At 49.3% G+C, this 66,806-nt stretch overlaps 2 protein-coding genes across 2 annotated transcripts; one reads left to right on the top strand and one right to left on the bottom strand.

Moving 5' to 3' along the window:
• Positions 1-5,116: 5,116 nt before the first annotated feature.
• On the bottom strand, positions 5,117-40,880 carry cds2 (CDP-diacylglycerol synthase (phosphatidate cytidylyltransferase) 2). The gene is made up of 13 exons (XM_060856722.1): positions 40,667-40,880; positions 28,844-28,965; positions 25,584-25,680; positions 23,438-23,535; positions 21,757-21,896; positions 20,981-21,039; positions 20,436-20,518; positions 19,343-19,430; positions 15,363-15,431; positions 14,319-14,471; positions 13,976-14,095; positions 12,649-12,752; positions 5,117-11,364 (listed from the first exon to the last, which is right to left on the bottom strand). Exons 1-13 carry the CDS (start codon positions 40,715-40,717, stop codon positions 11,241-11,243), a joined length of 1,308 nt encoding a protein of 435 aa, XP_060712705.1. The 5' UTR covers positions 40,718-40,880; the 3' UTR covers positions 5,117-11,240.
• Positions 40,881-42,141: 1,261 nt separating this feature from the next.
• pcna (proliferating cell nuclear antigen) lies at positions 42,142-55,901 on the top strand. The gene is made up of 6 exons (XM_060856729.1): positions 42,142-42,447; positions 51,059-51,156; positions 51,781-51,848; positions 52,828-53,022; positions 53,898-54,021; positions 55,562-55,901. Exons 1-6 carry the CDS (start codon positions 42,227-42,229, stop codon positions 55,639-55,641), a joined length of 786 nt encoding a protein of 261 aa, XP_060712712.1. The 5' UTR covers positions 42,142-42,226; the 3' UTR covers positions 55,642-55,901.
• The last annotated feature ends 10,905 nt before the right edge of the window (positions 55,902-66,806 follow it).

Below are 66,806 nucleotides of genomic sequence, written 5' to 3' on the forward strand. Positions count from 1 at the left end.
CTGGGCATCTGGAAATCTCACCGCCTTTAAATTGGTCATGGATGTGTCAGTGGAGTTATTTGTCCGTGATGTGATAATGCTCATCACAGGTCACATTCATGGCTATGGGCTGCACATGGGAAAGTGACACTAGTGGGGGCAGCATTTGCTTTTGGCAGTACGGATCTGATGGGCTGAATGGCCTCTTCAATACAGTGTGATTCTGTGAGGTGTTGGAACCCATGATGGGGGTGAAGGAGAGAGTGTACAGCTCAGACCTCCATAACCAGAGGAGGAGAGGTAGTGTAACCCCTCCTCCAGCCACTGACTCCCACATTGAGTCACTGTTGCACAGTGCATGTTCAGGATTTGGGTTGCACTGTGTGTTCCAGGGTAGGACTGTGTCTGCTGGTCAGTAGGCCTTTCAGAGACCTGGGTCATGGCAGTGTGTATGATCCCGAGGTGTTAAACATCTCAGGGTTCGTCTTTTGCAGCAGCCACCAGAAATATAGCGTTAGTATTGGGTGAGACAGCAGAAGCTGCAAACAGCAGCTGCTAAACCTTCCTGCGTCATATCAGCCACATCGCATTCTCAGATGACAGCATGGGCTAGAGGCTGGGGACTCACTGACCCCAGACTTTCACACTGAGATTAATAAGTGCACCCAACTGACAACTTGCATTTCTCTGAAGGTCAAGAAGGTCCCCAGACATTAGACTGAGAGAGGTGCCACGTGGCTCAGTCTCGCTTTCTCAACAGCATTTGTCCTGTTTCGTTGATCCTTTACCCTCCCTCCCAGCTCTCTTGAGCCCCATTTGGATTCGGCCCACACTGATCTCCCTCAATCAAGACAATGGTTGCCTTCAGCCTTTGTCGGGCCTTGTTACGAAGGTTATGTTTTAATTGGCAGTGGGATCTCACCTTGATTGGAGCTCATCTCTAAGAATCTGACCAAGTTACCGGAAGGAGACAGGATTCCTGAAGCCTTGGCTAGGATTCCGAACCAGTCGGAGCCTACAGGAATCACGTTGCACAACAGTAAAAACTCTGCGAATCACCTGTAGCACCCAGTCAGACCCTGGGAACATCTGTGCAGCAAACTCCCTTCCGATCTCAGCACCAACTGCATGTCCATCACCTCGCTGTTCCCTCAGATTGGAACCCTGTCCACTATGTTTTACAGCACAGGACCCCCTTCCACCCACTGTGACTGTACCAGCTCCTGAAAGAGATACCCAGCCCGTCTCAATCTCCAGCCCTATCTCCATCGCCCTCTAAATTCAGATACCCAGTGCTCTTGGAGAGGCTCCCACCACTCTCTCTCAGGCAGCACCTTCCAAATCCTAACAACTCTGAGTAAAGGTGCTTCTCCTCATCTCACCCCTCGCTCTCTTTGCTGACCATCTTTCGATTGTGAGTGTTCGTCACTGACACACCAACTCATGGGAAAAACAAGATCCTCCTTTTACTCTGTCAAAATTGGTAACGAGTTTGAACCCCTCAATAAGGTTCACCTACTCCAAGGTGAACACGCTCAATCTCTCTCAACTTTTATCTAAAATCTTTCATTCCTGGTATCATTTTCGTAAATCCCCTTTCAACCCCATCCATCTTTAACATCCTTTGTTGAATAAGGTAACCAGAATTGAACACACTATTCTAAATGTGGTCTGACCAAGGATTTGGAGAGATGCGGTGTCACTTTCTTTACTTTTACACTCTATGCCTCTATTTATAAACCCCGGGATCCTACCAACCTTCTTCCCAACTGTTTCAGCTTGCCTGGCCACCTTCAGCAAATCATGCATGTGAAACCTGAGCTCCCTGTGCTCCTGTCCTGCCCACAGAGTTGTACCATTGAGCCTATACTGTCTCTCCATGTTCCTTCCCCCAGAATACATTCCCTCACATTTCCCTGACAGGCAGCTGCCCATTTGGTTAACATGTCAATGTCAGCACCATCCTCACAGTTCACTCTTCTCCTAAGCTTGGTGTTAGCTGCCAGTTTACAAATTTTACCCTCAATAGACAATTGCAGAGCAATGCCACCATGCAGTTTTACAGTGGGCCTGTGTTCACAGTTTGCTGTAAATCTCTAGCTCTGTTTAATGTCCTTCCCCTGCTCTCTGTCATTTGAAACTCTGCCTCACAGTTAGCAGTGAGCACCATCTACTGGTGTGTTTATGGCTCATGTTACTGTGCATTCCAACAGTCAGAAGAAACACAGAGACAACTAAAACAGGAGGAGACACAGGCCATTCAGCCCCTTTAGCCAACTCCACTATTCAATAAGATCATACTGGTCTGCTTGTGTTCCAAATTCCACAGGCAGGGGGCAGTGTGCCCACATGGAGCTATTAGGGGAAACCACTCTGTTATTTGCAGAGGCTTCAGTCAAATTCTCCCATAAGAGATTCATGCATAACTTCAAAATGCTTGGGTCTGGGGTGGTGTATGGAATAACAAAGATAGAGACTTGGTTAGCAGACAGGAAACAAAGGTCAGGAATGAATTAGATTATTTCGTGTGGAAACAGGCCCTTCGGCCCAACAAGTCCACAGTCCACCCAGACCTATACCCCTTCACCTAACACTGTGGGCAATCCACCCTAACCTGCACATCGTTGGACTGTGGGAGGAAACTCTCACAGACACAGGGAGAATGACTGTGTGGAGTTTGCACAGTCACCTGAGGTGGGAATTGAACCCAGGTCTCTGGTACTGTGAGGCAGCAGTACTAACCACTGAGTCACCATGCTGCCCACAGGTCCTATCTGAATGGCAAGCCGTAACAAATGGGACACTGTAAGGATCCACATTAGCACCAACTATTCACAGTACAGCTTAATGATTTAGCTGAGGTAATCAATGTAAAAGTGAAAATTAGAATTCAAGAGAGAGAGAGATTAAGCTCTGGTGGTGAAAGGTGGATGGTGGGAGGTGGTGATGAAGGTATTGAGCATGGTCGGTGCACAGTGGAAGGGCTGACTGGCCTACTCATGTTTCCATGTTACCACAGAGGGAGGGCAGAGGGGAGATGCTATCTGGGGCACTGCATGTGGAGAACAGCAGCAGCAGCAAGGTCAAAGGTCATTTTCGGAAATGGAGGAGCCAGTGTTGGATTGGGGTGGTCAAAGTTTAAAAATCACCCAACAGGTTTACTTGGAAGCACACTAGCTTTCGGAGCTGTGGGACAGGATCATAGGACACTGAAATCATAGCAAAAGATCACAGTGTCATGCAATGAACAAATCTCGGTATATCGTATATCAATATAGCGTTTCAATTGCATGACCAAATCAGCGTTGCTCCGGAGCATCTTGATCGTGTGAAGCCTGGCTCTCAGAGGGATGGGTCTTTACCATCAGCAAGGACAGGGAGTACTGCCTGAGGCAGCTGCACTTGCTGACCAAGGAACCCAAGGAGAGACATCTCTCTCTCTCTCTCACTTGCACAGCCTGAATATGACAGGATCATCCAGAGGAAAGGAGGAATGGCATTGGAAAAAACGTCAGGAAGAGGTGTTAGAAGGCTGATACATCTGTTAGTCAGGGGGATTAGGAAATAGCTGAAGAAGGGTTACAAGGCTTTCAAGGTCAGAGGTGGGAAGGGGATTATAAAGCCAGGTAATCACTGGGTGCAGAATAAGGCCCTTTGGCCCAGACGTAAGTTCTCCAGCTGTCTTCCACTTCACCAGATGTTGATGAAGTGAAGCGACCTATTTTTGTATTGGCCATTCCACCCTGGTGTCAGTGAGTACAAAGACAGAGAGAAACAGCAGTGCACAGTTCTCCACAGGCTCTGTGATAGCCCCTCCGGGAACCTAGCCAACTACAGCCTGTCATTGTACCAGAGGGTCAGACAGCTAAGTAACAAGCTGCAAACTCCCAGACAGGGAAGCTGGTATGGTAGTCAAAGGTATCCGGACAGCAGGCTGGTACCATTGTAGCTCCGGGAAATGGGGGAGGTATGAGTGAATATGAATAGCCCGATCCCACAACAGGCAGAATAATCTCCATGCTTTAATTACCTGAGCAAGGCCCCCAACATGGTTTCACCACTACACAGCAGTCACAATGAGACACAAGGGGAGCTTGCTGGATGTGGTGATCAAAACACCAGACACAAAAACACGGCTGGGGTTGTACATTGGGCAGACCAGTTTGGAAACAGTACATCTGGGGACAACACCAAATGGGTCAGCATCATAACCCAGATGATGAATCATACATCCTCTCTCTTTTAACAGTGTGGACAAGAGACTGAGGAGCCCACACCTGAAATGGGTGCAAATCCTCCAAGTTTCCTTCATGTTTGACAACTCTGCCATTATTTCCCATAGGAAGTTATCACTGAGAGACTCCAACTGGGGGGAAGCTGTCAAACATCAGGACAAAAACCTCCTTATATGAATGGGCCATTGAGATGGAATTTGGAGCTGAGTTATAGGTGTTTGCCATTGTCCAGCAGCGCCTGCTCTTCAATCCATTCAGCAACTTGTACTCTCGGAGAATCTGTTCATTCTCTTCTCCTGTTTTCTTTTTTAATTTGATGGGATTTCAGTCTTGCTTTTCTCACTCATCCCTAACCTGCCCTTGAGAAGGCGGGGTGCTGAGCTACATTCTTCAATCACTGCAGTCAGTGAGCTACAGGTTACCTGGGAACAGGATTGTGACCCAGGGACAGTTCAGATAACATAGTTCCAAGTCAGGACGGTGAGTGGCTTGGAGGGGAACTTGCAGGGGCCGATATTCCTGGCTAGCGGCTGTCCTTGTTCTCCGAAGGGATACAGATTGCAGGAAAGTGCTGCTTGAGGAGCCTTGCTGAGTTGACACGGTGCATTTTGCTGCAGCCAACGTGGGTGAATCCCCCAACTTGAAGAAGTGGTGACAGGATTGGGGTGTTGCTGACATGGCCTGCACTTAGTTGCAACCTCTCAATGCAGCATGGTGATTGGTCTCACAGGATCACTGCATTTTCTGATGGTTGTCAATAATACAGCAGGCTGTGGGATCAGAGTCACAGAGTTGCACGCTGTCCAGAACATAAATGGCAGCTGTCCTTGCTTCAACAACTGCTTGGCTCTAACAACAAGACGACACCTTCAGTGTCAGTGAAGTATTAGAAGAAGACTTGGTCATTTTTATTGGGTTCTTTTTATTTGCAACATACATAAATATTGTGTAGTCTTTAACACCATCATATATATGGATACTATATATATTTACACACGTATGCGTGCGCACACATACACACACACATTAAAGTTGACGTTCAATTAAAAAGAGGCCCATATACAATAACACATGACAGCAGGTATTACTTCAATTGGATAGTTCATACTTCACACAGACAGACACACATGTCGAAGCAGTTATTAAAAATTTAAAGGATTTACTCAACCACTTTACTGAAATAAACACATCTGTGAGTCTATTCTGCAATGTAACTGGTTCTGAATTAATGCTGTGATTTGGCCTCTGAAAGCTTTCAACACGATTCCAGTTTGATGTTGGAAATGTTGAACCTTGGAATCTGCTTCTTTTGGGCTGGAACTCACAAATCAAACCCACAGTGTAGGTTGTGTTTTGAAAGTAAAGGCGTCACAGTAAGTCTCTTGGTTGGGTCTGATAGCACATTCTGCTGTACTGTCCTGCTCTGGTACTCCTGTCTTCCCACACTTGACACCTAACTCACCTCTCTCTGGTTTGGACACCAGGGACTGCAATTGCAATAGTTACGTGTGTATTATGGTTCACCTGCTCTCTGGACATTGCTGGTGACCAATAGCTGGTCTTAACTTTAAATCACCAATTGTATTATTGCAAAGTAGAGGCTGCCTTTGGATTGAAGAGGGGAGACAATGGAACAGTGCTAATTTCATAACTAATCCAGAGGCCTGAGCCTCTCATCCCTTTACACCATCTGGTGGGATTATATTGATCATTCTGGAATTGCAGGCTGTTGATGCTTTCTGTTTGAAACTACTATCAACTGTTATTAAAAAACCCAGCTGGTGCATTGCTGTCCAATGATATCCTTACTCCAGACCCACAACGTGGCTAACTTTCACTGCCCACTGAAATGGGCCAAGCCAGCACTCCAAGCAAAGGGAACTTGGGATGGGTCAGCAAGCCCACATCCCATATCAACTGGGGCTTCCTAAAAATGGAGTTTGTTTTGCCAGACCATTTTGATTTAAGCTGGCAGCTCATGGAGAAATTCACAAATCATTCGGATGAGCTGACTGCAGCTTTGTTTTTTTGGGGGTAAATTTACTTTTGGAAAGGAGAACGCACAAATGCGAGTTTCTGCCAATCAAAGTAACATCGAACAAAAAGGACATGAAGTGGAGGTTGTAGCGTATTGCTGCAAGACAGAATAAAGCACAGGGAAAATGGACATGCTCATGATCCACTGTACAGAGCAGTGGCTTCAGATAGCAGGAGACCACATCAGCAATGACAGCAAGAGATTCCTATCCAGGACCAGAGCAAAAGCTGCTCTGGTGGGTTTTTGTATGGCCTACCTGGCGGAGGGAGGAACTTGGACGAGGTCACCACCCAGAGGTGTGAAATGCATTCAACGTCAGCAAGCCAGACAGCTGGCTGCAGAGTCAAATGACAGTGCACCGGGAAATGCCCAAACACAGCTCTGCACCTTCAGCAGAACACGGACTCTATTGTTCACCACTGCTGTCCACGTTTCCTCTCAGAAATGAGAGATGACAAGGCACGTTGATGGGACAATCCCCAACTCCTGCAGAAAGCTCGCTCTCAATTTGTCATCTTGACTTGCCCCAAACTGCCATCCTCAATAACCTGAGCACTCATCAAATTCTTGTGTTAAATTTGCAGCTGAATTATTTGAACCCAATTGAACCTGTCCAACAGATGCAGGAAAACATCCTGAACAGGAATTGTGATGCGATAAGGAATGACGAGATCTCTTGCAATGCAGTGGTTGAGGGAGGATGCCTGAGTTCATTACCCCTAGCTCCAGAGCGATGTTAGATCTGAACCGGTTGATGAATATTATCTGCAACAACTGAATCATTATCAACCAAAAACCCAAAAGAAGCAGCATGTTGAACCTTCCCAAGGTCAGAGAGACACAGCATTGACTCAGTCTTCATGTTACACAAGAGTGCATGGAGTTCGTTCAAGGATTTAAAACACATCTCAAGAGTTTTCACAAAACTGCAATCAACACTACCTTCCAAAATGTGAATTTTACTCAAGTCCTGCAAGCCCCCTGACACCCACACCTTTGCCATTCCCAGGTTTGGCTTTTGAAGAAATTACCCTTCACCCTAAAATGTTTGCAAAAGACTGCAAAGTGTTCCCAGCTGCTGCTTTGATCCAGGTATCTCTCTGAGTGCCTGGGTTGGGGTGGGAATGGGGAGGAGCAATCGCATTATTACAAGGTGTGGGGCCTTGTCTGCCAGCACCACAGGTCGTGATGAGGAGCTTCAGCTTGCTGTGCTGACAGACACCAACACATGTGACCTGTCTCCTCCCTCACTGTAAAACTTAGGCCTGGAGTCCAGCCCTGTGGGACTAGGGCCTGCATTCCCCATTCCAACCCAATCACAGCGAGAATCAGCAAAGAACTTCGAATGACTTACTGCAACAGAGTTCTGGTGACAGGTCAGCTTGGGCACATGTTGACTTGCTCTCACTCCATGCTGGTGCTGAGGCCTGCAGGGTTTTCAGGACAGTGCTGTCTCGAAAGGGTTCATGTACACTTGCACATCTGCAGCTCTCATTCTGGGCTGGCAAGGAAGATGGAATTGTACGCTGCATCACCCATGCACATGGTACCAAACACAGCCTGAACTTAGTGCTGATGGTGAACTTAGTGCCTGTTTGAATCAAACAAGGACTTGGGTTCAATGGTGTGTGGATTGTCTTTCAAGACTCAAATTTGTATCAGTGCTTTTGTAACAGACCAAATCTAAACAGTGTAACAACGTTGTCCTTCCACAAGCTTCCGATAAAAACAAACAGCATATTTCAGGATGTGATTATTTGTTTGTTTGTTGGTTTGGTGTTCCATCCAACTACTTCCACACCAATTTCTGGAGAATTGGTTCCTCTGGCAATCTGCATCTAATGGTTCCCAGGCTCCCACGCTCCAACTAAATGCTGAACTTCAGAAAACTGCAGACTTTCACCAACAAACATTCAAACAATCAGAAAAGTAAACAATAGAAAATTTCAGTGTGCAAACAAAGAGTCTCAAGGGGATAAAAACAACCCCATGCTAAACATACTTGGTGCGGCAGTGCGGAAACCGTGCTGATTGGGGTCACAGCAGGCTGAGCAGGAGCGAGTTACAAGTCAGACAAGAGAAAGGGATGGAGGGACGATCACTCCTGATAAGAGTTACAAAGTTAACCAGCTGGCGCTGGCTACCATGTGTTTCAGAGAGACAACTTCCATCCCAGATTTGGAGTTCATGCACAAGAGAAGCTGTGAAACTCAGAACTTGTTGGGTCTCTCCTTCCTTCGTGCAGTGTAGCCAGTGGATGAACAAATTCCCTGGGCATTTGCTTCCCACACTTGACCCTGTACAAGCAGGAGTTGGCTCTCACATTTGGCCATGAGGGAGGATTTCCCTTTTCCCTTGGGAGGGGGGGTGAGGGGGGGTTCTGTCACCTCGAGGATTGTTCCTTGGTGACAGAATATGTTGAAATAATAGACAGGCAGTTGACCAGACGGTGAGCTGGTGTCAGTCAGCAGATATGCAGAGAGCTACCTCAGCCAGCCATTTGACATCAACACCATCCTTTTATCTTGAGCAGAATGGCAATGAGAATCTTTCCCTGGTCAGACAGCAAATGTATTTTCAGTGAAATTCTGCACTACTAGCCAGTCCCATCAAAGTTAAAACTTCCCTAAACTGGTAGATCATTCTGGGGTGCCGTCAGAACCAAGCCACTACTGTGCACACCACAGCCTGAGTCATTAAGTGGCAGCTACAGGGTATATTGGGGGCCTTGTGAAAATGCTTTCAAGGTATCAAGATCATTGCATAATGTACTTTGACCCTGTCTGCCTCGGTTCCCACAGTTAATGCTGCTCGTTCCTGCTGAGGGAAATTCACCAGCTAAATCAGTGCTTGGCAGACAAGTTGGCCCTATGTCTTTAACTAACGCTTTGCGTCAACCGTTCCCAAAACATGTCTCTCCTGTTGGCCCCACCTGCTGTAATTTATTGTACTTGCCGTCAGTAACACTCGCCAGTGAGCAATCACCTTCCCCCACTTCTATCCCTCACATGAGTGAAGCTGAGCAACATCAGCCAGACTGAAGCAACTCTGACCTCCTTTTAACCTGTCCTGTTCCTTCAGTCCACCAGCTAACTAACCCCTCTTTACCAGTGCCTGATCGCTGATGCTGAAGTACCAGTCTCTGATGACCCAAGATAGCTGAAGCCAATAATATGTAACACACTCCTGCAAGTACACCTGGTTTTTCACCAAATTCACCAGTTCAAAACCAAAAGCAGCTAGAGAATAAAGGCTGGAAAAGGTCAGTACAACAATCACTTGAAACGTGGCTGTCTCCTCTGACCAGACACTAAGCATTACGTGTGAAGCATGGTAGGTGGGGCTCAGAAGTGGACCGTGCCTGCTGTCCACTACAGGAGGTAACAGAGCAGCTGGGCACTGCTTCTGGCTGGCTTTGAGCTGGTCGAATACGATGAAATGACGGGCTTTGGGAGTCAGGGACAGGAAGCTGGGCAGCAGGAAGTGGAGGAGTATGACTTGGGGTCCTGGACAGAAGGATGACTATCACAGTCTCCTTGGAGCCTTCACCATCTTCTCAGGGCAAGGCAAAGGGAGGATGCTGGAAACAGCAGGGTGAGTCAACTTCCCAACCTGTCCCAGTCACCAGCTGAACAGTGACACACGCAGAATTCCCAATTCTTGTTCACTCAATCCGTTCTGCCCTGTCTGGTTTATTCAAACAGCGACAGCAGGGAATCTGGATTGTAGGCTGTGCTGTACCAGTTAGAATTCAGCTTGTTGGGGGGGGGTCCTGACCCCCATCTAGCATTGCTGGGCTGGGGGGGGAAGGTACTCCATCTGCGTCAGACACCACCTAGGCTTATATGTGAAGGATGCCCTTCAGGCTGTTCTTGGAAGCTCCCCAGGGGAGGATTCATTGACAGAAGTGATGGAAACCCCTGCACAGTGGTTGCAACAGCATGTGGGTCAGTGGTGAGGTCAGATAACAACAAAATACTGCTCGTGATCACACCTTCCTTTCCAGACGGATAGAGGATGGATCTTTGTGTATAAAGGTAATGTTTGACATTACTAATCTCTGAGGACACTACCATCTGTGGAGCTATTTTTTCATTTTGGGACTACGCGGTTTGTGAAAAATTCCAAACAAACAGACAGCAGTTTTAGCCATGGGTCAACAAGAAAGTTTGGCTCAATCCAACAAGTTCAAGAATGTGAGAGGTATAACATGGTATCCCAGGTACTCTGTCCCTCAGGTAACAGGTTCTCCGACACCCCATTACTGACAAGTGCCTGCTGCTCCACTCTGTCTCTTTTTCAAACTCCCCTTGTTTCTCCATGCCTCCCATCTATCTAAAGGAACACAGCCAGTGCAAAGCACGATTCTCAAAGCTCTCTCAGCTGCCTGAAAAAGCCCTACAAATGCAAACATAAAACTTGAATGTGGGTTTTTTTACCTCAAAATGACACAGCCTGTGTTACACCAAATTTCTACATCTAATCCACCCTAAGAGTACATTCTGGCGAAAGAGCAAGTAACTGCGGAAAGTCAGTGAGACCTTGAACACAAGTGACACACAGTCTGCTAGGATTGGTATATACTACTGAGTCCAGATCCATCCTTTTTGGACAGTTTCTGATTCAGCCTCAGAACTCCTCACTTGTTTGGCATTGCAAACAGCAATGGGGCATCTTTGTTTTGGAAAAAAACACTCTGTGCGTGCGTGTGTGCAAGCGTGTGTGTGGGTGTGTCTGTTAATCACAGGCTCAGCACATCAGTGGTAGGACAGCTAATGGGCTGAGACTCCCATCATTAAACTCGTGCCTACTTTAGTGAGCACTGCATCGACCAGAATGTGAAGCTTTTGTGTCGGAAGGGATCTGGACCTCCAAGGTTACGTAGGAAAATCGCTGGTTGGATATGAGATTGGACACACACTGTGTTTTGAGAGCAAGTTCGGAGGCTGGATTCATTCGGCAGGCTGGTGCACCAGAACAGGTCAGCTCTACACTCCATTCTGCAGGACTCCTTTCTGGATCAGATTGGCCTTCAGGCTCTTGAAGATCTGGAGCTGTTGGTCAACGCGGAGAGCCAGCAGCTGCTGCAGCAATTTGCTCGGATTCGGGCCCCTAAGGACCAAGCAGAGACATTTCAATACAGACCCCCTTCCCCCACTCTGGAAAACCAATTGCCAGAGATTTTAGCTCCCCTCATCCCCGCACAGACATACCAGCTGCTTCCTGGTCAAGGGATACACATTGGTACAAACTCATTCCTGTTTCTTAGAAATGGCACTATGGGATGTTCATTGTGCACCTCAAACAACAGATGCAGAGGGCTTCATAACCAAGAGAGAGCATCAGCACCAGTCTATGCTGGGACAGCTCAACCCTCTGGACTGATGCATGGATCCATGATCATCTCATTCATAGTCCGGTGGCTGTCTTTGGCTGGCACAGACTCGATGGGCTGAATGGCCCTTTTCTGTGCTGTACACACCTCTGTGACTCCAAGGCACAAGCAAGAGTGGTTCCACAACAGTAACTTGCAAATGGAACGTACATGGCTGTGGGCTCAAACCACACACTTCCCTCCTGTCCGCTCTAATGGGCAATGTTCATTGGCAGGAGTGGGGGACTGTTACATTATCCAGGTTATGTGTGTGCTGCACTAACAACAGATTGCATTTAGGTAGCATCCTTGTGCCAGGAGAATCTGCCAAGACATTTGACGTGAAGGGACAGTGAGAGATTCGGACAGGAGGGTGCATCCTAAAGGAGAGGAAACCATTGCAGGGTTGGAGGGTGAGGGTGGTAGGGACGGAGGTGGGGTGGATGTTCTGGGAAGGGAATGCTCAAGACTCGGACAGAGGGCACAGCCTCAGTCAAAGGGACAAAGTTGAAAAGGCCAGTGCTAGAGCAAGAAGTTTCCTAAACTGCGGCCAGGCTGCAGGAAGTCGAGACATGAACACTCATCCTTCCTGAACGCTGTGTCAACAACCACTTTGAGAACTGGCAAGTCAGGGTTCACTCTCCGAGCACACTGCCTTCACTCTGTACATCCAGCATGTTCCCTCAGAGGGCTGGGAGTGTTTGGCAGGATCCTTCAGCACATTTAAGGCTGAGACAGACAGATCGAGAGGTTCAGAAGTGGATGTCAGTAATGTTGGGTCAGCCATGATCCTACTGAATGCTGGGGCAGGTTCAATGGGCTGAATGGCCTACTCCTATTCCGATTTCTTATGGTCCTGTGTCAGTTTGAGCGCTGGGCTGTTCAAGGTGCTATGTAAATGCAGCTGATGTGGAATTAAATTGTGCATTTTGCCTTGAAGTGGCTGGGTAATTGAGGAAAGGTGATGCTCTGCTCCAGGTGAGTGCTCGGTGTTATGCTGAGGGGATATCACTCATTCTTACCTGATGAAGCTGGCAATGTAGACATTCACAAAGGTGGCCATTAGATACTGGCAATCAAACCGATCCATGATCCCACCGTGACCCGGGATGGTGTCAGCAAAGTCCTGGGAAAGAAGCAGCCACGGGAATCAGAGCAATCCCATCATTCAGACATCAAGTCACATCAAAATTCTCCGTCTCCTATATTTTAAACGTTGACCTCCTTCTAAACATGGATGCATCTGTTCAGCAATTGCCCAGAGAGGAGTCAGTTTCTGAGTAAACCCTGAGTGTCTCCTCAGGAGATGGAAGGATAGGCTCACCTTTCTGCAGACTGACCAAATGGACTGGCTCCTTCCTGTCTTGGAGAATACAGTCAGCCGCAGCAAGACACAGGGTTGCTGCCACATAGTGGGCAGCTGGAATACACTGGGCCATGGTGACAAATTGGCTTGCTGCCATATACTGGGCCATTGCTCTGCACTGGTGCACTGGCAAACACTGGGCCACAGCAATATAGTGGGGTCACCGCCCTCAACTGGCCTGCTGTCTTACACTGGGCCACTGGGAGGCAGTGCTGGGGAACCACTGACAGAGTCTCTCTGGAAATCTCTTGGTTCCCCCACCCCTGATGAAAGGGAGAGAATTCATTGAGCAGCGTTAGCATCCATCTCATGGGAAGATGCTGTCAGTGTCCAGGTGAACACACTCAAGGTTAATACTCAGACATGGAGCTTTAGGAACTGCACAGCTCCTTATTCAATACCGTTCCATCCTCAGGGGCCACTTTCCTGTCTGATCCTCATTGACCTCTATCCCCTCTGTGTCTGAACATCAAACTGGGCTGATCTACAACAGCAGGACTCCCCAAGCCTGAGCAAAGACACTTCTCCTTATCTCAGCTGTGTACGTGGGCACCGTATCCAGACAATACCCCCATCACCCACAGCCAGGTGAAAGCAAGCATCTGTCTTTGTCAGCTCCTGGAAGATAGGGATGTATTGTGTCCAGATCACCTCTGTGTTCTCCAGAATCCCAGCCGCTTACTCAGCGTGGTTCCAGGGTCATTTCCAAAACTGGCAGTGCACGTTCACTTGAGAGGGACTCACTCAGAGGATTTAGGAAGCAGGGTATGGGACCAAGTTAGCCTGCTCTTGCTCTAGTGGAGACACTACAGACACAATCAGGCTAACAACTACAGCACGAGGTTGCAATGATCTGTATGTTTGTTTGTGTGCTGGATGGTTTGATCACTTTCCCTTTCAGTGTGGTGGCCAGTTCCCAAACATTGCAGTCTCTCTCTCTCTCTCTCAGAAAGGCCAGGGAAGGAAGGAAGGATTAGAAATACCTTGATTTTGAACGCTCTCTTGAAGCCGCTGGCAAAGAATCCTCCAAAGGGGCTGATGAGAGAAGCGAAGGTGGAAAGGGCGATGCTGTGAATCTGGAATGGATAGAGCCGGATACTCTCCTGCAGCCATGGAAGAAGAAGCAGAAATCAGCTCACTGATCAATTGTTTGTTGGTAATTGGAAAATTTGAGCTTTGAGGGGCTGTGTCTGGCCCTGATCTTCAGCCATACACATTCAGCCTGTTCCATGTTGCCCTTTCAGTGTTCTGACTGCCCAGCCCATCTACAGCAAAAACAAAAACAGCTCTCAAAGCTTCACACGCGAGAGGTTGCTGATGACATACCGAGCCTAAAATGGTCTGGGCCAGACAGGGGATGCTGTAATCCTGCTGCTGGAATAGTTCTGACGGTTCACAGTCCACGGTGAAACTGTTGGCATCATTGTTGAACTCAAATGGACAGACAAAGTACTTGTACCCCGACATCATGTAGGAGAGCTGCAAGATACAAACACAACCCAGACTGAGAACAGACACTTTCCAAGAGTGCTGGGCGTACGCGGTGCAGCCAAGTGCTGTCCCAGCTTGTGACACGACCCCGTTTATGCCCCAGGCTAGCAGCTCTATTCTCTGTAACCCCGCACCCACTGTTCTTGGTCATGTGATTGCGAGCTGTGACAGAGCTGGCCAGTGGTCCTCTACACTGTCCGGCCAACCCACAAAAGGCTGCTCACAATCACGGCAGTGATGGACTGTGTGAGGCCATTCAGCCCACTGTGCCCGTGCGGCTCGTTCAAGAGCTAACCAATGGGCTCCTCTGCCGCAGATGTTTTCATGCATTTGGCCAAACGTTCCTACTGAATTGGGCCTCTGTTGCCTTTTCAGACATCACTGAGATTCTCTCCATTCCCTCTGACCTTCTAACCATAAGTTCAGTGCAATTGGCCCTAGTTTCTCCGACTTATCCCAGCAAATTCCTTACTTCACTTGAATCTGTTCAAGCTCCAGTGAATGACTTCTCTCTGCTAGGAATGATCCCCAGCTTCAGCTGCAATTGTAGTGAATTCCCTCGTTCTAACCCTTTCCTGGTCCTCTTCCCAAGCTCCCAGCTCTCCCCCTCACACAAAGCAAACTGCCTCTTGCACAGCACGTGACTCCTGTCCAGGCCTCGCAAAATCAAAGCTGGAAATTCAGGGAAGAAACCACCTTCTTCGCAACTTCCAAAACTAATTTGTGTTTGTTCTGGCATTTAATATGTTGTTTCTGTTGACCATTCCTGGTTTTAAAAACAGGAGCAGCTTATAGAGTCACAGTTGTGTAGAGAAATGATGGTGGCTCCATGCTTTTTGGTCTGAATCTGTACAAGCCAGTGTTTTACTGAATTCTCACCAAAAGACCAAACAGAACAGTGGAAAAGAATCCTCCGATAAATCCTTCCCAGGTCTTCTTCGGGGACAACTGTAAAAACACAGATATGAAAGACATTCAGATCTTTTTTGCGACATCAGAGTATTGAAAAGGTTGCTGTCAGTCCTATTGTTTTGGGATTTGTTCTTTAAAATGTCACTGTCTAACCATGATTTGGAGATGCTGGTGTTTGACTGGGGTGTAAAATGTTAAAAATCACCCAATGCCAGGTTACAGTCCAACAGGTTTATTTGGAAGCACTCTCGCTTTCGGAGCATTGCTCCTTCATCAGGTAGCTATGGGACAGGATCATAGGACACTGAATTTACAGCAAAAGATCACAATGGCATGCAATTGAAATGATATATTGATATATGATATACCGAGGTTTGCTCATTGGGATCTTTTGCTATAAATTCAGCACTCTGAAAGCTAGTGCTTCCAAATAAACCTGTTGGATTATCATATGCTGTTGGGTGATGTTTAACTGTTTTCCCAGAACCTGCTTTGCAACATCAAGTTCAGTTTGAACTCAAGGCTGTGGGTCATATGTGGGCAAGTGGTGCTTGTAAGGGGAGGGTATGACTTGATGGGCCAAAGGACCTTGTTTTGACTGAATGACTCTCTGAAGTGACTGCCACACAACCCAAGTTGATCCTAATGTGTGACTGACTGGTTAGGGACAAGGGCTGTTTCCTCTGTCTCCCTCCACACCCTCTTCGGTCTAGATCTGGGCCAGGCTAAACCGGAATTCAATGGAGAAGGAGTACACAACTCGAGACACATTCCACCTTCTGGAACCCCCTCTGATTCCATATTGAACAGGATCCAATGGCTCTTCCATACCCCAGAGTTCTTTTTCAGAGGACCATATTGATATGCTTCCCAGCATTAGGCCTGAAATTGGCTGGGAGCAATTTCATTTTCGGTCCCGCACTTCTAACTCTGTAATCCATCGCCCAGACTTCAGGCTGGTCTCTCAGCCACCTCACCTCAACACAGAAAGAATTCAGTTGCTTCTAACTTCTCTCTGCTAAATCCTGCCAGCACAGCTGCCCGACATGATACATCACCTACCTTTACTCAGATAATCCCAAGCACCATATCCTGATATTGCTTTGTCCCACACACCAGGAGCAGGAAGAGGCCATTTCACTCCTGGTCCTACTCCACCACTGACAGCTGATCAGACTATCACCTCAAATCTATTTTCCTGCCTATCCCATTCACCCTCTGTGCATCACAAGAATTGATTCATTCTAGCCTTGAAAACAATCCAGGATTCTGCTCCCAGTACCTTTATTGTTGAGAGAGTCCCAAAACCTTTCAATCCTCTCAGAATTGTATTCCACACTGCCTGTTTGTAAGTGGGCGATCCCTGATCGTTAAACAATGACCCTTCATGTCCTCACTGTCCCTTACAGCTTCCCCTGAAACATTGTGTCTCAACCACTGTGTGTGAAATGGTGAGTCTCTCAAGGGCGATCAGCTCTGTCCACTCTCCTGGGCTGCAAGTGACTTATTCAGTTTGATTTCTGGAGAGAGGGAATCGGAGCTTTTTTGTCTTAAGTTGTGATGTGGCTTTATACTCAGCCTGGCTGTGTTTTGTGCTTTGTTCACCTCCATGTTCTGCCTTTCGTTACACTGATCTGGAAAGCCTTGCACTTTGTTGGATCCCACTTCAGGGTACTCATTTGTTAATCTGTTGTGAAGAATTTATATTCTCATCTGACGCAGCAAGAAAGCATGATCCCTTTTGCATCTGCAATTGCATTTGAATTCACTAAGTGTGGAATTAAGAGTCTACCAATAACCATGAATCCATTGTCGGTTGTTGGGAAAAACGCATCTGGTTCACTTTTCGGGAAGGAGAGTGCCATCCTTCCCTGGTCTGGCCCACATGTGACTCCAGACCCACAGCCAATGGGGTTGACTCTTAACTGCCCTCTGGGTAACTGGGAAATGCTGGTCTAGCCAGTGGTGCCCCATCCCGTGAATGCATCAAAAAGACTTATCCATCTCCAATTTTGATCAAGCGACAGTGGAATCACAGAATTATAGAATCCCGACAGCATGAAAGTAGGCCATTCAGCCCATCGCATCCGTGCTGACCCACTGAAGAACATCTGACCAAGAGCTGCTCCCTACCTGTCCCTGGAACCCCACATTTCAGTGCATCAGTGGGTGAAAGTATGTCACACCCAGACATGTTTACCACTGGGACGACAAACTGAAGTGGACGTTGGACTGTTAGATAACTGGGAGAAGGTGAGGACTGCAGATGCTGGAGACCAGAGTTGAAAAATGTGGTGCTGGAAAAACACAGCAGGCCAGGCAGCATCCGAGGAGCAGGAGAATCGACGTTTCGGGCATAAGCCCTTCTTCAGGAATGAGGCTGGTGTGCCAAGCGGGCTGAGATAAAAGGTAGGGGGGAGAGAATTTGGGGGAGGGGTGCTGGGCGCTGGTGGAAGGAGGTGAGGGTGAGGGTGATAGGCCGGAGTGGGGTGGGGGCGGAGAGGTCGGGAAGAAGATTGCAGGTCAAGAGGGCGGTGCTGAGTCCGGGGTTTGTGACTGAGATAAGGTGGGGGGGGAGGGCAAATGAGGAAGCTGGAGAAATCTACATTCATCCCTTGTGGTTGGAGGGTTCCTAAGTGGAAGACGAGTCGCTCTTCCTCCAGGCGCCTTATTGCCATGGTCTGGCGATGGAGGAGGCCAAGAACCTGCATGTCCTTGGCAGAGTGGGAGGGGGAGTTCGTGTTCAGCCACGGGGCGGTTGGGTTGGTTGGTGCGGGTGTCCCAGAGGTGTTGCCTGAAACGTTCCGCAAGTAGGCAGCCCGTCTCCCCAGTGTAGAGGAGGCCACGTCGGGTGCAGCAGATACAGTAAATGATGTGTGTGGAGGTGCAGGTGAATTTGCGATGGGGCAGACCGGGAGGGTTCTGCAACTTGCAGTGAAAGTGCTGGATATTTTTGAGGTGCTGCTTTTTGAAGCAGCGAGTGGGAGAATTTGGCAGAACGGAGAGTTTTTTGTGTTCAGCTCATCCTGCCTGACGACAAGCCCTCCGATGGGTGGATGAAGCAGTAAGGGTCAGGGAAAGCACAGAGGGAAACAGGACTCATCCATCTCCCTCTTCACCCCCTTCCCCCAACCTCCTGCTGACCCAGTCTCTGCAGCACAAAAGCTAAAAGACTTCAAACAAGAAATGACCAAGGTCCACCTGATTACTGTTGGATCGAAGAGTGACCAGCAGCCGATAGCAAACAATGTGTCATCATCAGTGCTAAACAACAGAAAACAAATCAAAGACTGTCAGAGACTGTTTCACCCATGTGGATGAAATATAGATTTTTGATGTCCATTTTGTTTCTCCTATCTGTATCCCTTTTCCATCCACAGTACCTGTGTCAAACTCTCTGTCTGCATTGTGTGTGTGTGTGTATTTGGGATGTTTGATAGGATTTCTCATGTCCTTTCTTTGCTCTGCTCATTTGTCAGGGTGAAGTGTAAAACTCCAGCTATTTTCTGTCCGTTGTGGACACAGGTCCTGAGTGTCCGTCCGTCAGGTGAACTAGTCACCGGGATGGTTTAACGTGGGTACTTACCCATTTGGAATTGCTTGTGGAACACATGACCACAGTGATCAGCACCCTTTGCCCAGTCCCACAGTAACATGTGTGACTTCCACACTGGGTTCAAAGGTCAACATTGAGTGCATGTGGGAGAGGGGAACTTCTGAACTCCCTGTCATCCCAGCAGCAAGCCCAACCAGCTGCAAGGGAGGAAGTGCAGGCTGAAGCTGCCTTGACCCCACACTTTGTCTCCACTTCCACCCACGGTAGACAGCAGACAGAGCTCACCAGGTCAGTGCAAACTGGGACTGAGACTGAGCTGGCTGCCTCTCTAGGGTGGGATTGATTTTCATCTCTGCAACATGCGGTCATGTGTGTTTGTCTGGTCACTGACCTTGATGAGGGGAGTTCGACCAAAGAAGAATCCAAACATGTAGGCCATGATATCATTGCAAATCACACAAGAAATTGGAACGATGAACCTGAGAAAGAAAACAGAGGGAGCAACGATCAAACAGCATGCGCCAGACAAAGTAAGAGGCCACTCGGAAATCCGCAACCTTTCAACTACAGAGGAACCTCAGTTATCTAAAGGACACAGGCAGAGAGGATTCCATTCAGATAACTGAATGCCAGATAACATAGTCAGCCAAGCATGGGGACCCTAGCGATCTTGTTCAGAGAATCTGAAATTGGGTGAATTGAATGCGTGATAATCAGGGTTCCTCTGTACTTGGAATCCTAGTCACATGAAGCCAGGGACAGCAGCAGCTGGGAAGTGTATTCTCAATATGACAGCACTCGCTGAAGGTGGGTCCCTGGCTGTTCATGTATAACCTGCAGGGACCCAGGACTCCATTACTCAAGCAAGGTATTCACAGATATGGGTTGGGCTTGCCAGGGAACTAGCTGGAGTTAACAGCTCAAATGACCCAAATTGATTTACGTTCAGGATGCACAGTAAGACAGAACCAGGGTTGATTATTTGTATAAGAACCTGCCGAGTGGGACAGGGTTAGACCAACTTTCTGTCTCTGAGGCATGAGAGATGTTCCACTTGTCTTCAGTATCGAGTCACCGGAATGTTCTCTGGGTGTTGGGAAGAGACTTGCTTGAACATAATGATCTGATCAACCTTGGAAAGCCATTTTGGCATCAAATGGGAACATCGTCCCAACTTTCTGACCTTGCCTTGAAACAGGGATCTCTGTGAGATCCAGTTCCCAAGGATGGGAACCCATGAGTCTCGTGTCACTATATAAGGGGATGCCTGATCTAACATCGCACAGAGGTAACCCTCAGGCACTGAAACACTCAGCACAGCTTCAACAACTGCAGTTTTCTCCTGAATGCTGACGAGCACATCCCAGAGCTGGAGAAAGCTGCTGTCAACACACCCTCTGGCAGGGCAAGGTCAGACTGGCTGAAAACTGGCCCAAGTTGGTCCAGCCCTGCATGATGGAAGCAAACACTGGACTGTCACTTACCAAATCATTCCATCAAAGAGGTTGTGGATGATCAGGTGAGACTGGGTAACTACAATCAGCAATGTCACATGGGTCCATCCAAACTAGAAAGGAATAAAGAATACAAAAATGAGGTTTGTATCCACAGACCAGAGTGCCAACACATCTATCCAAGGGAATCTAGATCATTGAGGACTGAGCAGAACTGGGGTTTCTATGGTTTACACACGTCTATTCAGCAGTGGACAACAGGTATCACACAGCAGGCAGCAAATATAGTGAGATCAACCAGTCACCCAGCCAGCACCCAACAGGGAAGACACTGCCATCTCCTTCCCTCCCTGTCCCGTTCGGCTGCAGCAGCAAGAACACAATACAGTGAGCTTGCTCTCCTCACCATAGTTCCCTAACCCCCCACAGTTCTGCCTCAGCTTCAGGTCTGTCCAAGGGGCTGACCAAATCAAACCCAGTCAGTGGGTTGGGATGGTGGTCCAGGAGCGAGAGCAAGTGGCACGGTAAATGCAGAGTGGGTTTCCCTGTGAATATCACGGCTTGACATAACATACCATGTAGAACTGCAGTCTGTAATGTTTCTTCACCAGGCTCAGGACAAACATGCAGAATCCTACAAACAAAACAACAAGTCACTGTCTGTCAAAAACACAACATACTAAAGACCACAACAGATCAGGCAGCATCCAGGGAGAAAAAGCAAGCTCACGTTTCCAATCAGGGTGACAGCTTGGATAAATGCCATGGAAAAGACTGTGTGTTCTGATAATGGATCTCCACGTATAACATGAAGTGGAACTTATATGTCCTTTCTCCCTGAGAGCAGGAGAATTGACGTTTCGGGCACTTAATCCTTTTTCCCTGAGAGCCTGACACCAGCAGCCAAAACCATACTGTCTGACCTGGCTTGTTCACAGCATTGTTCAAGGAGTTGCTGTACACATTGGGAAGCTCTTGTCAAGCTGAGCTTCCAGTTCAGTAGCTGAACATATTTCTCTGCCTCTGCATTTTGCTGTATTTACAAAATGGTGAAAACACCAAGTCTGGTGAGTGACACAGACAAGATGATTAATTTCTCTAATTCTCTGATTCTAACAGCTTGTCCACAGTGGGCATTTCCTTCCTGTCACACTGACTCGATGCCTGTCTTATACATGATTTGACTTTTCACTTGTAAAATATTGAAGAGTCTAACCTGCCCAATCCCATGAGCTCAGTCAGACAGAAAGAGTGCGGACATTTGACACTGAGTTCACTGCTGACTGAGGGAGTATGTGTTGTTATTTTCACAGATCATGTCAGATCCACAGGGACAAGTCAGCAACAGTACCTGCCAGGTAAAGAGCAAACGAGATGAAGCGATGGTATTTGCTCAAGATCCGCAGGGGCTCCTCTCTCTGAACCAGGGCGAAAAACGTATCTGTTACTGTCTCCCCATAGAAGAAGTAATTAGCACACAGCAAGAAATACCTTCGAGAGAAAACAGGGTCAGACATTTTATCTCCAAACTCTTCAAGCAGGGTAAATCAAACACTTCCAGTACAGGAAGATGTTAGCTTGTGTGAACCATTAGGGGCCCCTCTCCTTCCATAACCTGTGCTTGCTTCTGGTCTGTGAAAGTTGCAATCTTATCATGTTTAGACACTGCTCACAACATGTCCCTCTGCTCCAAAGTCCCATTTCGGTCCTCTCCTAAACTCCTCCAGCGTTAAGAGCTCTGTGCTCCTACAGTTCTGGTGTTTAGTGCACCCCCCCCCCATCACCTCACCATTTCTGTCTCCGTCAGTGGTCACTGTATCTTTGGCCACCTCAGTGCCCAGCTCAGGACTTCATTCTTTAAATCCTCCCCACCTCTGTGTCTGTCTGTCTGTGTCTCTTTCATTATCCATCCTGATTTTAACCATTCCTTGGAGCCTCCCCCTTCAGTTACATTTTTTACCACCTGTCCCAATACCACCTCATGAAGCTCAAAGTGAAATACTGAAAAGGAACACTTTGGGACTTAGTTATTCAAATATAAGCTGCTGTCACCACTTACTCAGACACAACCTTTGGAGCAGGGTAAATGACTAGCAACAGAAATGGGTCCAATTAAACCATATGTTAAGGAGCACAGAGTCTTGAAGACCACCTCACGTAATATGTCTTGTGTGGGTCCCTCCATGTCCTTGTCAACACAAGGTGAATTATTTTGAAAGTTTGCAATGCAAAGTAGATGCATTTTAGCAGCTGGCAGCTCTGACTGATCCAAACTCATCTACAACACAATCCTCGAGCTGTGCAGAGGACCAGAGGAACACCAGATCATAACTCAGCGTTAAACACTCAATGGCACAGCAATGGTTGCACTGGACTCAGACTCTGACTTGCTTCAGTTTTCAGGCTGAGGGGCTCTTGGTTTGAGTTTGCGTTTGCTGAGATTGCACTGTTTGCCTTGGGGGTGGATGAGTGGCTGTGGTGTAATGATACTCTCAGCACTGAGACCGACATGTTCGGGGAAGGGACTGTGTTCAGGAGAAACGCAAAGAGATGCCAAAACGACAGTGAGAATATTTGTCTTCTATTCAGACAAGCACATTAAATGTAGAATGATGAAAGTTTGTTTTCACCAATGAGACTCCCTTATGGCTGTCTTTGACATGGACAAAGAATAGATGACATGGTGGAAAGTGCTCCCACTCACATGGGGTGATATCTGAATTTGTTTCAGATTGAGAGCACTGGGAAGCAGTGATATTTCAATTCCACTGCCATGATCCTATGGATGAATGTCTCCTGCTTATTATCTGTGCCAGAGGGGAATTTTATATTACAGGCCAAACTGTACTCATGAAACAGTATGTCAGCTTTCTCCTAACAACGAGTGACACAGTTGGAGAGGCAAGAGGGGGTGGTATTCTGATTTAAAACAAACCCCAGACAAGTGACACAAGATTTCTCCCAAAGCCTGGGCGTGATTCACTCAGTCTTTGTCCCTTCAGCTGTGACCAAATGCCCATCAATGTGCTCACCAGCTCAGGGTCCGGAACCATGGCAGATGGTAGGAATGATAGACGTTGTAGCCGATGAGGATAATCTCATGAAAGCATTTGATCTGCACACAGAGAACCTAGGAAAATGAAAGAAGAACAATACAGTGTGACCTGGACTTCACCATCCAAGATAGATTCAAGCCCACAACCTTGTGGTTGCATTGTAACGTCATCACTCCTGAACAACGGAGGTTGGGGGGGGGGGGGGGGAGAACAGACAATTTGTGATTGCAGATTATTGGGCACCCAGGGTTGCTCACTGAAATCTGATTCGAAAGCTGGAAAATGTCGCTGTGAGATAATTACGCTGAAGCTCAAGATCAGATCAAATCCTTCCTGCTGCCATGGGCTTGGACTTTAAAAATACATACCCTTCCATCTGCAGCAAACAACCTGCCTGTAACTCAGTGATTGTTCAAAATATAATTTCCACTCACACTTTGTTCAAGTTTTAAATATGTTTGATCAGTCTTTATTGAACTCTAAGTACCATATTCACTGATCATTTCAGCATATGTCAGTGTTCTAACATTTTAACGTTGACAGTTTTTCCCTGTATGTAGGGCTTGTTTCAAAAAAATCATGGTTGTATCGATGAAAACATGACTGTGTGACAGTATCGTCTTCAACTGGGAAGATTAGGTTTTGTCAAAGTATTTTTGAATACAAGGTCTTCACAGTATAATTTTGTGTGAGTGTGTTTGTGTTATACACACTTTCAGTCCATTCCTAACCGTCCCTAGTTTAACTATCAATGTAAAAATCCAGTGGTGAATGAAACTATCTGAGCGTGTTGGCCCTGCGTTTAAACATCTTCTCTGTTCTGATACTCAGTGCCATCATCACCTCTGGGCTGGCGAGAGATGAAATCAGTCCCCATTCCTTGCCCCTGACACCACTCACTGAGTGACGATTTGGTGTATAGGCACCTGTTTATGCAGTAGGTCAGAGCACTCCCCCCTCCTACCCCCAATACTGGCTGAGTGGCCTCACGCCTGTTTCCCAGGTAGGAGAAGGTTGTTGGTTCAAGGCGCACTCCACTGATTTCAGCACGTAATGCATTCTGACATTTCACCTGAGTGCTGCAGCATTGCTGGAGGTGCTGTCAGTCACTCAGTGAATCCTTCAATCTCTCCGAATATCCCAAGGCAATATTGGAAGAAAGCTCTCCCTCACATTCTGTTGTGAATACATTCCCTTGAAAGCACATCAACAGATCACCTATCTCACTACTGTTTGGGCTGGGATTTTGCTGTGTTCAAACACATGCAGATGCAAAGTACATGTAAATCCCTAACAACAGAGACTTGACATTGAAAGGGGCAGCATGCTGGCTCAGTGGTTAGCACTGCTGCCTCACAGCACCAGGGACCCTGGTTCGATTCCAGCCTTGGGTGACTGCCTGTGTGGAGTTTCCTCCGGGTGCTCCGGTTTCCTCCTACAGTCCAAAGATGTGCAGGTTTGGAGAATTGGCCATGCTAAAATGTCCAGAGTGTTTAGGGATGTGGAGGTGAGGTGCATTAGTCAGGGGTAAAGATAGGGGAATGGGTCTGGGTGGGTAACTCTTCGGGGGGCGGTGTGGATTTGTTGGGCCGAAGGGCCTGGTTCAACACTGTAGGGATTGTAAGATTTCTATGAAAAGCAGGTCAGTGACTCAGCATGTCATCCTAAAAGATGTTCTGGCGATGTCAGTCCCTTTTTTAAGTTGCAGTGGAGACAGCAAATATCAATTAACATACAAGAGTTACACAATCATTATTTCTCCTGGGGGAAGGGAGACTTCCTGCATATATGGGTACACTGGCACTTGACTCGAGCTAAACAGAAAATAAATGCTAAGTAATGCAAAGGCTGGAGTTCTGAAATCCAAACAAAGTGTTGCAGAAACTCCCCAGATCTGCTGGGAGAAAGTGGGAGTTATACTTTCTGAGACCAATGACTCTTGTATGGAAGACGAGTTGACAGACACAGGCTGGTTATTTTTCTCCCCACAGATGTGGGCAGACCTGCTGAGTTGTGTTTCTGTGAATCCTGGAAGTTGGTTTACATTGAGCAGAAATGAGATGAGGTACATAGGGCATGTGTGCATTGAGGCAGGGGTGTAAAGTGCAGCACTGAAACTTACTATCATCATGAGAACCATGGGGCCCAGATAGATGATAAGGAAGAAGAAACTGATCATAGCCAGGGTCAGGATTCCTCGCACCCACCAGTTCCTCCATCTAGCAAAGGAAAGGAGAAGAGTTTTACAATTCCAGCATCAATGAATCCAAACAAGTTCCTCAAGCCTGGGAAATACCTTGATGTCCTCACAGAGACCAGCTTGGTGTACACTCAGCACTCCCCAATGGCACTGTGATCATGCTGCACCTTTAACAAGGTTACACTGTCCTTGGCTCTTTTTTCAGACCAATCATAAAAGGAGCGATTCCGAAAGGTCGAGGTTGGAAGGGTTTTGGGGCCAATCTGAATTTAGCTCACAGATACTGCTTCAGGTTTAAAAACAACCCCTTGTACACTGAAAGGGGAGTGGCCAGTTCACCCAGCTCTGCTTTGGTTTGGGTTTTAGCAGGCTGGCTGTTCACTGAAAGCAGGCAGGTAGCTTTGAGTCAGCTGGCCCAAGAATCAGCTCCATGCCAGAAGGTGTTCGATGCTGTCATCTCTCTCTCTCTCCTGTACATCCCTGGGTATGATTTCACCTTTTTGAGCCAAGGGGTGTTTATGGGGATTGTTGCAAGTATTTGGAACAGCATCTTTAAGTTGGGATAATCTGTTGGGTTGTTGGATAGGGTCAGTTATTCAGCATTCTGTTCTCTGTGTTTCATTTGGTAGTGTTGCAAATAAATTCTGTTTTGTTTAAAACTGAGTGGTTGGGCCAGTCGTCCTGGAATATCCACTACACACCTGCTTAAAACAACAAGCAATGCTAGGGTCTGGGCTACTTCCTTGAAATGTTTTGAGGGCGGGGGGGTCTGTCTTGGTCTGTGACAACACTCAAGCTGTAAGGGAGTGAACGATGACGTGGCACCACCACTCCCCAGCTCCTCCCACAAAGCTGTCTCCACAAGGGAGTCTGACACCTGAATCCAGTCTTCACTGTGGTACTCAGTGCTGATGAGAATGCCTTCCGAGTGAGAGGTTCGACCAAGCCTGCTGATGTAAATAACTCAAAGATTGTCCCATTCAAAACCAGCAAAGAACCAGGGTTCATACTCATTAAGATCCACTCAGCTGCCCCCTTTCCCTCTCACTAACTTAGATCCTTGGATCCTGGAAAGTCCCCTGTTCCTCTGTGCACAGCTCTGTGGGATCTTGGATAGTGACAAGAGAGAGTTGATGCAGATGGAATTATTTGAAGAGAGTCCCCAGCTGGTGCTTTCTGATCATGCTGTGCACTGACCTCCTCCTGCTCCTCCCCATCAGTGTGAAGCAGTAAGGAATTCCTCTTTCCCTTTGGATCCAGTGACCTCATTGGCCCTGGAGTGAGCGGACTGTCTGGGTAACGAGTTTCCAATTGGATTTTTTTTGTGTGTGTGACTGGTTTTGACTTGTGGCCTCCAATTTTGGTGCTCTCTCCAAGCGGAGAGAATCTCACCCCATCTTTTTGCATTGCCTTTAATGATGCTGAAGACCTCCACCTTTCAGCAGCTTCAATGCAGCCGTGTTCAGGCCTTGCTGAGAATGTGGCAGTCATCCACTGCCTAGCTGCCCTTTTCATAACACCATGCAACCAAATGTTGCACATGTGACCGAATCGAGTCGAAAAGCAATCTGACTGTCTTCTGCCTTTCAATTGTGTCCCTCGAGAGGGGAGCCCTGGTTCTTTGCTGGTTTTGAATGGGACAATCTTTGAGTTATTTACATCAGCAGGCTTGGTCGAACCTCTCACTCAGAAGGCATTCTCATCAGCACTGAGTACCACAGTGAAGACTAGATTCAGGGTATCAGACTCCCTTGCGGAGACAGCTTCGTGGGAGGAGCTGGGGAGTGGTGGTGCCACATCATCGTTCACTCCCTTACAGCTTGAGTGTTGTCACAGATCAACATAGACTCCCCCCCCCCCCCCCCCCCCCCCGCTCAAAACATTTCAAGGAAGTAGCCCAGACCCTAGCATTGCTTGTTGTTTTAAGCAGGTGTGTAGTTGCCTGATTTTGGTGCTGTTAGCCAGGGCTAATCAGGGAGTGGGGGCTAACAGATATGAAGAGGAGTGTGAGGGTTTCTGTTCACTCTTGGAACTGGCTGGTCAGACTCCATGGGGAAAGCAAGGAGGACTTGGTGACAGGATACCTACATTCATGGTGTTAGTTCAGGAGGGGACTGAAAGTCCATTTGCAGGGGGTTAAACTGTTAACAAAAACTTCCTGTCGGTGCTATTCCAATGAAATTGTCATGGTCCTTCACTTTCTGTGCAAGTCATGCCCAAGGCATTCTCATCAGTGTTTGTTCTTAATCAGTGTCTGAGGAACTTCCTCCTCCTGTTTTCAATGAGCTCGATCAAGCTGTTGTTCAAGGGCAATGGATACAGGTTGCAGGGTATAAGGGGATAGATCCTGAGTGTGCGAACCCCAGACAAATCCCACAGACTCCAACACCAAGCAGTTTGTGTGACTGAAATCCTGTCAGTACCTTCAATCTTCATTCCACCACCAACACTCAACAGCAGCAGGGTGCGCTGTCAATTCAAGGCTCCTTTAGCAGCATCTTCCAAACCTGCAACCACTTCTACCCTGAGGACAAGGGCAGCAGGTCCATGGGAAGATAATCCCCTGCAGGATCCCCTCCAAGTCCCTCACCAATCTTAGAAATAGACGGCTGTGCCTGCAGTGTTACTGGGTCAAAGTCCTGGAACTCCTTCCCTCACAGCCCAGTGGGTGTCCCAATCCCCTGAAGGACTGGAAAAAGGCAACTCAGCAGCACCTTCTCCAGAACAATTCGGGATGGAAAATAAAGGGCAATGTAGTCAGGGTCAACAAGAGCAAACCAGACAGTGAGCATCTCGAAACAGAGAGGGGGGAACAACTGGGGAATGAATCAAACTAACTAGCTCGTTCAAATGGTTGGCACAGTCCAAGGAGCTCCCCATTTGATTTGTGTAAAGTGTTGTGATTTTAGTTATGAAGGAGTGTTTGCTCCTATATTTTGAGACTCGAGGTAGTTAATCCTGAGTCACCAGGCACTTGTCTTTGATCTTATCAGGTATTCTTCCCAAGTTTAGCTCTTTGGGAAAGTCAGCTTTCACAGGAATGGAAAACAAACTCTGCCCCCAGTTCTGCCAAGTGAGTCCAGCATAGTGTTCCGGATTGCACTCAGTGCTAGGTAAAAGGACAAACTCCAGCAGTGCACTGAAATCCTTGGCAAGTGCTGTCAGGGCTGAGAATACCACACCTTGAAGATAGGCCGGACAGTGCCTTGTTCAACACCTCGGGAGTATTATCAACGGAAGGAACAGTGTCTGCACTGCTCGAGTCCAATTTCGCATCACTTCCAGAGGTCGTCGACTCAGACTCCTGCACACAAACAAAATACAAGCCAGGAAGGTTAATGCACATTCAGATGGAGAGAGAGTCCTGCAAGTGCACTGTGGGGTCAGCAGCCAGCATCTGAAAGAGGAGGTGCTGATCTCTGCTGAGGGACGTTTCCCCCCTCCCACCCTGCCAATCTATAACAGGTACACTGCTTGCAGATGCTGACCGTACCGATGTGTAATTCTACATCTTCTGGGTTTTGCTCTCAATGGTCAGCTTCACAAGTTCAACATCATTCATCAGAGTTTGCAAAGAAAGGAAATCAACACCATGACCATGTATCAAGGGAGCATGATCTGTGGGGTTGGAGTGAGTCAGATGCAGTGCACAGGATGCTCTGACATCAGCTCCTCCATGCTTCCTGCGCTGCTTGTGAACAAATTTGAGTAAGATAAGGGAAGGAAGCTTTCCTGTATCTGGCACACCAGCTTCCTGTTAACACTGGCAGTCAGGCTGTCAGAAATCCAGCCAACTGTCTCTGAAGGAAAGCTACCCAGACACCCAAAGGAGAGTGGGAATTTGGGGACAGCTACAGGCCCAAAGCTGACAACTTACCAGAGTTCCCGGCTAGAGGCAGATGGGAGAGGAAATCTAGGCCCGTCCACAATGAAACCCAAATGGCATGTTCCCATTGTCTTCCCAGAGGAAACTGGACACCAGGCTGCCTTTGGGAAGCAGCTGAGAAGAACCTGGATTTCTGTCAGAGAGATATATGGCCCTCTACCAAACCCTTCTGTTCAACTCGTCCAGGCTGACCAAACTTAACTAGGTCCATCTGTGTACACATCTAATGGAAGTGAAAAACCGAGGAAGCATGTCAAGAAACCAACAGTGAAGACTCTTCCCTCAGGCAGAGTGTCAACCATAAACATCTTTACTTCAGCTTTGCTCAAACCAAGTCATCGGAGAGCAGTTAGAGCAAGGACCATGGTGTCTGTTAGGGTAAAGTGTGGAATGAATGTACACAACTTCTAACTTACTTCAAATGGAGACAGAGACTGCCTGAAATAGCAAAATCACTGACAACGAGGAGCATACATTTCTTCATGACAGCATTGTGAGTAGGGTTCCAAATCATTCCTGGCCAAGATGGATATGAAAGTGTGATGTTTTTAGCTGGGAATGTTCAGTAGTAACCAAGTCATGTGCAACCCACAAGGTAGCAAATAATTGCCTTGTGCTTCTGTGAAGGGTCATCAAAGTGAACCAGCTGTGATCCAGACAACGGAGTTAAGGAGTAGAGCCAACTTCCTGTCAAACTAGTCCTCCCTGAAGATGCATCAACCACCAACACACACGAGGAACAATGCCTCCAGAGGCATCAAACATTCCCAGGCCACATCTTGAGACACATCACAGCAGACCTTCCACTCGTGTGGTGCTCTCAGCAAGGCCAAAGGTCACATCACTGCTGGGCTCAGTGGGGGTTAAGCCCTTGTAGGGTCAAAGAGTTCAGATCCAGAGCTGCCACTACCTGAACTTCGGCGTGCAGGACAAATGTTGTCTTAAACATCATCCCCCTCCCTGTGGGGTCACAGGGATGCAAGGAGCAAGGGAGCTCCACTTCACAAAGCTACACATTAGGAATAGGTGTGGAGTGTCACATGGACCAGCCAGCCAATGGAGGGGGGGGGAACACTTGGTTCACAACCCACCAACAGCAGCAAGGGAAGCCGCTCAGACATTTCTCCAGCCTCTTCAGACAGGGTGAAGCTTTCAGGGCAACAGAAGCAGCCCCGGCAGTTAAAGGCAGGAGAATTTCTTGTGAAACACTTGAAGCAGACAGGATGTCAGGTAGCAATGCCTGCGAGAATGAAAGGAAACAGTTATTTGTGGTCAAACTGTGTGGCGGGGAGAATTTGAGTCATAAGGTGCTTTTCTGACTGAGACAGAAAGTAAAGTCACACATGTGAATCTCTGAACAGCTTCCCACTGTTTGTCACCCCACTAGTGGGCTTTTAGGTCTGTCTGCTTGACTTTCCAGGTGGAACCCTGCTTTCTCTGCCTGGGCTAGCATACTCAAGCTGGTAATCCACATGTCCCCGGCTGCACCTTCCTCCTGCACTCTTTGGGACCCATGCCAAGGTCAGGCAGCATTCTCTGGCTTGCAGCAGGCCTGAAACTGAGTGATGCAGAGTCAGCGACTCAATCGGGAGAGAAACAGAGGCTAGGACTCCCACCTCAATAACCAGGGCAATTCTCCAGGCACTCTGTCATGCAGGAGTTATTTACACGGACACAGTCCAAGTCAACAGGGTACTCAGTGACATCCAAGGCTTGTCCTGTCCTCAGTCCCAGTTCACAAGCCAACACCACAGTAAACCAATCACGAGAGAGAGCTGTCATCGATCACACTCAGCACAGAGCAGAGAGTGACCCTCCAACATCTCAGCCCAGGCCCTCATGTTGCTCAAAGCCTTGTGGACTCTCAGCTGCAATGCTTTGCTGAATGGGGCTACGGGCTTACTCTCCAGTTCACCTCTGGTGCCTTACTGAAGGAAGGGTGGAATTGCATTGGAGGCAATTCAGAGAAGTTTCACTGGAAATAAGGAAAAGCCTCATCTCAGAAGAGACTGAGCGAGTTTGGTTTGTGTTCTGTGGAGTGCAGGAGGATCAGAGGTGACCGAAGGTGTTAAAAGGTGTTGACAAACACCAGGCATAAAGTAGATGTCTCCCCTTAGTGCAGGAACCATGACCTGGAGCTTATTCTTTGAGGAGAAAGGGTCACAGATTTCCAAATGACTTCTCTCCAGTGTTGTGGGCTCACACCTCCAGGGTGCGGTGATGTTGGAACACAGAATAAATGCAAGGGGGACAGGGACAGATTTTCAGCAGCAATAATTAACGGGTTCCATGTACCAGGCAGGAGGGTGGAGTGAGATCAGCAGACTGACATGGGTGTGTTCCTAGTCCTGTTCCTTCAGTGCTGATGGAAATAAAACCAAGATTTGTATTCAGACTGAAAAATATTTCATCATTTTTGTCCCAAGGCACGGAATGGCCAAAGGCAGTTCTCTGATTTAGCATCAACTACATTCCATTATAAAGACTCTGAAATAAACTACCCAGGGTGGGACATTACCCAAGGCATTGTGTTTTCAAAATAGCCACAGTGAGTAGAGGGCTTAGTGCTTCAGCTGTTCAGCTTCCCAGCGACCTTGTCAACCTGTCAGCATGCCTTGGTTTATTTCCCCACACCTGCCCTCTCCATGGTCAGCGGTAGTGCTTTCTTCGATCCTGCCCTGTGGAGCACTTTGTGACATCTTACCACATCATTCGGTGTTCTCCAAATGCAGAGTGTTGGGATCTCAGTGCCACCAACTGCCTCCCACTCTGTGTCTGTATTGTTGATGTAGCAGTCCCACATGAACCAACAGCCCCTGCACAGTTCCTAATCATTCCCAGCTTCACATCAGAACAGCAGCCGGAGATTTGCCTGCAAGCCTTTTCAGGCAGAATGGGAAGGCAGTTTCTCTGATGTGCCTGCTGTTGTACCACTGCTGACAGTGAGGCTGCTGGATCACTGCTCACATTCAGTTCAATGTCAATCACAGCAGAATGCCTCTTTAAAAGGAGCAAAAGCAGAAACATCTGAAACATCTTGCAGATAAATCGGATATAAAAATGGAATGCATTCTCTTCAGTCCGTGTGCTGATGGTCTGCTCACTGTCTGATTTAAACTGTCCCTCCTATGTGTCATCAGGAGCCAGTGGCTAGTAGGAAAAAGCTACAAGTCTATGACAGATACAGGCAGGATTCATGATGACTTCCCATCAGAAGCAGAAAGTGGTGCATGCTGTCCCAACCAGCTTGTCAAGTCAGAGTTAAGCATTAACCCAGCAGGCTATGAGGTAATACAGGGTGTGAGAGCCAAACCCAGTCTCGCCCTCCTCCTCCTCCTTGTACAAGCTAAACTGAACCAACAGCAACTGGGGTAAGCTGAGTTCTGTCGAGAACACAGCACTGACAAAATGGTGGGCAATGTTGTAATGCCACTGAGTCAGCAATTATCAAAACAAAGGAACTGCGTTTCAGTCAGTGTCAGTGACAGCATGCCTCCGAGTCAACAAGGTGTAGCTTCAAGGCTCACACAGCCCAGGATTACTAAGGGAGGTACTGAGACATGAACCCAAGTCCATGTCTGCTTTTCGTGGCCTATGGAAAAGATCCAAGTGCACTATTGTGTAAAGGAGAAGGGCACACCCGAACAGTGTCCACGCCAGGCATTTCACTCTCAATGATCTTGTCACAACAGGATGATACATTCACTGTCACATTTATATGTGTGTGGAAGGTTACTATGTACAAATTGGTTGGTTTGGATCTGACAATGGATTGCAAAGTGTATGGAACATAGAACAGTCCAGCTCAGTACAGGCCCTTCGCCCCTTGATGTTGTACTGACCTTTTTATCCTCCTGTAAGATCAGACTAACCGACATGCCCTCCATTTTACTCCCATCCATTTGCTTATCCAAGAGTCCCTTAAACATCCCTCATGGATCTGACTCTATTACCATCACAGACAGTGCATTCCATGCACCCACCACTCTGTGTCTGAAGAACTGACCTCTGACATCTCCCCGAAACCTTCCTCCAATCACCTTAACGTTCTGTCCCCTCGTAATAGCCAGTTCCACTCTGGGAACCAGTCTCTAGCTACCCACTCTATCTGTGCCTCTGATCGTATTGTACACCTCTATCAAGTCACCTCTCATCCTTCTTCACTCCAATGAGAAAGGCCCTAGCTCCCTCAACCTTTCTCCATGAGACATTCCCTCCAATCCAGGCAGTATCCTGGTAAATCTCCTCTGCACCCACTCTAAAGCTTCCATATCTTTCCTATAATGAGGTGATCAGAACTGGACACAATATTCCAAGTGTGGTCTAACCAGGGCTTTACAGAGGTACAGCATAACCTCATGGTATTTAAACTCAATCCCCCTGCTAATGAAAGCCAACACACCATACGTCATCTTAGCAATCCCATCAACTTGGGTGGCAACTTGGAGGGATCTCTGGATGTGAATCCCAAGATCCCTCTGTTCCTCCACACTGCCAAGAATCCTGCCTTTAATCCTGTATTCTGCATTCAAATTCAACCTTCCAAAAGGAATCACTTCACACTTTTCCAGGTTGAACTCCATCTGCCATTTATCAGCTGGGCTCTGCATCCTGTCAATGTCTCGTTGCAACCTACAACAGCCCTTCACACTATCCACAACTCTACCAACCTTTGTGTCATCAACAAACTTACTAACCCACTCTTCCAGTTCCTCATCCAAGTCATTCTATAAAAGTCACAAAGACCAGAGGTCCCAGAACCGATCTCTGTGGAACACCACTGGTCGCCGGGCTCCAGGCTGAATCCTTTCCACCTACTACCACCCTCTGTCTTCTATGGGCCAGCCAATTCTGTATCCAGACAGCCAGGTTTCCCTGTATCCCATACCTCCTTACTTGCTATTTGAATCTACCATGGGGAACCTTATCGAACACCTTGTTAAAGTCCATGTACACCACATCCACTGCTCTACCTTCATCAATGTGTTTTGTCACATCCTCAAAGAATTCAGTAAAGGTTTGTGAGGCATGACCTGCCCCTCATAAAGGCGAGCTGACTATCTCTAGAACACCTGAGAGGTTACAGAAATGCGAGCAGTAAAACTGACCATCTGTGAGCAGATTTGAATTGTGACTTGGCACTGAGATGAGGTGGGAAATGTAATGGTGAAATCTCACTGATAGTGACATTTCTTGACTATACCTTGAGAGCAGTCAATCCTACTCATCAGAATGAACAGTTAGGGACCGACTGATGATTCGGGGACACTGAGTGGCTTTCCACACATCTTGTTGATCCTATCTTTCTATCCTTCCATCGACTCCATCTTCTGTGCCGCACTCCTGTCTGAGAAGGATCGAAAGCCAGTTAACTTTCACCAACTTGCTGTTTGACTGAAGAGTGAATCAAGCTGTCCGGTGAATCACACCAGAGGGTGCAGTGACCTTTGCTCTAGCTGCGAAGGAGACAGGATTGTGTATTCCAATGTCTGAGTTCCTTGTTTCCAGTCTCCAGTGTGTGAAACTTAGCAGTCAGGAGTCAATCGAACCAGGAGATGATGGCTTATCGACACCTGGCTGTCTTTGGAGAAAATAGTTGATGTCAGTTCAAACAATACCATTTGGTCCATCTTGGTTTCATGTTGCTAAGTTAAACTGTCTAGTCAGCTGATTACTGTGGCCATTTTCAGCTTCAGTCTGATGCTGGAAGTGGAAAATTGCTGGTGTTCACTTTGTCACCACTGGGACCAACATGTTCCAGCTTGAATGAACCTTCAGCAGCTCCCACTGCAGTGGGCTGGGGACCATGGTCCAGATGTTCTGCTCTGAATGTAAGGCACTGTGGGGACAGGAGAAACTGAGGACTGCACAACTCAGAGTTGAAAAGTATGGCACTGGGGAAGCACAGCCCAGGTCAGGGAGCTTCCAAGGAGCAGGAGAATCAACGTTTCGGGCATAAGGCCTTCATCAGGAATTCCTTGTCCACAGGGAGGAGATGAGGGATGAGGAATGCTTGCAATAGTGTCCAACACAGTGACTTGCAGGAAACCCCACAGCTCCTGGGACTCACAGAGAAAACAGTCTGGGGAACAGCTCCCCCATAACCACACAGAGATCCAAATCTATTACAACTGCTTCTCCTCAGCATTGATTACAACCCAAGGCAACCAACAACAAGGTCACGTCACCTCCGAACTGAAGTCTTCTCATCCTGATGATATCAATGCCTTCAGTTTGTGTGTGTGTGTGACTGTGTGTGTGTGTGACTGTGTGTGTGTGTGTGAGAGACACAGCAGTTTCTTGGCCTCCCATACTGGTGGACTGGAGGTCACTTCCCTGCCAATCAGGTAACTGCATTGTGAGGAGATGTCTGTGATTTGCCCCTTCATTCTCTCACGGGCAAAATGAGTGTGTGTTCACCATTGTCATGCTAAGGCCAGCTCAGCAAGGCATCTCCTTCAAACAAGTAACAGTGCAGCAGAGTTTCAAATCTTCAGTCCCCTTTCGAGTTGTTCCTCCCACCTCCTCCTCCCCCCCCCCCCCCCCCCCCCCCCCAACACTCTCGCACAAAGACAAACCTCAAAATAGAAAACAGTGAAGGAATCTTCCTTAAAACCAACTGTTTAAAACTCATCAAAACAGAAGCACTTTTCACTGCATCTTCGCCATAAGATACTGCAGCCAAATTTACCCATTTGGCCCATCAATTCTGCTCCGCGAGTCGATCATAGCGGATATCTTTCCCAATCCCATTCTACTGTCTCTTCTCTGGAATCCTTGATCTCCTTCCCAATCAAGAACCTGTCTAACTCTGTCTGAACTACACTCAATGGGACTTGGCCTCCACAGCCCTCTGTGGCAAAGAGTCCCACACATTCATCACCCTCTGGCTGAAGAAATTCCTCCTTATCTCAACTGTAAAGGGCCATACTCCTCATCTCAGTTTGCAGGGGCTAGCCATTCACTCTGAGGCTGTAGCCCTTGGGTCCCAATCTCTCCTACAAATGGAAACATCTTCTCCACATCCAGCCTCAGTATTCTGTAAGCTTCGATCATCCTCCTAATCTCCATCGGGGACAGACCCAGAGTGCTCAGCTGCTTCCCATCTCACAAGGCCATCATTGTTCTGGTAGGCCTGCTCTCCCACCAGCACATCCATCCTTATAGAGACAGGGCTTCAAATCACGTTCAAGAGAAAATAAGCCAAGCACCACCATATTGGACACCAAGATCAAGACTGTAATTCTCAATCCATTTCATTGCAATCAATTCCAACACAATCACGTTTTTGGAAAACAATTTATCTGACTAATGCAAACAAAAACGGCCACACTGGCTGGTAAGGGACATGAACCAATCGAATAAAAGACAGCAGCCTTTCCCCTTATTTTCAGCATCCAAAAGCAGGCAGTGTTAAGCAAACAGACAAAACATTCGGATGGAGATAATAAGATGGGAGGTGTTCCTCAACAGGATGCCAATAGGCAAACAATAGAACATGCAGAATCTGACATCCTTTAACAGAAACTAACTGCACAGTCCTTTATTTAGCAGGCTTGCAGCAGATATAATTAAACCTGATGGTCACCTCACAAGGAAACCAGAGTCTCAATGGAGGGGAAAAGGCAGGGTGTTACTCGCCACCCACCTAGCCAGGAAAAGCAGGCCATCAGACAATGGGGGCTGCCTTTGACAGGGCTCTAGCTGAGAACCAAGGCAAGCTGGTTAGGCTCTGGGCAAGTGTGAGAAACCTGAGGATACAGAAAAGATTGACAAGGATGTTGCCAGGGGAGGAGGGTTGGACCTGCAGGGAGAGACTGAACAGGCTGGGACTGCTTTCCCTGGAGTGTCAGAGGCTGAGGGATGACCTCATCAAGGTCGATGAGATCAAGATGGGCATGGATAGGATAAATAGACAAAGTCTTTTCCCTGGGTGGGGGGAGTCCAGAACTAGAGGGTATAGGTTCAGGGTGAGAGGGGAAAGATACAAAAGGGACCAAAGGGGCAACATTTTCACACAGAGGGTGGTGCGTGTATGGAACGAGCTGCCAGACAATGTGGTGGAGGCTGGTACAAAGACAACATTTAAAAGGCATCAGGATGGGTAATGAATGGGAAGAGTTCAGAGGGATATGGGCCAAGTGCTGGCAGGTGGGTTGAGATGTATTCAGGATATGTGGTCAGCATGGATGAGTTGGATCGAAGGGTCTGTTTCTGTGCTGTACAACCCCATGACTCTATCTAGACTTGGAAGATCAGCTTGGTCTGTCTCTGTGGATGCTGCCTGACCTGCTGTTTGTTTCCAGGAGGCTTGTTCAAGTTGCTCTGAAACTTGATGGGCCAGCAGTTGGGAGTACTTTGCACTGTTCTGGACTCCATCATATCAAGGGATGGAAGGAGATTTGTAAAAAAGACTCATTAGAATGATACCAGGCCTGAGAGGTAGCACATGTAGGAAAAGACTGAAGAGACTAGAGACTGGTCCCTTTGGGAAAAGGCTGAAGGGTGACCCGATCGAGGTCTTTTGGGATTAACAAGATCATCCATCGCTCGCTGGGGGAAATCAAATACTGGGTCCACCAATCTGGGACAGTCAGCAACAAATTCAACTGGCAATCACATTCATACTGTGGTTGAGATTACAAAATACACTGTCTGTTCCAAACTGCTACCGAGAGGCATCAACATAAAACTGGTTCCTTATTCTTGCACAGGACACGAGTGAGAATACAATGTATGGATGTAGAAAACTTCACCTGAACCAGCCTACGTCAGTGAGAAAATGTTGCTTCTGAAAGATTCATTTTCTTGACCATTGCAAGGCTGTTTCCCCTTCTCTTAACAGATCCAGTTTCACAGGTCACTCACTGAATGCTGCTATTCTCAACTTCATCCAGCAAGGACACAGACCCTTCGGCCCAACCAGTCCATGCTGACCATGTCCCCAAACTGAACTAGTCCCATCTGCCTGTGTTTGGTCCATATCCCTCCAAACTTTTCCTACTCATGGACTGATCCAAACATCTTTTAAATATAGTAACTGTACCTACACCCACCATTTCCTCTGGCAGTTGATTCCACACACGAAACACACTCTGTGTAAAAAAAAGTTGCCCATCATGATCCTTCTCCTCTCTCCTTAAGTATATGGCCCCCAGTTTTGAACTCTCCCACCTGAGAGAAAAGACATTTGCAATTCCCGTTATCCGTATCCTCCATGATTTTATAAACGTCTATCAGGTCACCCAGCAGCCTCTTACGCACCACTGAAAAAAGTCCCAGACAATTGCACCAATTTTTCGACCTCAAACCCTCATTTCCCAGTCAAGTCCTGGTCAACCTTTTCTGAACGCTCTCTGGTTTAATAAAATCTTTACTTTAACAGGGTGACCAGAACGGCACAAAATACTTCAGCAGGGGCCCCACCAACATCCTGTACAACCAGTACACACATCACAACTCCCACACTGAAAGCTCTGAGCAAAGGTAACAAACACCGTCTTAACCACACTGTCATTCTGGTATGCAAATCATGAAGAATTATGTCCCCTAGAACCCTCTACTCTGCAATACAACCTGATCTCCACCATTAATTGTATCAGTCCTGCACTTGTTTGTTTTATTAAAAGTCATTACTTCGCATTTCTCTGAATGTCTGTGTCTGAGTCAGTCTTCAAGATATCCCATGTCAAAACGCGAGTGAGACTTCACTCTGGCCTGATGTCTGGCAGGGTTGAAGTGACAAAAAGCCCTTGACCCTTAGCACCTCTGTTTGATCCTCTGGCACTGCAGCTCACTGTCAGTTGGCCAGTGATCAAAGACTGACCAGCCCCAAATATATACCAAGCCTGCCAGGCATAATCAGGAACGCTACACATCTCTGATTCACATCCATTCCAGAGCCACAGACAATACAGATTCTCTCACCAGCATCCAACATACCATGTAACATTGCCAAATCCAAGGTGGGGGTGGGGGATGAAGCATGGGATGGAGGTGTCTGTGGATCTGTCTTCGGGAAGGATACACAAGATGAGTTGTAAGAAGAAGGGTCACCTGTCTGAAAAGATGATAGCAGGATGGGGCTCAGGGATAGTGACGTGTTGGGGTGTTGCAAGGGACTAGGCATGAGGGGGAGTGAGGAAGCTCAGGGGAAAGGAGAAAGTTGCTCGGAGTAGGATACATTGGGGTGATCCACTTGGAGGATGGATCAGAGAGGGAGAGCGATGTGTCTGGGACTGCAGGGCAACGGTTTGGGGAATGGTCGCTGAAGCCTCCAGGGTGCGCGGGTCCTGATGTGTCTGGAAATGGGATGGGGCAGGGGTGGTCATGTGTCTGAGGATGGGGCGCAATGGAGGAAAGGGGCAACAGTGGGGATGATGTGCCAGGCCGAGGAGAGGGGAGATGTACAGGGTTGGGGGGGTGATCAGTGGGGCTGGTGTGAGTGGGGCTGATTGTCTGGGGAGGATGGATGGGGGTTGGGAATGTCTGGGGGGGGGCATGGTGGTGGGGATGATGGGTGTTTGATGGAGAGTGACTGGGATGGGGATGGGGATGGGGGTGGGGGGTGATAGGTGAGGGGTCATGGATAAGGGATGATGGGGATGGGGGTAAGGGGTCAGAGGCGATGGGGGAATTGGGGGTGAGGGGTCATGGGGGTAGGGGGGTGATGGGGGTAAGGGGTCATAGGTGAGGGGTCATGGGTAACGGGCGATGGGGGAATTGGGGTGAGGGGTCATGGGGTTAGAGGGGTGAGGGGTCATGGGGAAAAGGGTCATGGGTATGGGTTCATAGGTGAGGGGTCATGGGTAAGGGGCGATGGGGGAATTGGGGGTGAGGGGTCATGGTGATGGTGGTAAGGGGTCATGGGTAACGGGCGATGGGGGAATTGGGGTGAGGGGTCATGGGGTTAGAGGGGTGAGGGGTCATGGGGAAAAGGGTCATGGGTATGGGTTCATAGGTGAGGGGTCATGGGTAAGGGGTGATGGGGGAATGTGGGGGTGAGGATGGGGGTTTGTGATGTCCCCTACCCACGGGGCCGTATCTCCCCGGGACACAGAGCCCCGAACCCCCGCCCCCAGGCCCCGGTCCCCGGGCCGGGCCGGGCCGCGCCTCTCACCCTGTCCTCGGTGTACTCCTCCAGGCCGCCCCGCCGCCTCAGCTCGCTCATGGTGCCCCGGGCCCCGGGCCGCGGGCTCCAGGCTGCACGGCCCTCCCTCGCTCACACACACACACACACGCGGTCACCCTCACCGCCGGCTCCCAGCTCCTTCTCAACAAACCCTCCCGGGGAGCCGAGGGCCTCGGCTGTCAAGGTTCCCCCTTCAACCACTCCTCCCCGCCCCGCTGGTCCTCCAGCCCCGCCCCGCTGGTCCTCCAGCCCCGCCCCGCCGGTCCTCCAGCCCCGCCCCGCCGGTCCTCCCACATTCTGGTCCTCCGGCCACTGGGGGCAACAGAGCGGCGCTGCTATTGTCTCCTTAATGGTCCTCCGGCCACTAGGGGCAACAGAGCGGCGCTGCTCCAGGCTCCTTAATGGTCCTCCGGCCACTAGGGGCAACAGAGCGGCGCTGCTCCAGACTCCTTAATGGTCCTCCGGCCACTAGGGGCAACAGAGCGGCGCTGCTACAGGCTCCTTAATGGTCCTCCGGCCACTAGGGGCAACAGAGCGGCGCTGCTCCAGACTCCTTAATGGTCCTCCGGCCACTAGAGGCAACAGAGCGGCGCTGCTGTAGGCTCCTTAACGGTCCTCCGGCCACTAGGGGCAACAGAGCGGCGCTGCTGTAGGCTCCTTAACGGTCCTCCGGCCACTAGGGGCAACAGAGCGGCGCTGCTGCAGGCTCCTTAATGGTCCTCCGGCCACTAGGGGCAACAGAGCGGCGCTGCTGTAGGCTCCTTAATGGTCCTCCGGCCACTAGGGGCAACAGAGCGGCGCTGCTGCAGGCTCCTTAATGGTCCTCCGGCCACTAGGGGCAACAGAGCGGCGCTGCTACAGGCTCCTTAATGGTCCTCCGGCCACTAGGGGCAACAGAGCGGCGCTGCCGACAGCGCCTCCAGCTCTCTCTGCACAGAGAAACAAACTGAGAGTTTGCAGAAATTGGAGCGAAATTCCTCTCGGGGAAAACTAAAATTTGCAAAGGCGCGCGTTGATTGCAATGAGTGAGCAGGAGTGTGTGTTCAGCGTGAGGTGGACCTTGCTGCTGCAACATGCATCCACCCAAATTAACCCAAAGTGCCACCACCCCCCCTGCTGTTACCTGCACCCCCCTGGCCCTGGCAATAGCAGCAGCAGCAGCATCTGCAAATGCCCCTGTGCCCCGTCTGCCCGCCCCCAGCGTGCAGCAATGTCTGGTATAGCTCCAGGAGGAGATTGCAATCGACGCAGAAAGATGCAAAAGTAAAGGGCTTGCTTTCTTTTCCTTTTGTTGTTGTTGTTTGGAGGGGAGGGGCTTTGGGCAGGGGCAGGGTTTGGCGCCGTTACCATATATGGCAGGGGGTTGATTTGCATGAGGTTATATGAGGAAGTGAGAGCGGTGCAGGCCTCCCTCAGTCCCTGCACAGCCTGAGTGAGTGTGGCTGTGCAGTGCGGTTCCCTAGGCCTGCTCCCCCCCCCCCCCCCCCCCCCCTCTCTCTCTCTGTGTGTGTGTTGCTGTGGGAGCTCCATCCACCCCCCGTTACCAAGATGTTCGAGGCTCGCCTGGTGCAGGGCAGCATCCTGAAGAAGGTGCTGGAGGCCCTCAAGGACCTGATCACCGAGGCGTGCTGGGACATCAGCTCCACCGGCATCAGCCTGCAGTCCATGGACAGCTCGCACGTCTCCCTGGTGCAGCTCACCCTGCGCAGCGACGGCTTCGACACTTACCGCTGTGACCGCAACCTGGCCATGGGGGTCAACCTGAGCAGGTCAGTCAGTGGCTGCAGCAAGAAACATTCACCCCCCCCCACACCCCGGGCTGCTAACTGGGAGCAGGAGAAGCGGCGCTACTGCAGCCGCCGGGTTGTTGTTGTAGTAGTGGGAGGAGGAGGAGGAGAAATGGGGTAGTATAAGTGGGTTGCACCCCTTCGGCCCATCGCCCTCCTTCCTGCTGCATCCTTTTGGACCGGTTTGTGCACCAGAAAAAAGGGCGCCAGCTGCCCGCCCGTGACGTCAGCGGCGCGCGAAAGGCCGGCTTGGCGGGAAACTGTATCCAGTTCATTGATGAGAAGACGCGGGGATACACTGTATCCCAGAGACACACACCCACACACACACCCTCACACACAGACACACACACACTGATACTGTCTCACCCTCACACACACACAGTGACACTGTCTCACCCTCACACACACACACACACACACACACTGATACTGTCTCACCCTCACACACACACACACACACACACACCCTCACACACACACACACACTGATACTGTCTCACCCTCACACACACACACAGTGACACTGTCTCACCCTCTCACACACACACACACACTGATACTGTCTCACCCTCACACACACACAGTGACACTGTCTCACCCTCACACACACACACACACACACACACTGATACTGTCTCACCCTCACACACACACACACACACAGTGACACTGTCTCACCCACACACACACACACACACACTGATACTGTCTCACCCTCACACACACACACACACACACACACACACACTGATACTGTCTCACCCTCACACACACACACTGATACTGTCTCACCCTCACACACACACAGTGATACTGTCTCACCCTCACACACACACACACACACTGATACTGTCTCACCCTCACACACACACACAGTGATACTGTCTCACACACACAGTGATACTGTCTCACCCTCACACACACACACTGATACTGTCTCACCCTCACACAGACACACACACACTGATACTGTCTCACCCTCACACACACACACACACTGATACTGTCTCACCCTCACACACACACACACAGTGATACTGTCTCACCCTCACACACACACCCTCACACACACACACACACAGTGATACTGTCTCACCCACACACACACACACACTGATACTGTCTCACCCTCACACACACACCCTCACACACACACCCTCACACACACACACACACTGATACTGTCTCACCCTCACACACACACACACACAGTGACACTGTCTCACCCTCACACACACACACAGTGACACTGTCTCACCCTCACACACACACACACACACACCCTGATACTGTCTCACCCTCACACACACACAGTGACACTGTCTCACCCACACACACACACACACTGATACTGTCTCACCCTCACACACACACACTGATACTGTCTCACCCTCACACACACACAGTGATACTGTCTCACCCTCACACACACACACACACACTGATACTGTCTCACCCTCACACACACACACAGTGATACTGTCTCACACACACAGTGATACTGTCTCACCCTCACACACACACACTGATACTGTCTCACCCTCACACAGACACACACACACTGATACTGTCTCACCCTCACACACACACACACACTGATACTGTCTCACCCTCACACACACACAGTGACACTGTCTCACCCTCACACACACACACACACTGATACTGTCTCACCCTCACACACAGACACAGTGACACTGTCTCACCCTCACACACAGACACAGTGACACTGTCTCACCCTCACACACACACACAGTGACTGTCTCACCCTCACACACACACACACTGATACTGTCTCACCCTCACACACAGACACAGTGACACTGTCTCACCCTCACACACACACCCTCACACACAGACACACACACACAGTGATACTGTCTCACCCTCACACACAGACACAGTGACACTGTCTCACCCTCACACACAGACACAGTGACACTGTCTCACTCTCACACACACACACCCAGTGACACTGTCTCACCCTCACACACACACCCTCACACACAGACACACACACACAGTGATACTGTCTCACCCTCACACACACACACAGTGATACTGTCTCACCCTCACACACACACACACAGTGATACTGTCTCACCCTCACACACACACCCTCACACACACACACACACACAGTGATACTGTCTCACCCACACACACACACACACTGATACTGTCTCACCCTCACACACACACCCTCACACACACACACACACTGATACTGTCTCACCCTCACACACACACACACACAGTGACACTGTCTCACCCTCACACACACACACAGTGACACTGTCTCACCCTCACACACACACACACACACACCCTGATACTGTCTCACCCTCACACACACACAGTGACACTGTCTCACCCACACACACCCACACACACACACACTGATACTGTCTCACCCTCACACACACACACTGATACTGTCTCACCCTCACACACACACAGTGATACTGTCTCACCCTCACACACACACACACACACTGATACTGTCTCACCCTCACACACACACACAGTGATACTGTCTCACACACACAGTGATACTGTCTCACCCTCACACACACACACTGATACTGTCTCACCCTCACACACACACACACAGTGATACTGTCTCACCCTCACACACACACACAGTGATACTGTCTCACCCTCACACACACACACAGTGATACTGTCTCACCCTCACACACACACACAGTGATAGTGTCTCACCCTCACACACACAGTGATACTGTCTCACCCACACACACACAGTGATACTGTCTCACCCTCACACACACACACACACACACTGATACTGTCTCACCCTCTCACACACAGTGATACTGTCTCACCCTCTCACACACACAGTGATACTGTCTCACTCTCACACACACACAGTGATACTGTCTCACTCTCACACACACACAGTGATACTGTCTCACTCTCACACACACAGTGATACTGTCTCACTCTCACACACACAGTGATACTGTCTCACTCTCACACACACACACAGTGATACTGTCTCACTCTCACACACACACACAGTGATACTGTCTCACTCTCTCACACAGTGATACTGTCTCACCCACACACACACACAGTGATACTGTCTCTCACACACACACACAGTGATACTGTCTCACCCACACACACACCCTCACACACAGTGATACTGTCTCACTCTCACACACACACCCTCACACACAGTGATACTGTCTCACTCTCACACACACACACACAGTGATACTGTCTCACTCTCACACACACACACACACAGTGATACTGTCTCACTCTCTCACACACAGTGATACTGTCTCACCCACACACACACCCTCACACACAGTGATACTGTCTCACTCTCTCACACAGTGATACTGTCTCACCCACACACACACACCCTCACACAGTGATACTGTCTCACTCACACACACACACACACAGTGATACTGTCTCACCCACACACACACACAGTGATACTGTCTCACTCTCTCACACACACACACACACACACACACACACACAGTGATACTGTCTCACTCTCTCACACACACATAGTGATACTGTCTCACCCACACACACACACCCTCACACACAGTGATACTGTCTCACTCTCTCACACACACACACACACACACACACACAGTGATACTGTCTCACCCACACACACACAGTGATACTGTCTCACCCACACACACACAGTGATACTGTCTCACTCTCTCACACACACAGTGATACTGTCTCACTCTCTCACACACACACACCCACACACACACAGTGATACTGTCTCACCCACACACACAGTGATACTGTCTCACTCTCTCACACACACACAGTGATACTGTCTCACCCACACACACACACAGTGATACTGTCTCACTCTCTCACACACACACAGTGATACTGTCTCACTCTCTCACACACACACACCCACACACACACAGTGATACTGTCTCACCCACACACACACAGTGATACTGTCTCACTCTCTCACACACACACAGTGATACTGTCTCACTCTCTCTCACACACACACACACACACACACACACACACACACACACACACACACACACACAGTGATACTGTCTCACCCTCACACACACACAGTGATACTGTCTCACTCTCACACACACACAGTGATACTGTCTCACCCTCTACCTCCTCACTCCCACACACACACACACACTGTGATCGTGTCTCACCCACTGCCTGAGGTTCCACACTATCACCTCCCAAGGCTTGTACTTAGGGAGATGGACATTTCGCCTCCATTAATCCAGTCCCTCTAATCCCTTCCTATTCACGTACCCATCGAGATGCCTTTTAAATGGTGTCATTGTATCAGCTTTCTCATTTTTTAAGTCAGTCTACCCCCCCCCCCACCCTAAACATATGCCCCTACAACTTTTGCACTACCTCCCCAACCCCAAGGGAAAGACCTTGTCCACGGCCCTCATGCTTTTGTAAACCTCTATAAGTCGCCCCTCGGCCTCCGACCCTCCAGGGAAACCAGCCCTAGCCTGTTCAGCCTGTCCCTGTAGCTCAGATCCTCCAACCCTGGCAACATCCTTGTACAGTAAAAAGTGAGGTCTGCAGATGCTGGAGATCAGAGCTGAAAATGTGTTGCTGGAAAAGCGCAGCAGGTCAGGCAGCATCCAAGGAGCAGGAGATTCGACGTTTCAGGCACAAGCCCTTCATCAGGAATGAGGAGAGTGTGTCCAGCAGGCTAAGATAAAAGGTAGGGAGGAGGGACTTGGGGGAGGGGTGATGGAGATGTGATAGGTGGAAGGAGGTCAAGGTGAGGGTGATAGGCCGTAGTGGGGTGGGGGCGGAGAGGTCAGGAAGAGGATTGCAGGTTAGGAGGGCGGTGCTGAGTTGAGGGAACCGACTGAGACAAGGTGGGGGGAGGGGAAATGAGGAAACTGGAGAAATCGGAGTTCATCCCTTGTGGTTGGAGGGTTCCCAGGCCGAAGATGAGGCGCTCTTCCTCCAACCGTCCTGTTGTTATGTTCTGGCGATGGAGGAGTCCAAGGACCTGCATGTCCTCGGTGGAGTGGGAGGGGGAGTTGAAGCCACAGGGTGGTTGGGTTGGTTGGTCCGGGTGTCCCAGAGGTGATCCCTGAAGCGTTCTGCAAGTAGGCGGCCTGTCTCCCCAATGTAGAGGAGGCCACATCGGGTGCAGCGGATGCAATAGATGATGTGTGTGGAGGTGCAGGTGAATTTGTGGCGGATATGGAAGGATCCCTTGGGGCCTTGGAGAGAGGTAAGGGAGGAGGGAGGTGTAGGGGCACGTTTTGCATTTCCTGCGGTTGCAGGGGAAGGTGCCGGGAGTGGAGGTTGGGTTGGTGGGGTGTGTGGACCTGATGAGGGAGTCACGAAGGGAGTGGTCTTTGCGGAACGTTGATAGGGGAGGGGAGGGAAATATATCCCTGGTGGTGGGGTCCGTTTGGAGGTGGCGGAAATGACGGCGGATGATACGCTGTATACGGAGGTTGGTGGGGTGGTGGGTGAGGACCAGTGGGGTTCTGTCCTGGTGGCGGTTGGAGGGGCGGGGCTCAAGGGCGGAGGAGCGGGAAGTGGAGGAGATGCGGTGGAGGGCATCGTCGATCACGTCTGGGGGGAATCTGGTCCTTGAAGAAGGAGGCCATCTGGGTTGACGACCCCTTCTCCCGCCTCCAACACACCCCATCCACCTGGACACCCCGTGCTGGCCTCTTACCCGCCCTCAGTCTATTTATAGCCAACTGCCGCCACGACATTAACCGCCTCAACCTGTCCACCCCTCTCACCCACTCCAACCTCTCACCCTCAGAACATGCAGCCCTCCACTCCCTCCGCTCCAATCCCAACCTCACCATCAAACCGGCAGACAAGGGAGGCGCGGTAGTAGTTTGGCGCACCGACCTTTATACCGCTGAGGCCAAACGCCAGCTCGCGGACACCTCCTCCTATTGCCCCCTTGACCACGACCCCACCTCCCACCACCAAACCATCATCTCCCAGACCATCCATAACCTCATCACCTCAGGGGATCTCCGCCTCCAACCTCATAGTCCCACAACCCCACACCGCCCGTTTCTACCTCCTGCCCAAAATCCACAAACCTGACTGCCCCGGCCGACCCATTGTCTCAGCCTGCTCCTGCCCCACCGAACTCATCTCTGCATACCCTGACACGGTCCTGTCCCCTTTAGTCCAAGAACTGCCCACCTACCTTCGGGACACCACCCACGCCCTCTACCTCCTCCGTGATTTTCACTTCCCCGGTCCCCAACGCCTTATCTTCACCATGGACATCCAGTCCCTGTACACCTCCATCCCCCATCACGAAAGCCTCAAAGCCCTCCGCTTCTTCCTTTCCCGCCGCACCAACCAGTCCCCTTCCACTGACACCCTCCTTCGACTGACTGAACTGGTCCTCACCATGAACAACTTCTCTTTCCAATCCTCCCACTTCCTCCAAACCAAAGGCGTTGCCATGGGCCCCAGCTATGCCTGCCTCTTCATAGGATAGCTTCGAAGGAGGCCAGCACGGGGTGTCCAGGTGGATGGGGTGTGTTGGAGGCAGGAGAAGGCGGCGTCAACCCAGATGGCCTCCTTCTTCAAGGACTGCAGATTCCCCCCAGACGTGATCGACGATGCCCTCCACCGCATCTCCTCCACTTCCCGCTCCTCCGCCCTTGAGCCCCGCCCCTCCAACCGCCACCAAGACAGAACCCCACTGGTCCTCACCTACCACCCCACCAACCTCCAGATACATCGTATCATCCTCCGTCATTTCCGCCACCTCCAAACGGACCCCACCACCAGGGATATATTTCCCTCCCCTCCCCTATCAGCGTTCCGGAAAGACCACTCCCTTCGTGACTCCTTCGTCAGGTCCACAACCCCGACCAACCCAACCTCCACTTCCGGCACCTTCCCCTGCAACCGCAGGAAATGCAAAACGTGCGCCCACACCTCCCTCCTCCCTTACCTCTCTCCAAGGCCCCAAGGGATCCTTCCATATCCGCCACAAATTCACCTGCACCTCCACACACATCATTTACTGCATCCGCTGCAGCCGATGTGGCCTCCTCTATATTGGGGAGACGGGCCACCTACTTGCAGAACGCTTCAGGGAACACCTCTGGGACGCCCGGACCAACCAACCTAACCACCCCGTGGCTCAACACTTCAACTCCCCCTCCCACTCCACCGAGGACATGCAGGTCCTTGGACTCCTCCATCGCCAGAACATAACAACACGACGGCTGGAGGAGGAGCGCCTCATCTTCGGCCTGGGAACCCTCCAACCACAAGGGATGAACTCCGATTTCTCCAGTTTCCTCATTTCCCCTCCCCCCACCTTGTCTCAGTCGGTTCCCTCAACTCAGCACCGCCCTCCTAACCTGCAATCCTCTTCCTGACCTCTCCGCCCCCACCCCACTCCGGCCTATCACCCTCACCTTGACCTCCTTCCACCTATCACATCTCCATCGCCCCTCCCCCAAGTCCCTCCTCCCTACCTTTTATCTTAGCCTGCTGGGCACACTTTCCTCATTCCTGATGAAGGGCTTGTGCCCGAAATGCCGAATTTCCTGTTCCTTGGATGCTGCCTGACCTGCTGCGCTTTAACCAGCAACACATTTTCAGCAACATCCTTGTACATCCTTTCTGAACCCTTTCAAGTTTCACAACATCTTTGCTATAGCAGGGAGACCAGAACTGAATGCAGTATTCCCACAGTGGCCTAACCCATGTCCTGTACAGCTACAACATGACCTCCCAACTCCTGCACTCAATACTCTGACCAATAAAGGAAAGCATACCAAACGCTTTCTTCACTATCCTATCTACCTGGGATTCTACTTTCAAGGAGCTATGAACCTGCACTCCAAGGTCTCTTTGTTCAGCAACACTCCCCAGGACCTGACCACTAAGTGTATAAGTCCCGCTAAGATTTGCTTTCCCAAAATGCAGCACCTCGCATTTATCTGTATTAAACTCCATCTTCCACTTCTCAGCCCATCTGGTCCAGATCCTGTTGTAATCTGAGGTAATCCTCTTCGCTGTCCACTACACCTCCAATTTTGGTGTCATCTGCAAACCTACTAACTGTACCTCTTATGCTCGCATCCAAATCATTTATGTAAATGACAAAAAGAAGTGGACCCAGCACTGATCCTTGTGGCACTCCACTGGTCACAGGCCTCCAGTCTGAAAAACAACCCTCCACCACCACCCTCTGTCTTCTACCTTTGAGCCAGCTCTGTATCCAAATGTCTAGTTCTCCCTGTATTTGATGAGATCTAACCTTGCTCACCAGTCTCCCATGGGGAACCTTTTTCAGCTTTCAGTTCCACCCTGAGTAAGCAGGGTGTCGATATCCTGAATGCTGGGTGCTGGAGGTGTGAAATTCGAGAGCAGATCACACCAGGGGTTGGCTTTTTGTCAGAGTGGAACAGGAAGGTGATTCCTGTGTGGAAATCGATTCTTTCTGTGTCTCCCTGTATTCCTTGTTGATGTTGATGTGTCTCACTGATAGGTTGGCTGAGGCAGGGTCAGACCGGTGAGTGACAGTGATCTCTGTTTGTCTGCTTTCCCTGAACAGCATGTCGAAGATTCTGAAATGTGCAGGCAATGATGACATCATCACCCTGAGAGCTGAGGACAACGCAGACACACTAGCTCTGGTCTTTGAGTCACAGAGTGAGTATGGGGTGCTCCCTCTAACCCTTCCACCTCCGAGTCTGTCCCTGACATGGGAACTGCACTGGTCGGACAGCAGTATCAAGTATCCCATGCTGCCTCCCCATAACTGCTCAGCACCCATGGGCCCGCTGGCTGCTAAAGGGAGATTGGGAGGTGGGGAGTGTCATGCTGTTTGAAAGAGCTCCTCACTCCACTTTCATTCACCGCCATCCCAATGAATGTTCTTCGAAGGTGCATCCAACATCACTGACCAAGTCCCCACTGAGGCTGCTCTGTCATTCTGAGGCAGAACACCAACACCCACTGTCCTTATTTACACGGAGTTCTTCTTCCTCACTCGGATTCTGTTCAGGGTCTGGTCTGGAGCTTGGAAAACCTCCTGTCTCCGAGCTACAGTTGTTTCCCTCTGCCTATTGGATCAGCCCTCTGTATTGATCACTCTGAGCCTGTCTGTTTATCAACTCCCCAAAAGGGAAGCAAGTGATTGGCTCGCTGTGGGTGCCATTCTGATGTGACAGTGGCAGGCCATGAGGAATATTGACGTGGCCTCAGACACCCGTGTCGCTGTTCTTGAGTGTAGGCTGTTGTGTGCACTGAATGTCGGTGTGTTTCTCTTCACAGACCAGGAGAAAGTCTCTGATTACGAGATGAAGCTAATGGATTTGGATGTGGAGCAGCTCGGAATCCCGGTGAGTATGTTTGAAGATATCGAGGAAGGATAGAGATGACGTTGGCTTGTGCTTTCACGCTGAAAGTTACCGTGGCTTTGGACAGACCTTGGAAAATGCAGTCACCAGGATACTTGCCTTGTCAAATTGTCAGGTGTTACAGCACAGAAACAGACCCTTCGAACCATGCTGAACGTGTGAGAGAAAGTTGCCCCTCGGGTCCCTTTTCGATCTTTATCCTCTCACCTGAAAGTTACGCCCTCTAGTTTTATATTCCCCAACCCTCGGGAAAAGACCTCGGTTGTTCAGTTTAGCCATGACCCTTGTGGTTTTATAAACCTCCCAAAAGGTCACTCCTCAATCTCCTACACTCCAGGGATAAAATGTCCTGAAAATCAAACCCTCCGATCCCGATAAGGTTCCAGTAAATACCTTCTGCACCCTTGCCAATTTATTATCCCTGCTCTCACAGGGTGACTGTTGGGATGAGGCATCATGGTAGTATTCCTGTCTCTGAGCCAGGACACCCAGGTTTAAGTCCTGCCTGTTCCAGAGCTATGCAATAACATCTCGGACCAGGTGGATGAGACAACAGGTAGTCTTCTGAATCCTTGGGAAATATTGCTGTTTATCTTTTGGTGTGATTGATGGCTGGGTCCATGTTCTGTCTTTTTCTAACACTGTAATAAGTAGGAACAGGAGGAGACCATTCGGCCCCTCAAGCAGGATCCTGTCTGATTTGACATTCCTTGCGTCCACCTGTCTGACCTTTCCATATAAACCTTGATTCCCTGTCTGATGGCAAATCTGCCTGACCCGGCCTTTAGTATTGACCAGGACTCTGACAATCTTCCCCACCCCCCCACAGACGCACATACGCACACAGCTCTCTGGGGCAAGCAGTTCCAGAGACACACCAAGCCCTCTGAGAGAAGGCATCCCTGCTCTTGTCAGCCTTGGTGTTCTGGGTCTAACCATTCTGTCCTGTCTGCCTGTTCAGGAGCAGGAGTACAGCTGTGTGGTCAAGATGCCGTCCGGAGAATTTGCCAGGATCTGCCGGGATTTGAGTCAGATTGGTGACGCGGTGGTGATCTCCTGTGCCAAGGATGGGGTGAAATTCTCTGCGAGCGGAGAGCTTGGGACCGGGAACGTCAAACTGTCTCAGACCAGCAATGTGGACAAGGAGGAAGATGCAGTACGTCAGTCAGGCCCACAGTGTGTGTGTGTGTCTGTGCGGTTTGCTGCCCCAGGGCCTGTTGGGTCGGGTGTGAACACATCTCATGGGGTCTTCACAAGGTGGGACTGGCTGGTTTGTGATGGTGGTGTGAGGTAATCCCCAGGTAGTAGCAATCAAAGCTTGGTCCTGCTCACTCCAGTCACACTCCTGACCATGGGCTGCTCTGTCTGAGAGGGACAAGTAGATTAGATTAGATTCCCAACAGTGTGGAAACAGGCCCTTCGGCCCAACAAGTCCACACCAACCCACCGAAGAGCAACCCACCCAGACCCATGTCCCTCTGACTAATGCATCTAGCACTATGGGTAATTCAGCATGGCCAGTTCACCTCACCTGCACATCTTTGGAGTGAGGGAGGAAACCGGAGCACCCGGAAGAAACCCACACAGACACAGGGGAACGTGCAAACTCCACACAGACAGTCGCCCAAGGCTGGGATCGAACCTGGGGACCCTGACGCTGTGAAGCAGCAGTGCTAGCCACTGTGCCACCCACATCCTGAGAGGTGCTTTAACCTGAGGGGTACCTCAGCCAAGGGGTCGAGGTTAAGAGGTGGATAATGAGTCCTCCGTGGTTACCTCAGCAGGGGTAGGATTTGAGCTCACGCTGGTGGTGTCACCCTGCATTGGAAACCAGCCATCCTGCCAACTGAGCTAGCTGACAGCCTGCATAGACATTGGGGAGAGAGGGTGAGCTGTGCATGTCACTGTGTCAGGGCTGATAGTGCTGGGGTATCTTACCCTGCTGCCTGACTGTGTCAGTGAGTGTTTGGTTTGGTCAGCTCTGTCTCTGTCATTAACGGGTGAACTGAAAGCTTTTCCTCTGTCCGGCAGGTGACCATTGAGATGAACGAACCTGTGCAGTTGACCTTTGCTCTGCAATACCTGAATTTCTTCACTAAAGCCACCCCCCTGTCGCCGACAGTGACCCTCAGCATGTCTGCGGATATCCCTCTCGGTAGGTCAACTCTACTCCTTGCTTTGAGCCCCTCTGTTCGTTCCCAGCTGAGGCACGTTGGGGTGGTGGCAGTGGACCTGCCTCTGGGTCAAGGAGGTCCTGGTTCACCTGCCTCCTGCCCTGGAGTTGAGTATGGGTGGCCAGAGCCATGGGTTGTGAATTTATCTCAGTGGGGTGCTCCCCTCAATGCTATGCTGTTCATTCCCTGTGTTTGGCCCCCCCACTCTGATCTCCAGGGACCCGTCTGCATGTCCCCAGTGTATAGAGTCATACCGCACCGAAACAGACCCTTCGGCCTAACCAGTCTGTGCTGACCATCATCCCAAATTAAACCGGTCCCACCTGCCTGCTCCTGGTCCACATCCCTCCAAACCTGTGCTGTTTATGAATTTATCCAAATATTTCTTTAAACATTATAATTGTACCCACATCCACCACTTCCCTAGGGACCTCATTACGTATGTGAAAACTTTGTCCCTTGTGTCTTTTTTAAGTCTCTCCTTTTGCCTTAAACATGTGCCTCCCATAGTCTTGAAACACCTACCCAAGGAAAAAGACAACTACCATTGACTCTATCTATACCCCTTAATATTTTACTAACTTCCATTAGGTCACCTCTCAACATCCTCTGGTCCAGGGGACAAGCTTCCAGCCTCTCCTTATGCCTTAAACACAACATTTTGGTAAATCTTGCCTGAATCCTCTCCAGTTTCATAATCTCCTTTCTCTATCTGGGTAAAGCTGGGCACAGTATTCGTTGGTCCCACCAATGTGCTGTCCAAACTCAACATAGCATCCCAACTCCTGGACTCAACCAACTGAATAACAAAGACAAGCGCGCAACATGCCTTTTTATATGTGATACAAACTTGGAAGAATGATGGGTCTGACCCCCCACCCAAGGTGCCTCCATTGTCCAACACTCCCCAGGGTCCTACCGTTAACTGTCTTAAGTCTGATCCCTGTGTGTTTTAGCGTTCAGAGCTCTGTGCTCAGTCCCAGTCCTGCGGGGGGTCAGTCAAAGAGATCAGCCATGTCCTTACTGGGATGATTGTCTGTGATGGACAATGGGGTTGGGATTACGGTGGGGAGTGGCCTTGGCTGCCTCCTGGTGGCGTTAAGCTGCGCTGCACACCCAGCGGGAGATGATCAGGTGGAGTCCTGTGCTGAGTATCACCACCCCCAGGCCCTGCCCTGCGCTGTGCCTGGGGAGAGGGATCAGCACTGTCACAGGTGCTGCCTTTGAGTGAGATGTTCGGAAAGCCAGCTCTGCCTGTCTCCGCAGGATCGGAAAGATCCCATTGAACCGGACGAGAGGGGAATTTTCTCCTTTAGATTGATGTCCCTGAACTTTGGGGAATATGACTGTTCCTGACACGCGCACACTTCCAGAAGCTGGGAAAGATACCGCAGAAATGCATGTCTTCCCTCTTGAATGCTGAATGGGGAGGGGAGGGGAGTTGTAGCTCTTATTCTGGGTCTTTCTGCCTGGCGATTGATTGAGTGCTTATTGTTTTTTTTTCTCTCTCTCCCTTGCTAGTGGTGGAATACAAGATTGCTGATATGGGTCATATCAAGTATTACCTGGCCCCCAAGATTGAAGATGAGGAAACCTCTTAAAGGCTGCAGCGTGTGTGGTACAGGCGAACTGTCGGACAGGTGGACTCACGGCACACACAGACTGCTCATAGATCACCCCCAAGCCACAGACTGAGCTTTCATCTCTGTTCCAACCTGATACTCTTCCGGGCTCCATCCGCTCTTCTCTGTCTGTCCCAAAGCTGGTTTTGTAGATATTTTATGTAAATATGTTATGCGACGTGAAAGGGCTTTTTGTAAGGTGGAGAGGAAAGGCAGCCAATAAACCATGGTTTTTGTGATACTGGTGGTCTGTGTCTCGCCTTGGGGAGCACCCGTTGAGAGTTCACCCAGTGTGAGCTGGAGCTGGGGGTTATTGGTAACTTGTGCAGGTTCAGCTGAGAAAACAGGGGAACAATGGCCTACTCGGGTAACCACTGGGCCCTTAATCAATCCACAGACCCAGGTTCATGTCCTGGAGACCTACGTTTGATGGTGGACTGTCAATTCAATCCAAGTCTGGAATCCAGAGTCGACTGATGACCACTAATCTATTGTCGGAAAACCTGTACCTGGTTCCCTTTGGGGAAGGAAACTGCCATCTTTCTCTGGCCTGGCAGACACCTGACTCCAGTCCCACAGTAATGTCATTGATAGGCAGTCAGTGCTTGCCTGTCAGTGACCCCCTGCTCCTATGAATTAATTTGTCCATATGGGTGGCTGCTTCAGAGCACCAGGGACCTGGGTTTGATTCTGTGGGTACCTGGGCAAGAGATTCCAGGTTGACCCTGTCCCTGTCGGTGCTGCAGAAATGGACAATGAATCATGGGTAAAATGTGTCTGTACTGGTGAACAATTTCGACCCCAGCCCCTCGTCCAAACCCCTGTGCCTGGGATCCTCCTTGGTGCCAAATGCAGTTTGCTCTGGCCTCGCTGATGAAGTCTGCCTGTTGTTAGTAATCACTGAGCTGTTCCCAGTGTCAAGTTCCAAATACTGTTGTCCCTTAAGCAAAGATTCTGAACGACAGATGACTGGACCAATGAGCCTGGCCTATCCTGAGAGACCAGGCCCTGATTATTGGTCCAACCTGCAAATCCCTCTCTGGCTCTGCCTCCAAGTGACGTTCCTCCCCAAGTTAATTGGACATGCAATCTGTTTGGTGGTCTGTAGGATAATCTGGACCAGTAAAATGTGCCTGATGTGCCCACCCTTGCCTGGCTTGTCAGTTGCAGCATTCCAATAGTAATGAATTTGCAAGAACAGTGTAAATCTGACATGTTTTTCTTTCAATTCAGCCACAACTCTTGAAAAGGGAGTAAACCATCTCAGCACTGAGGTGGTTAAAATCCCCATGTACATTGAGATATTTTAAAAAGATATTTTTAATTTCCCATGAGCAACATAAAGGAGTTACACAGACTTTTATAGTAAAAAAAACCCCTGAAAGCAGCACTGTTTCAGCATGAGGTCACTAGTGTTGGAAGCTGCTGAAATATATTCCCCGATAATGTTTCTTAACGTTAGCTGAAAGCTATGATATTGCAGTCTGCTTCACCGTCCACTCGGTGCAATTTCTCTCACACAGCAGTAAGCAGTTGTTCTCCCAGATTTCCATCTCTGGCCCCGGAAAACCCATTCCAAGTTTTTTTTCATATCCACATCTTGTGACCAATGAAATGGATTTTCTGAACTTGGATATTTTGGTGAAATCTTGACTCCCCTTGTTACCCCCGAATTGTTCACTGTTAAATATGATTGAAATCGGATCTTGTGCATGTGTTTTACTTCCTGGTTGTGGCCAGGGGAGATTGCATTTCGCTTGGTTGCCTGGTACATGATACCAATGTAGCTGACCAACCACAATGGCTGTGGTTACTCTGTTCCTCAATCCTTCCCTTTGCCTGAGGTGTACTGACCCTCCGGTTAAACCACCATCAGTCTTCTCTCTCTCGCTCTGTCTCTCTGTGTGTCTCTGTCTCTATCTCTCTCTCTCTCTGCCTGTGTGTCTCTCTCACTTGTCAATATTGATGTGATCACAGCATTGTGTAATTCCACTGCACACAACAGAGTGTATAGGCAGCTCAACACACAACAGCTCTTTCATGAGTATCTTGGTGAGAGATTCCAAGTTGACCCTGTTCCTGTCAGTACTGAAGAAATGGCCAGTATCTGTGTGTGTCTCTCTCTCTCGCTCTCCTGCTGTCTCTGTTACTGAGAGACCAGCTCCAAGTCCTCACAGACTGTACTGATTTGACTGACTGGTTCCCACAATGGCCCTCGTCCCGCAGTTGCTCTGTCATTGTGTTTCCATACACCCAGGGGCTGCGGCAAATGTCACTAAGCTGCTCCAGCAATGTCTGAATGATCTTGGAAGGATGTTCCTGGAGCACAGTTTGTGCTTGCTCCCAGGACCCTTGGTGAAACGCACACCCCTGTCCAGGTGAAATGTGCCTGTCAGTCACCCTTCGGCCCAGATTCTGTTCTGTCACGGGCTGGGTCAAAATCCAGAAGACCCACAGTGACCCAAGTTCCCTCCCCTCACCAGGGAATGGGCTTTTCCAATCGCATTCCCATTCCCTGATGTTCAGGCAAGTCAAGTGAGTGACCCTGCCAAGATCTCTCTCGTTCCCAAGGCAGCAGGTTGGATTTGGGAGCTCTGATGGAACTCTGAGGAGCGGGGAAGGCAGGTCTTTGAGGCACCGCAGGGCTGTCTGTTCTGCCCAGGCTGAGACGGAAGGAAATTGGCCATTCCAACACTTCCTGGATTGTGACTCCCCTTCCCCCTCAGTCAAGAGCAGGAACCCCAGCCGAAACTTTTCCCATCCAGTGAGTCTGATGGATCGAAAGTCAGGAATTCACACTGACCGTGTGTAGAGAGAGGCTGGGATAGGATGGTCTTTGTCAAGGTCCATCCTGGGATGCAGCACTCTGTGCTGTCTCTCCTCAGCACACCCACCTCTCCCCACAGGCTTATCCCAAGGGTGCACACAGAGAGAGAGAAACCTCCACTCCGGGAAAGACGCTGTGTTGTCCTGCTGGCCTCTCAGTGCAAAGAGCTGTGGATGACCGAGTGTCATAGACTGGGCCATTCCCAGGCGCAGTGATGAGGGGATGCAGTCAAGCTTGGAGCAGACTGCGGAGACTCCCTCAGAATGGGGAGAGGTCCCTGCAGTGATTCACCATGAGGTGGGTATCCCCCCATCCCCACATACCAGGGCTGTGGTGTGTTTCAGCTCTCATTGTCACCTGCAGGATGGTGCAGAAACTCAGCAGGCTTTGGTCGGATCCCTGGGCAGGGGATTTTGGCTGAGCATTTGGAGTCTGGGATGACTCCAGAGGCTGGGAATTGAGAGTGGAGTGAAATCCCTTGGAAGACCACCTGAAGGAATCATCTTCCTCCCCCAGAGTGTGAGGGCAGCATCAGATGGTTCTGTGAGTGACCATTCGGAAATCTGAAGTGAACCTCAGAGCAACGCACCACCGTGTTTGGAATTTGGCAGCGTATTGGAGGAGGTCTTGTTCACCAGAGAGATCATGATGGGGTCAATCAGGAGAAAGCAGGTCTCGAAAGGGAAAGACCATTCGGAACAGAGATGGTGGGAGCCACAGGTTGTTATATCGATGTCAGTTACGTGCATCAGAGTTCCTCTCAATAGTGATACCTGGGGAGATGGGTGAGGGGGAAGGTGTGACGTTGCAGTAGAGCAGCTTCCATGATCTTGTTGAGTGGGCTAGCAGAGTTGAGGGACTGAATGGCTCATTCCAGCTTCCCTGAGCTTACTTGCTGCAGCCACCAGATGGCAGTAAGTCCTTCCTGAAGGGCCAAGGTGACTGGATGCAGTGTGTTCTGCACAGACAGCGTGACTCAGCATGTTCAAGCACCAACAAAGTGCCCTGGAGCACTGTCCTGTTTCTCCCACTTGCACAGCATGGATCTGTCCTGTCCCACTTCCCAGGCCCTCCAGTTACTTTGTCCCGGAGCCCCTGAGTCTCTCAGTCTGACCCAGTTCCACACCACGGGTGACAGGACGTGTCCTGGAAATATCACTGGCTCAACCCCAAGTGTGGGAAATGGGAATCTTCATTTCCTTTCACACTCTTTCACTTCTCTTATACACTTCATGGGAAAGTCCTGGGGAGTGTTACTGAACAAAGAGCCCTTGGAGTGCAGGTTCACAGCTCCTTGAAAGTGGAGTCACAGGTAGATAGCATAGTGAAGAAGGCATTCAATAATGCTTTCCTTTATTGGTCAGAGTATTGAGTACAGGAGTTGGGAGGTCATGTTGCGGCTGTACAGGATGTTAGGCGTGTAATTCTGGATTCCTTCCTATCAGAAGGATGTTGTGAAACGTGAAAGAGTTCAGAAAAGATTGACAAGGATGTTGCCAGGGTTGGAGGATTTGAGCTACAGGGAGAGGCTGAACAGGCTGGGGCTGTTTTCCCTGGAGCGTTGGAGGCTGAGGTGTGACTTTATAGAGGTTTACAAAATCATGAGGGGCACGGATTGGATAAATAGACAAAGTCTTTCCCCTGGGGTCAGGGATTCCAGAACTAGAGGGCATAGGTTTAGGGTGAGAGGGGAAAGATATAAAAGAGACCTAAGGGGCAACTTTTTCACACAGAGGGTGGTCTGTGTGTGGAATGAGCTGCCAGAGGAAGTGGTGGAGGCTGGTACAATTGCAACATTTAAGAGGCATTTGAACGGCTATATGAATAGGAAGGGGTTTGGAGGGATATGGGCCGAGTGCTGGCAGGTGGGACTAGATTGGGTTGGGATATCTGAGTCAGCATGGACGGGTTGGACCGAAGGGTCTGTTTCCATGCTGTACATCTCTATGAGTCTATGGCTGACCTACTCACCCAAACCCCCTCCCCAACCTTCCACTGCACAGGAACCGCTCACCAAACAATGAGGAGAGTCCACATTTCTTTCCCCTGCCCCAGGTAACTCAGTCCTGAGTGCTGGCTGATCAGCTGTGTGTGGCTTCACCTATGTCACACCTTGTTGAAAGATCACTCCCTTACCAAAGAGTGGGGATTGGGGGGGGGGGTTGTTTCTAACCCGTTTCCCTCACCTCACCCACCCCCACCCCCACCCCCACCCCCAACCCCACACCCACCCTCACCCTCACCGCCCTGTGCCCAAGGATGACTGTTAGTAATTGTCAGCGCTGGGGCTACGCAGTCCGCGCATGCGATGGGGTGAGTGAGGAAGGGAGCAGGGTAGTGCATTTACTGCCTACCCACCCTTCCACAAGCTGTGTGACTCAGTCAGATTGTGTCCCTAGTTCCTAATCTGTGTCCTGTTCACTCACGGAACTGCAGAAGGAACACAGCTCCCTGTGGAATCCTTCCAAGTGTGTCAAAGTGACTGAGGCAGGAAGATGAGGGAAGACATTGTTTCGTTCCCCGTGTGGGTGATGTATGAGCCTAACCACATAGTGACCTCAAGCAATTCAAGGCATTTGCAATCAGCGAGCTGCTCAGATATCAGCAGAAGCACTTTCTTAATCTTAAATAAACAAGACCTGTCACACTTCAGATAGAGAGAGACTGAGATGGAAGGAGAAATTGAGTCTTCCTGGACCAAACAAAGCTGAAAGAACTGTGGATGCTGGAAATCTGAAACAAACCCAGAAATTGTTGAAAAAACTCAGCAGGTCTGGCAGAGAGAAGTCAGAGTTAGTGTTTAGGGTTCAGCAAGCCTTGCTGAGGACAGGTTTTCCCACCTGCCTGGGGTGGAGGCCCTGTTTCTTTAAGGTTAAGGAAGTGCTTCTGCTGATATATCCCAGTCTCAGCTGCTCGCTGACTGTAAATGCCTTGGATTGCTGAAGGACACTGCGAATGAGCAGGGAGTGACAGCAGTGCCACACAGAAGGGACCCGCGATATCATTCTGAGTCAGACTGCTCAGAGAGGGGAAAGTGAAACAGGCCACCAGCACACCCGCAGCTGAGTCCCTTCCCCGGAGGCAATAAGTCTCACACATCACCCACACGGGGAACGAAACGATGTCTTCCCTCGTCTTCCTTCCTCAGTGTCTTTGACACACTTGGAAGGATTCCACAGGGAGGGAGCTCTGTTCCTTATCTCATTCCCCAGCCCTCCACCAGGACCCTCCATCTCCTGCTGTATCCAGTTAGCAAGTTCACCCAGAATCCCTTCTGATCCAACTTTACCCGTTAGTCTACCATGCAGAACCTTGTCAAAGGCCTGACGCAAGTCCATGGTAAACGACATTAATTACTCGGCCCTCATCAGTCTTCTTGGTTCCCTTCCTCAAAAAAACTCGGTTTAGTTTGTGAGACACTGTTTCCCTAACACAAAACCATGCTGACTATCTCGAATCATTCCTTGCCTCTCCAAATGCAGAGAAATCCCATCATTCAGATTCACTTCCCAACAGCCCACCCACGAGCAAAGTCAACCTCACAGGTCTCTCGTTTGGAGGTTTCCCCTTCTGACATAAAGGCCCATCATTCGCCATTCTCCAGTCATCTGGCACCTCACCCATCGTTTTCGATGAGACAAATATTCCTGCGAGGGACCCTACAATTTCCACTCTGATTTCCCACAAAGCCCTGGGATACACTGGATGGGGTCCCAGAGATTTATCCCCTTTGTATTTTCTCAGACCTCCAGCATTTCCTGTTCTGTCAATGTGAACAGTTTTCATACCACCAATATTTATTTCCCTGAGTTCTCCAGCCTCCACTTCTTCCTCCACAATAAAAAGTGGCTCAAAATATTAATTAAATATTATTCTAAACTCCTACGGTTCAACACAAAGATGACCACTTTGATCTTTCAGGGACGCTACTCTCTGTGGGGTTGCTCTCTTGTGTTTAATGTACTTATAAAATCTCTTTGGATGATCTTTAAGCTTACATCGAGTCATAGAGAAGTACAGCAAGGAAACAAATCCTTCGATCCAACCCGTCCATGCTGGCCAGATATCCCAGCCCAATCTAGTACCTTTTGCCAGCACCCGGCCCATATCCCTCCAAAGCCTTCCTATTCATATACCCATCCAGATGCCTCTTAAGCAAAGCCTCGCAGGGCTGAGACATTTAATGGTCTGGTCCTAGGGAGTGTTGCTGAACAAAGAGACCTTGGAGTGCAGGTTCATAGCTCCATGAAAGTGGAGTTGCAGGTAGATAGGATAGTGAAGAAGGCATTTGGTATGCTTTCCTTTATTGGTCAGAGTATTGAGTACAGGAGTTGGGAGGTCATGTTGCGGCTGTACAGGGTGTTAGGTGTGTAATTCTGGTCTCCTTCCTATCAGAAGGATGTTGTGAAACGTGAAAGAGTTCAGAAAAGATTTACAAGGATGTTGCCAGGGTTGGAGGATTTGAGCGACAGGGAGAGGCTGAACAGGCTGGGGCTGTTTTCCCTGGAGCGTCGGAGGCTGAGGGGTGACCTTATAGAGGTTTATAAAATCATGAGGGGCACAGTTAGGATAAATAGACAAAGTCTTTTCCCTGGGTTGGGGGAGTCCAGAACTAGAGGGGCATAGGTTTAGGGTGAGAGGGGAAAGATATAAAAGAGACCTAAGGGGCAACCTTTTCACACACAGGGTGGTACGTGTATGGAATGAGCTGCCAGAGGATGTGGTGGAAGCTGGTACAATGACAACATTTAAAAGGCATCTGGATGGGTATATGAATAGGAAGGCTTTAGAGGGATATGCTTGCAAATGGGACTCGATGAGGTCAGGATAACTGGTCGGCATGGACGAGTTGGATTGAAGGTGCTGTACACCTCTATGACTCTATGAACCAATGCTCCAATCAATTTATTCGATCCAACAGGATTCACAACCAATGACATTTATTGCAGATATAATCCTCAGTAACACGTAAACTCTCCTGAAACTCCCATATTCGACAAGAAGAGCATATCACTCTCTGAAAGGCCATTTTGCTCCTTCCAAACTCCAGACCCAGAAAGTCTGCAAAACCCTGTTCCAGGCAAACATAATACTTATGGTTTTTAAAATGTAATCAAGAGACAGATCCCAAAACAAAACATATAATCAAGAAACATCCCACCCTACACACTGTTGCAGATTTACAGTAAAGCTATAATTAAACTATTCACAGACTTGTTTCTGTGCTGTGACCTCTCCCAAACAGGTTCATCCAGGATCAGTTGTGAATTTCACTGTTTGTTAAGTTTTCCTGGACACCCTTTAATGTCCAGCAATACATAAATTCAAACAGCAAAGGCAGGAACTGTGCAGACTCACTGCTGTGTCAGTTAGCAATCTGGGTTTCTCTCTCTCTCTCTCCCCCCCCCCCCCCCCCACCCCTTTACGGACCATATGCTCACAGCCTTTGTCTGTCTTTGTCCCTTTTAAAAGTGCTGTTGTTTTGACTCTTTTGTTTTCCCTCTGAAGTTCCAAAACAATTGCAACAGCATATTAACCAGTAATTGCTGCTTCTGAAATTCGAGGAAATCACCTCCCACACCCAAAATACCTCAAAGAAGGAGCAGCCTGGAACAGCCAGGAATCTTTCCTGCCTTCTCTCTTGGATTATCTTACAGTTGTTTGTTTTTTCATTCTTGAGCAGAGCCTCCATCTCTTTATTTACCCATTGCTCTGCAATCGTACCAGCCTTCCCTTTCACTCATATAGGAACACCTTGACTTTGAACCCTGCATATCCTGCCCCTCAAAGTGATGTTAACTGCTGCCAATTACAATGGCTTTGAGACTTGAACTTTTCACAGCTGTTTCAAAAAATGATAGACGTGAACGTGAAAAACTTCAACCAGCAGGTCCTTAGACCGTTCTGAGACATGAACAACCTCTTTAAAATAATCAGAAGCAAATTCAGAAGCTTCTATCCAAAGCTCAGCAGGTCTGGCAGTATCTGGGTCTGGGAAATGAAAATTCACATTTCATGTCCTCAGATTTCTTTTCACAGAGCTGCTGAGCTTTTCCAGGTTCTGTGTCTGATTTATAGCCTCAGCAGTTTGTTTGCTTTGCTTTCATAAATCACTTGGATGAATCAGGCTTTTGTTTTTTTTTATAACAGTTAAGACTGGATTGGAAGCAGAGAAGAGCTCCGAAAATGGATGATAACGACCAAAACGGGATTTAATTCTTTCGTCTTTACAGGCTGGACTTCCGACATGTTTCACATATAGCCTGCTTTGTCACCAGACTTCGACTGCTGTTAATACAAATCTGTTGTTTAGTGGAAGTGACTCTCATCTGTCCTGTTCCCAATGAGTCCTATTGCCTCACCTGCTGTCCATAATAAAGGACAAGAGCTCATCCGGGTAATGCTGCAAATCTCAGTGACACTCTGTAAATCTGTTCCCAGTTCCTCAGTGGGAGGCTCCAGTGATAATTCCTGTCATTAGATGACACAGCACCCAACAAGGCCATTCTGCCCATTCTACTCTGACTGGCTCTTTGAAAAAGCTGCCCAAAGCATCCTCACCAGGCCCCAGAACACTGCACTCCTCTCTCGGTTCAACTTTCCCCGTTAACATTTGTGAACACAGTGATTAGACACGGCCAGGAGGGGGCTGAAAGTTGGTCTGCCGCCATTGCCCGTTCTGAAATAGGAACACAACAGGGGGCAGCTGTGTCTTCTTCTTTCTGTTTGAGTGTCCCGTGAAGGTAATGTTGACCAGTTCATATTCACTTCTAGCCCAGTATCCATGGCTAGGTGACATTGCACTGACCAGGACCAATTCTCTTTGTTCCCCTTGTGGTGTTACACCCACTGGAGGGTCGACAGAAGCTACTGGAGAGTCGGTGGGTTCCTCCTGTAACTTTTAGTGGGGGACAGGGTGATGACTTGGTTTCAGTGTGCTTCAACCCACCCATGGCTGTGGAACAGGCTCTCTCTCCTTTCAGTGAGTCCTGAGAAAAAGAAATGACCTTGAAAGGTGAGTCAGTAGGTCATGGTCTGATAGCATGGACATTGTTTCAGGAAGATAACCATGTGCACAGGCTCTCCCACACAATGGGAGCGTTTGTCTTTGGATGGCTGCCTCTCTCTCTCTCTCTCTCTCTCTCTCTCAGTGAGCGACCCGTTCTCCCACAAGGCAATGTTTGGGTTCAGCTTGTTCTTGTGACTGGATACCTCTGGGAGCCAACCTACTGTCATTGTGGAGGCTTTTTTAGCTCTGGCATTCACAAAAGCATTGAAGAGTAAAGCTGAGGCCTAGGCGTCAAGGGGCTGAGATAACTGGTCACTCCTGGTTCTGAGGCTGCATGAAGGATGCGATGTTTATTCCTCCGGCATCTCCTGGCCAGCTGGGAAATTCCTGCTACTTGTGATGGAGTAGGGGGCCTATCAAACCACCACACTATACCAGGCGAGGCAATCACTCACTGCCATTCATTGGTACTGGCCCACCAACTCAAACAACTGCCTCCCCTCAATCAGTGACTGCTGAAGCCAGCAACACATGCCAGTCCTTGGCCCCTGGCTGCTCTCTCAAGCTGTCCCTGAAACCAAGCATCCCTTCAAGGATCAGCAGTGGGGATTTCGCACATAGGTGCAGATGGGCCCAAGCAGCCTCCTGCAAAACCAAACCACCTGGTATTAAAAGCATCCAGTATTGGATGCTGTCCTTTCACATTCCTGTTCAACCAATTTCATCATCTTTTCCTGAAACGTTTCCTTTAAATCATCAATGGTATTCACACTGTCATCCCCTCTGCGTTGTTCGTGCCTGGCTTTGTCTGGTTCTCATTCAACAGGTTTATTGGGAAGTACCTGTTGTGTGATTTTGAACTCTGTCCACCCTGGTCCAACACCAGCACCTCCACATCATGGTTTTATCTGGTCATTTGTATCACTCGACCAGCCAAACTCAGAGAGAGAAAAACAGCTGGGAAAACCACCATTCATTCCCCCATTGGGAATTCAATGCTCAGTCATTAGGAGAGGGTTGGAAATGAATTGGAATGTGTGAGTAAATAACCCACTGTCTGTTGAGGTATGGCTCTCTCAGTGCAACCCACAGGCCCTTCAGCCCAACAGGTCCATACCGACCCTCCAAAGAGGAACCCACCCAGACCTATACCCCTACATTTACCCCTTCACCTAACACTACGGGCAATTTCCTATGGCCAATCCACCCTAACCTGCACATCTTTGGACTGTGGGAGGAAACCGGAGCACCCAGAGGAAACCCACGCAATTTGTGGGAAGATCTTTGCTTCGAAAAGAAGGGGCAGAG

The sequence above is a fragment of the Hemiscyllium ocellatum genome, chromosome 48 (genome assembly GCF_020745735.1).
Source record: "Hemiscyllium ocellatum isolate sHemOce1 chromosome 48, sHemOce1.pat.X.cur, whole genome shotgun sequence".
NCBI classification, from domain to species: domain Eukaryota; kingdom Metazoa; phylum Chordata; class Chondrichthyes; order Orectolobiformes; family Hemiscylliidae; genus Hemiscyllium; species Hemiscyllium ocellatum.

What these genes read in the sequence shown, in the direction of transcription:
- cds2 (XM_060856722.1), bottom strand. Translation starts at nt 40,717, where the DNA reads ATGAGCGAGCTGAGGCGGCGGGGCGGCCTGGAGGAGTACACCGAGGAC. An exon ending in GTTTGCTCTTTACCTGGCAG is followed by an intron (nt 21,040 to 21,756) that starts GTACTGTTGCTG and finishes TTTTGTTTGTAG; the next exon opens with GATTCTGCATGTTTGTCCTG. An exon ending in CTCTTTGATGGAATGATTTG is followed by an intron (nt 19,431 to 20,435) that starts GTAAGTGACAGT and finishes TTTCTTTCTCAG; the next exon opens with GTTCATCGTTCCAATTTCTT.
- pcna (XM_060856729.1), top strand. Translation starts at nt 42,227, where the DNA reads ATGTTCGAGGCTCGCCTGGTGCAGGGCAGCATCCTGAAGAAGGTGCTG. An exon ending in TCTGGTCTTTGAGTCACAGA is followed by an intron (nt 51,157 to 51,780) that starts GTGAGTATGGGG and finishes TTCTCTTCACAG; the next exon opens with ACCAGGAGAAAGTCTCTGAT. An exon ending in TGGAGCAGCTCGGAATCCCG is followed by an intron (nt 51,849 to 52,827) that starts GTGAGTATGTTT and finishes CTGCCTGTTCAG; the next exon opens with GAGCAGGAGTACAGCTGTGT.